This window comes from Lepisma saccharinum, chromosome 13, assembly GCF_977018435.1.
Source record: "Lepisma saccharinum chromosome 13, izLepSacc3.1, whole genome shotgun sequence".
Taxonomy (NCBI): domain Eukaryota; kingdom Metazoa; phylum Arthropoda; class Insecta; order Zygentoma; family Lepismatidae; genus Lepisma; species Lepisma saccharinum.
In genome coordinates, this window is record NC_139241.1 from 810,061 (window position 1) to 882,149 (window position 72,089).

The 72,089-nt window shown below is 37.6% G+C and overlaps 1 protein-coding gene across 1 annotated transcript; it reads left to right on the forward strand.

Annotated features, from left to right (window-relative positions):
- The first annotated feature begins 16,415 nt into the window (after positions 1–16,415).
- Tmlh (Trimethyllysine hydroxylase) lies at positions 16,416–45,578 on the forward strand. The gene is made up of 7 exons (XM_083133384.1): positions 16,416–16,608; positions 16,834–16,933; positions 26,064–26,179; positions 29,394–29,617; positions 30,347–30,522; positions 32,487–32,711; positions 45,261–45,578. The coding sequence occupies exons 1-7, from the start codon at positions 16,443–16,445 to the stop codon at positions 45,526–45,528; spliced, it is 1,275 nt and encodes a 424-aa protein (XP_082989510.1). The 5' UTR covers positions 16,416–16,442; the 3' UTR covers positions 45,529–45,578.
- Positions 45,579–72,089: the final 26,511 nt, after the last annotated feature.

Sequence of the window (72,089 nt, forward strand, 5' to 3'; positions counted from 1 at the left end):
ACGGCAGTGGGAACATTGAAATTATCCAAAACGGACGCAGCGTACTATCAGGCCGGGGGGTTCGAAGCCGGGACGAAAATATCGACGAGAAGTCACACGGCGCTCTTTCCCATGCGTCTGCTGCCGGGATTCTTCTCGGACTACAAGGAGATCATGTGGAAGGGGGGATTGAGAGTCACATTTCGAAGAGCGACCAACGACAACGACGCACTGATGCGATACGCTACTTTGGGCCCCGACGCCACCACGCCGCTGCCCAACACTTTACCCGAAGCAGCCAAGTGCGTCATCCGGAGCATGGAGTTGAGAATGCCGATCGTGGAATACGAAACGAACTACGCCCTCAAGTACAAAGCGAAGATATTGAAAAGTCCGCAGGTACCGATTCACTTTCACGGTTACCAGTGCGTGCAGAAGTTGGCGTCGGGAAGTCACATGGAATTCGACGTGACGACGCAGTTCAACAACATACAGTTCGACATGCCAGATTTCGTCATTGTACTCTTTCAGACCGGGAGGGACAAGAATCAGGAAAAAGATTCCAGCAAGTTCGACGACTGCAAGATCAAAAACGTTTATCTCAAGAATGGTAGGAACGAAGTGTTCCCACGCGAGAATTACAACCTCGACATGACCAAAGACGATTATCTCAAACTTTACGAAGCGTTCTCGGCTTACAAACGCGTGACCGAGGGAAGCGTGGACATGTACTACACGCCCAGCGAATTCAAAACACGCAGACCCATGACCGTCATCAACACGACAAAGCGGAAGCAGGTGGTGGTCAATGATCGCACCAACATCAAGGTCGTCTGCGAGTTCAACAGTCCGTTGCCCGAGGATACTCTATGTAGCGTCATCCTGATCGCCGAGAAGTCTTTCGCGTACGACGTGAAGAATGAGAGGGTGACGGAACAGTTTTAAATATATCGTCAACAAGCAATAATAGTTTTTTCTACAACCCCTACAATTACAAAATTTTTAATCTAAAAACACCCAAAGCACTCCAATAGGGTTGCAGAGTTTTTAGGATCAAATCGAATTTCTTGAAGAAAAAAAAATTGAGGAAGGGGGGGGGCGCTTGTTTGTAGTTGAGTAGTTATCATCAAAACCTATCCAACAAACCCACAATCATCATCCTAGCTCAATTAGGAGCCGAGAAAATCAATGTCTTGGAAAACGTCTTAAGATAATTGTCTTAAGAAAATTTTCTTCACAGACCGGAAGTAACATCTTGACAGACCGGAAGTCGACTTTCTTAAAGATTAAGATAATTGTCTTAAGACATTAAGTATCTCGACTCCTATGGGACCTACAACAATATAACTTTTTGGTCTATTGCCTTCACGAATCTCTTCAATAACGCTATCGCCTTTGGATTCAGAACAACTCGCATATGTGATGTGGTCAGCACCACGCAACCGGTCATTAGCCAAGAGAGACACAGCAGACAGGGTCTCCCCCATGCCGCAGTGGTAGCGTCATTTACCTTGTAATCGGCGAGTCCCGGGTTCGATACCCGGTGGAGGCACATAGTGGTTCGGATCCCACTTTAAACTGTAGGTCCAGTCCCGATTAGCCTCACTGTGCATAAAGTGGACTTAGAACAGCAACTCAAGACACAGCAGACAGCCCCTGCAAATCATAGTCATAGCCTTTGAGCTGAAAATTCACATTCATAAAAAAATCTATAGTCGCCACAGTCGACCATTTCGTAGTATCTCTAAAGCCATAAGCTCAGCAGGAATTGGGGCCTACAGTTTGTTTTTTTTCTGAGCACCTACAGTTTTTTATCTGAGCACCTACAGTTTTTTATCTGAGTAGAAATGGGCCTACAGTTTTTTTTATCTGAGCAGAAATGGGCCTACAGTTTTTCTCTGAACATAAAAAATAAGTCTACAGTTTCTTTTTCTTCTGAACATAAATGGGTCTACAGTTGTTTTTTATCTGAGCAGAAATAGACCTACAGTTTTTTTTTATCTGAGCAGAAATGGGCCTACAGTTTTTCTCTGAACATAAAAAATAAGTACAGTTTCTTTTTCTTCTGAACATAAATAGGCCTACAGTTTCTTTATCTGAGCAGAAATGGACCTACAGTTTTTTTTATCTGAGCAGAAATAGACCTACAGTTTTTTCTCTGAACATAAAAAATAGGTCTACAGTTTCTTTTTCCTCTGAACATAAATGGGCCTACAGTTTTTTTATCTGAGCAGAAATGAACCTACAGTTTTTTTTCTTCTAAACATAAATGGGCCTACAGTTTTTTTTCTTCTGAACATAAATGGACCTATAGTTGTTTTTATCTGAGCAGAAATGGACCTACAGTTTTTTTTTTATCTGAGCAGAAATGGGCCTACAGTTTTTCTCTGAACATAAAAAATAAGTCTACAGTTTCTTTTTCTTCTGAACATAAATGGGCCTACAGTTTCTTTATCTGAGCATAAAAAGTTAAAACAGTTAAGATCCGAACCACACTTTCCACTTGATATCAAATGCAATAAAGAAAGGGTCTAATAATGTGTCCCGCACACACATTTTTTCCTATCAACAAACGGTACACAAACAAAAAAATGCATGCTAAAATATATGTATAGTTCTGCAAGTGTATTTTCTTTCACAATACGTTAAGAACTGTTTGCCTTGTTTCATGGGAGTCCCATCCACAATCCCTTTTCACGTCTGTTTGGCTAGTTTCAAGAATCAACTCGCAGAACAAAACATCATAAGAAAACATATCATGCAAGGTACTTACTTTTCTCTGGAACACACACTCAACAGGAACAAAAAAACTTTCTATACTTTGTGTTCTGCAAGTATATTTTCTTCAACAATACGTTAAGGGCTGTTTGGCATGTTTCATGGGAGTCCTATCCACAATCCCTTTCACGTCTGTTTTGGCTAGTTTCAAGAATCAACTCGCAGAACAGTCGCTCTAGATGATATAGAAGTTTCCACGGCAGAGCTTCGGATTATAAGAGGATGCGAGGAGTGATATGTTGAGCAAAGTGGCGTAATCCGCATCAGAAAATAGTCCGTCAATTCCATTGTCTGAACTGATCATCACTCCACGTTTTCGATGAAAAGCCCAGGAAGTACTCTTCCGCTCTCCTATTGTTCAGTGAACATAAAGAGATTTTTCCCCCTTCACGCAGCACACTCGATTTCAAATATCGCTACAATACCATTTTTACATCATGAAGAGTAAATTTACAGAAAAATATTGTAACAGGGGGCCCAAAACATCGTAGGAGAGGTCCCCTGTTAGGTCGTAGCAGGGGCCAGGGATTTCCTTAACAAAAATAAATTTTGATTATCACACACACACACACATTGTAGAAGATCACACATGAGAGTTTTAAAAACAAAACACATCGTGGCAGATTACGCTGAGAGCACAAGGTCGTGGTAGATTACACTGAGGGAGCTTACAGTAAGAGGAGACAGCCTCCTTATAGGAAAATATCGTAAGTCATTTCAAAAGTAGGTCAAAAAACAAATTAGCATAAGAGCAAAATTTGCAGAAGGTAAAAAATAGCTTAAAAAATGATGCCAGAGCTTTTTCTGTCCATTTTTCTCTCATTGTAGGTTAGTTTAGTGCGTAAAACATCGTAAAATAAAAAGTAGGTCAAAGAATAAGTTAGCATAAGAGCAACATTTGAAATAGGATAAAAAATAGCTTAAAAAGTGATGCCAGAGCTTTTTTCTGTTCATTTTTTCTCTCATTGTAGGTTAGTTTAGTGCGTAAAACATCGTAAAATAAAAAGTAGGTCAAAGGATGAGTTAGCATAAGAGCAAAATTTGCAGGAGGTAAAAAATAGCTTAAAAAGTGAAGCCAGAGCTTTTTCTATCCATTTTTCTCTCATTGTAGGTTAGTTTAGTGCGTAAAACGTCGTAAAATAAAAAGTAGGTCAAAGGATGAGTTAGCATAAGAGCAACATTTTGAAATGGGATAAAAAATAGCTTAAAAAGTGATGCCAGAGCTTTTTCTGTCCATTTTTCTCTCATTGTAGGTTAGTTTAGTGCGTAAAACGTTGTAAAATAAAAAGTAGGTCAAAGGACGTCGCCAGAATCGCCCGTTCCACCTACTATTAGCAGGTCGTAGTAGATTACACTAAGCAGGTCGTAGTAGATTACACTAAGGGACCTTACAGTAAGAGGAGACAGCCTCCTTATAGGAAAATATCGTAAGTCAATTCAAAAGTAGGTCAAAAGGCGAGGTAGCATAAGAGCAAGATTTGCAGGAGGTAAAAAATAGCTTAAAAAGTGATGCCAGAGCTTTTTCTGTCCATTTTTCTCTCATTGTAGGTTAGTTTAGTGCGTAAAACGTCGTAAAATAAAAAGTAGGTCAAAGGGCAGCTCCAGAACCTACCGTTCCACCTACTCTCTAAGTAGGTCAAAGTAAGTAGGTCAAAGCACGTAGAGGCTCTCGTGTAGTTTAGCACGTAATAAATGAATAGGTTAAGTTATATCACGTAAGATCGTGGCATTCGTACCAAGTGTGAGGTGGGAAAAAAGGGAAATTTTACTAAAACATCGCTAAACGCTAAAACATCGACAAAAAATGGTCAAAATATGTCAAAAACTGATTTTCAATTGATAAAAAAAGAGGGTACAAATGCATACCTACCAAGGATGAGTGGGAAAAAAAATTTTGCATTGAAAATTGTACTAAAAACATCGCTAAACGCTAAAACATCGACAAAAAATTGTCAAAATATGTCAAAAAGTGATATTCAATTGATAAAAAAAGAGGATACCTACAAAGGATTGCGTTGAAACGAGCAACATACACTACTCTCAAAATATAAATAGTGACCCTCGTGTATATATATATATATATATATATATATATATACATACATATGTACGACATACATGCATATGTATCCCCTTGTCTCTTCTCTTACACTCCCGATTTTCCATCACTTCTTTTCCCTTTCCTTTTCATCTTTTCTCTTTTACTCCCTAATGCCTTCTTATATCTTCTTTCTAAGCTTGTTACCTCTTTCTCCCTTTCACTTTCTCTTGTTCCATTCTTCAAATGTTTCTCTTTAACTGCCATGCACACACACGTGTGTATGAGGGGTCCACTTTCTTTTCTAATCTATTCTCGCATCTTCTTCCACTTCTTTGTCTCCAATGGACACAATTATTTCAAGGAAGTGTTTGTGTGTGCGCAGCCATACATTCTAATCACATTCTTTCATTCATGTCAATGTAGTGAAATAAATGTGAATTGGTTGCGTCACATTTTGTGCTTCAAGTGCAAAAAATCAAGGCACATACCTAATCCACTTTATACGGTGTTTCAAAAAATACTTTTACAAACTTTGAGGGCTGGTTCATCAAACCAAACCAAGAAAAAAAGTTTATATAAACATATGTCCGAAAATCCTTAGTTTCTCAGTTATTAATGAAAGTTTACGTTCAACGCATTTCAAGGTTCAATCCACCATTTGCCCTTGCAAATAAGAAGAAGCATGAGGTTTATGCATGATAGGGCTCCAGCACATTTCAGTCGCATTGGTCGAGATGCACTGGCTGATATCTACCATGACAGATGGGTAGGTAGGGGAGGACAAGTTTCATTGCCTGCCCGTTCCCCCGACCTCAATCCTTTGGATTTCTATGCAGTTGACATTCCTATACCGCGTTTGTTACAACCTGTCCCGGTTCCCGCGCTAGCTGATGGCTGGCTTTTCTCGGTGCTGGAGAAACTCAAAGCCAGGCAGCCAATTAAAATACACAACGTGGCAACAGCGTCTACGTAAGCGCCTCTCTTCTGGCTTCCATTCGCTCCTCGCTGTCCAGCAGACGATTTTTTCCTCGTTTCTCATTGGCACCGAAACTGTCGAGCGCTCCCTAGCGCGGGAAACGGGACAGGTTCTAACAAACGCTGTATAATGCAGAGACACTTCATCAACGTGTGATGGAAGCCTGCGAAACAGTTCGACACTGTGTGGGAGTATGTGAAAGGGTGCGCCGGTCCATGATCCGACGCGTGCACGCGTGTGTGGAAGCAAGAGGAGGGCATTTTGAACATTTGTTATGAGTTTCTGAGATGATGACAGTTGCAACACTTGCTAAAAAGCTGACAATGTCTAACAGACCCCTGTCGCCGTCCCTAGTGTCCATCAATTTTATTATATCTCTCATCCTCGTCATCACGATTAGCCAAATGTGGCAGAAAAGCGAAACTAATTAACAAAAATAATATATACCTATTAGGGCTGAGACTATACCGATGTCGTTGTATCAGTATCGGCCGATAACAATAGTATCGATATCAGAAAGTATCCGCTGGATTCATTGGCGGCGATTGGGTTCCAAAACCGTGGGGGCAAGGTGCCAAAACTGGGTGTTGGGGGGGGGGGGGGAGACAGTATATTTTCCTTTGTAGATAAGGTTCAGCATAGTGCGGGGGCAAAAGTGGCGAAAAATGAGTTGGCAACTGCCCCCTCGCCCCCCTAATCGCCACCACTGGATGGATTTTACTTACAGATACTGGCCGATACTTTTCCTGCGTTTTGAGAGTTGGTGGGTCCATGAAAATACCGCGCGGCAATTTCGCAGAGTCTAAGTTTCTTGGGATTCCAGCAAAATTAAGTTTCCATTGATTTTGTACCAATATTGAGTGAGGAAAGTATATTTTGTAATTCCTTAACACATATATTTATATACTGGTACAATTTTTTAATAGTTGGATGTATTTGGTGGTTGTGGGGTTGTTCTTTTGTTGAAGGTTCAAACGGTGACGAAGAATATGCGCATACAGTTAAATGTGTATAATTCCCGCATAAATCGAATCGCTATTTTTAGAATAGGCCCTACAGGTGAGAAAATATTTTTTTATAAGCAGGATGACGTTCAACATCTAAAGAACCTTTAAGCTTCATTTCTGTTTATTAGTTAGTTCCTCATTCGAGTATCGACAATATTAGCGTTAGCAATGTTCTCTCATTCCTGTCATAATTATACAGTGCCTTTCACGGACGAGGTGGCAAACTGAATGCAACATCCGCGTAACTGGAACAGCTAGCTATGTAATTAAATAAGCTCGTACAATTTCATTGACAGTTACAATTAAAATGAATACATACCGTGTTACAAAAGGTGTTTCAAATGATGTCCTCCTGCATCCACATATTTATAGGAAATTTTCACTAACACGTATCAGTTCCTCTTTCGAAATTGTTTCAATTTATTTCTTCATATTTTCTTTCAATTCTTCTAATATATGGCTTCCTGTATAAAAGCTTGGTAGCTCGCCACGATGACGTTAAAAATATGTCTGTTTCTTGTGCAAGGCGCCGGAGAGATTTCTGAGGAGTTTGTTTCAGTAAGCACATGCCGTTTTACCTTAACAAGAGCAGACCCTATTTTCCTAAATTTGTTCACAAGTAACAGATCACTGTCTCTGTGTGAAACAGGAACATCTGGGAATTCTGCTGCAAAACGCCTTCTAACTTCCCTACAAGAATTCGTAATGACGTAAGAGTGGTACATAAAAATTCGTTGTTTAAAATTATACAGATAGCGTGGCATTATTAGACTGCAGAAAAAACTGGTAATACGTAAACTAAAACAAAACAATCTAAAACACTTGTTAACAATTTAATACTTCACAAACACGTGCAAACTGGACAACAGCTGTCTGGATACTAAAGCACTGACGTGTCCAATACCAAGGTCAGCGTACAGTTGTGGGTTTAAATGCCGACAGATGTGTTCTTACTTTCCGACGGGCTAGCCGCCGCCCAACGGCCACCTCGGCCGTGAAAGGCACTGTATCCATATATCCTTATCGCTAAAAATTTCGAGAGAGAAAAATACGACGTTATGAAATCAAGGAGTTAACATACTATGAATTACAAATATTAAAATTGAGCTCCACTCCCAGGTAGTCTGGTAATAAGACTGCTGCCTTGTAACCAACTATACCCGTGTTTGATCCCTGCTGGGGGTACATTTCATTAAGTGGCTTGAATTCCACTATAAAATACTGCAATGGACATTTCCACTCAATTTTTTTTACAACAATTTTAAAAACTACACCCTGGAAAAATGACCCCTGCAAGTTCTCGCGTTTCTCTGCGTCCAGTTTAAGGCAGAAACGAGACTTCCAAAGTTGCGAGGCTAGCGTTGCGCTGAAAACACGCCGCCGCCATGTTACTACGTCACTCCTTAGGGAGAACTCGTTTGTCGTCTGCTTCGAGCGTCCAGTTCCGGATGGGTAGCCCACGGTGAGTGAACACGTGCAGCAGTTTTACAAATCTGTACCGATTTAAATAATGGAAGAAGGAGCGATAGGAGAAAGGAAAGCTATGCTTTGTAATGATCATTCTTCTATGAAATATCCGTGCTGCTCACGTGCAAGATAAATGAAAGGGTTCAGCTGCGTGTGTCTTCTCAGGCCATGCGAAAAATATTGCTTATAAAATTGGTTGCTGACCAGACACTCAAAAATATTTTTTAAACTTATATTTATCGATATTTACCGTAACTTATGTAGTGCAAAATAGGAATTTTCACATTCTTCACTTTATTTATAAAGCCTATTTTACTTTATTTTCCATAAAGCAATTTCAGTTTGTGTTTCATTTCTGTTGCGCAAATTATGATCAAATATTTTTGTGCAGATAAGAGAAAATACACGGAGAAGATTACATTAGTTGCACTGTACATATCTATACTTAGTTTATGTATAATTATTACAAGGAAATAATGTGCATAACCATGAGCGTATTTAAGGGGGATTCAACGGGTCCAATCCCCCTCTTTTTTTGGTTCACTAAAATTACCAGTTTCTTTGTTCTATCCGCTTGTTCATAAAAAATTCCTTCGGACTTATTTCATTCTCTTAAATTAGAGACGTATAGGACGGGATACTGATGGGAAGGAAATTTCGTAATTCCACACACCAGCTGGGACTGCAGACCAATATCTGCAATTTCCTGATAGTGTCGGAATTTCTGCGATAAGAAACTGCATTGAGACTGTCAAATCAGTTATTTTTTCCCCCTCGAATCATATTAAAGAAATTTGGTTCTTAAAAACGTAGTGACACAAGATGAACAGAAAAGTATATCCCATACTGAAATGGTACGATATAATTATTTTGAATTTTGTACTGCGAAAAAAGCCGCCTCATCTCGTTACCCCGAACGCATTAATTGGTTGGTTCACAACTTCACCACTAAGGATGCTATCGAGACGAGACATGGCAGACTTGGTCTCGTTCTCTTTGAGAGTTGTAAATGTCTCATTGACAGCCTCGTCTCAATTTATAAATATCCGTCTCGGTTTGGGAGGACAATTCTCGTTCTCATCTCAAGTCTAGAAAAATATAGAATTAACAACGTATGCAAAGGCTTATCATCATAAATACAAAAAAAAAAAAACTTTCTTAATATTTTTTTATTATTTTTGACTCCTCGTTTCGACGGTACAGCCCTCGAAAACTAAATATTATCCTGCTTATATATGCAAACCAAACTGCAGATTCAGAATTACCAGGAATGAACTGGCGTTGTAATTATTATACACAAAATTCATGATTTATCTGAGGAAGTCGCATGTTCCAGGTTTGACTCTCGACCTGGGCATGATTGTTTTCTTGTGAGTGACATTTCATTGAACTGGAAATTGTTACATGGGAGGATGTTTGCTCGAGACTTTGGGGACAGCTAGGGGGATGCTTCTATTGTTAATGTTAGTGTTGCTCACGAGACGAGGCATGTTCCGTCTCGTCTCATAAAAGGAGATGGGACAAGTGAATGTTTTTGAAATGTGATTGGACAGAAGAAAAAGTTCGTCTCTTATCATGGCAGGTTGGGTGATACTTAGATTGTGCAGTTGGTGGTAGTGTGTGTGTGTACTCCTGCACCCCGACTTCGAATACTGCTTGTAGTTATTCATCTTCATTGTAGCGATTAGCCAAAAGTGGGAAGAAATTTGATGTTAGAGATGATACATAATAAATTAACCATGCGTTCTCATCGTTGCTGTTAAACAAAGTGAACGGATAAGCGACGTAAAAGTAGGCTAAATACAAACATTTGCAATATATATATATTAACTGAAGAAAACTGTCATTTACTGCAGGAAATTTAAAAACTCACCGTACCTTTTTATACCGTATCACCTCTTATATTGCAGAAATTGGCGTGTAAACCAGTGTGTTCTAAAAGTATTATCTTAAAATTTGTGAAATAAATATTATGACGAAAATAATAGTAATTCCAGAAAAGGCATTCCTATAACATTAAGTTCTTGCCAGTCAGAACTAACCCATGTATTCGCAATGAACAAGGCTGTTCACGTGTTCAGCCATTGACTGTTACAAGGTTTGCTTTGTCACCCTAATGGGAAAACCCTACCGAGTGGCTGAATTATAGTAAATACTACTATACTGCTAGGGCATAATTCATCTCCAAGAAATGGAGCACAGATTTTTGCACTGGAAGTTGTAAGATACTTGTTTTACACAGTAACAAGTGAATTTTCTGTCGCTTCCGCGGCTCATGCTAAGTTGATCGGACGAGCAGAAGCCCCGCCTCCACGCATTTCTAAGTGATGACGTCAGAGGACCTCCTGTCTGTGGAGAGGACGTTTTCAAATCCGTGACGTAGTAGGTGAATTTCAGCGGTGTTTGAAAGCGTGTTTCTCGAGAACCGAAACAAATATCGCCGAGATATTTTGCACATCTCATGTTTGTGTCATTATCTGTAAAATGAATGGATTTAAAACATTTTTCATGTCAAAGTGGAAATGTCCATTTGTGCAAAAGTCAGCACACTTGGGCAAATTTAATGCTCTTCGGAGTCTTAGGAGTATGCCTACAGTGCCCAAGGGTGGTGATTTTTGCACCGCATTGCAGTATTTAGTTGGTTGGATTTACATTAACCTCATTTCTGAGGTTATAAAATAATTTGTGCACTGTCATAGTAGCCCATTTCGATTCCAGCATGTGAAAGCAGAAGAGCTACATGTGAAGAGAATATTAAAATTATGATTTTTTAATTTCTAAATTAAAGTAAAGCTTTTACTAAGGACAGTGATGTGTTAATTGGATTTGGCCGTTTCAATTCAGAAAGTTCCGAATTTCGCCTTGCGAGCGAAGCGAGCATGAAAAGTTTACGAAATATATTTCGATTTGCATAAAATTTGGTGACAATTGCCCCTGTGTCCCCCTAGAGATGCCATGTGACGTCAATGTTTGTCCCCCCCTTAGCCGGGCCGTCCAAGGTTAAGGGGCAATGCCCCCCTGTGGTTGCGCCACCGAAACCTTTTCTCGCACAATTTAAATTCTGTCCGTAATGTTTCGTTTCAATTCCGATTTAACATTTGATCCGGAAAAAAGGGTTCCGGCAACAAATTGAAATACTATAAAGATAAAAAGAGTCTTTACGGTCCAGAACAATTTATGCTTGCAGCTTGCTGATTTTCTCTCCCCGGGCCCACTTTTAACAACCCTGCTTTGCTTTGGTGTACGATTTGGGGGAAAATGGGAAATTTTGTCGCTTGTCAAGGGAAATTGTCCTCAAGCTGTGGCAACACTGCAATCTGCATGGAGAACAGCTGAGCTAATCGAACAGGTTTGTTGTTTATTTTTGTTAGCCATGATTAAATCGGAGCAAGTTCGTAAGAGCCTGATAATCAGTAGACGGAATATCAAAAAGTCATATTGTATGCAATAATTTCGCAAGTATTATCAGTATTGCAATGACCAGATAGGCCTTGTACATTTTCTTCATACAAAATTGCACATATATAAGTTTTCCAGGCTTCCCCCCCCCCCAAATGGTAAAACTTTCAAAGACGGGAATCCGATTTCTTCAAATTTACAGGAGAAAGTACTTACGGAATTGAGTTTGTGTGTAATTTCGGAAGTTTGTAGAAGTGTTTTCTCGCATTTTTCAATGTATGTGGCCGCTAATTCATGTTTTTTGGTACTACTTTACTATACCGGAGACACCTATCAATGATTTATTTCGCAATTTTTTACATTGCTAACGTACTATTCTACATTGCGGAACATTTCTTTAGGTGAAATAATGAATTTCTAACGAAAATAATGTATCTTTCTTACATTAACGAGTACTTACTGTTGTTCCTTATGGAGCGATTTTACAATACAGGGAATTTCTCCATTTTGTTTGAAATTCGGCATACTCACTAATTTTGGCCCCCTAATCACGAATCTGCAGTCAAAATTTGGCGCTCACACGTGGAAATAGCAAAATAATCGAAATTAAGTTCTTATTTCCACACCCTCGATTTCCGAATTTCCCGCCGGTTCCGGGCTCCGCCCCTGGGGTAATCGACCTACCGCCCCCAACCGCTATCGCGGCCCCGCCTCCGCTCCGCTCCGGCTTCCCGCCTATATCTATAGACTCCCTGTTAAGGGCATGTTAGAAAGTGGCCGGATTCACCTGCCCCCAAATAAGTGCCAAATTTATACGTGAGCGCCAAATTTTAAGTGCAGATTCGTGATTAGGAGACCCAAATTAGTAAGTAACCGAAAATTCAAACAAATTGGAGAAATTCCCTGTATTGTTAAATTATACCTTCCTTATTTCCAACAAACCATCCACGGGTAGCCCCAAAAACCATTGACATTAGCCCAAAAATTCACGATAGCCCCACGAACCAGGTATGCCTACTAGGTTAGGTTAGGCCTGTTAGGTTAGGTTCCATTAGCACTCCTTTCGTTCAATTTAGCATATACGGACAATACGAGAGCATATTGTGATCTCGTGCAGAAAGCAAATGGCGGCAGCAGCAATAGCGTGTCGGAAATAGATTTTCGTAGAAAACCACATGCATTTGAATTAAAATGGATTAAAACTACATTCACGAACATCAACAACACTACAGAAAATGATTTGCGGAAGTACTTTCTCCTGTAAATTTGAAGAAATTCGTCTCCGGTATAGTAAAGCGTTACCATTTTTTTTTTCTATAATAATGTCTGTCCGATGCCCGAAAGCTGTTGCTTGCATTTCCATCCATGTACTTCAACAGGATGTTGCGAGCATCGGATGACGTAATCCCCAGTAAGTGTTTCCAAACACACAGTTTTGTTTCACTATATTGCCCAACCTAAAGCAACCTAACCTCACCGTGATGGTGCATGGAGCTATCGTGAATGGTTTTTGGGGCTACTCGTGGATGGTTATACGATCCAGAATGTTTTTTTGGACTATGCGGGAATGGTTTTGGGGGCTATTCATGGATGGTCATACTATCCCGAAATGATTTTTGGGGTTATGCGGGAATTTTTCTGTTAAGAAGGTTGAAACATTGCTTTACCTAAGTTAAACAAATGTGCAAATTTTGAATCGTTAATGTGAAGTCTATAAACATACATGTTTAAAATAGCAATTTCGGTAACAGTTCCGAATGTGTAATGATTTTCTCAAGTTTTATGGGAATATTACAAAGTCTTAGAATACTGTAATTAATTGTAAAAGTAAGTTTGGAACTTTGAGAAACTAATTAACACAGTTAACAAGAATTCACTAAGTATTCCTAACGTGTGAAATTATGATTTGAAAAGTAGCTTACATGAGCATCCAAGGTTCCCAGCAAACTGTCATTTTTAACTTATGGTTGTCTCGGACATAATTTTCATTCAGATGGGACTGAAAAGTGGTTTCTTGCTTGAGACCAGATATCACATTATCAGCTGTTGGAAGCATTCTGGCATGTTATCCTAATTCTAGAATCTTTGCAATTAGCCAAAAGTGGATGGAAAGCAAAGTGGAATAAAACAAATTAATCAACATAAAACCCCTAAACCTGACCCACGTAAGAACAAAAGCATTTAGAGATATTGGAACACTTGTGCATTCCCACACATGACATACATGACAACTGTAAATGAGTAGCTGCTTGTAAACAAGTATTCACATAGAACGGGAAAATTATTCTCCAGAAAAATCATTAAGTAATAAGTAAGCATTGTGTGTGTAGAGTCAAAAATTTAAATTGAACCATGTTAGAAATTTGTGTGTACCTTGATTAGTTAACAATTTCTTGTAGATTTTATGTGACAAGAAGCCAATTTCCAATATCATTTGTAAATTTAGTAATAGGGTATCTTGCAAGTAAGGTTGGATTTGAGGAGAAAATTGCAATACCTTTACAAGTGCAAATGAAAAACTTGAATCCTCGCAATGGAATCCATTATGTTCCGTGCCCTTAAGTCATCTTTCAGCCTAATTCTCTAAGTTTGTTGTAAGCCCACTTTATGCTAATCGGGACTGGACCTACAGTGGGTCAGGTTTATTTCCCTTAGCATTAAAATAAGATCCGTAAATGCTTTCTACTACTGATCGCAGCCAAAAGGTTTGAATTCTATCAATGGAGAATGCCTTGTCCATGGGGAGTATACATGTTTGTGTAAGATAAATTTTATAACTTGTTTTTTTTTTTCAACATAAATAACTTTTTTCGAAATGCAGACAGTGCTCATTACTTTAAGGAAGGTTCAAATTTCGTGTGACAATAATTGCCAAAATTCTATGATAACTAGTCTTTCTGCTAGGAGAATTTGACAAAATCATAATACAATCGGAACGATTGCCCATTATATAAACACGCTTCCAAAAGTTAAGCATGCGATGGTAAAATCAACAAAAATGGAAAAGTAAAGCTTTGATTAACACAATATTGCACGTGAATGTATCAAATGTGTTTATGCATTAAAGAAAACAAGAATTGTGTAAAAAGGTAAAAGGTAAAGTGCTTCCCTGTGCTTAGCACTATGCCATGAAGGCGTATAGGGGGTGTGGGGGTAATGCCCAACACTTTCTTGATCCGGTCATGAGTGGGAGTGATGTGATCAGCATCACGCCCCTGACCACCTTTACCCCATCAGGGTTTCCCCCAGGTACCCATGTCATTCGACGCTGGGTGGTGCCAGGGCCGCTTCCAACGTTAGAAAAGTTGTGTACAAAGATAAAAGATAATATTTACTTTTCATAAGTTATATGATGAGGTCACATTTGGGTCATTAACATAATGATGTTGAAAGGCAAACAAACCAACAAAACTTACAGTAATATGATATGTGACCAAAAACAAAACTTACATTAATATGGTATGTGACCACCCCAGACCTTCACACAAACATTACAACAATTTTCCATGCTTTCAATGAGGTGATCAAGCATCGCAGATGCGAGCAATGGCTATTCCTCCATTAGGGCAGTTTCCAACACTCTGAGACTGGCTGCCCTCACTTTCTCGGTACTCGTCAACGATGTTGGCTCGATGGGGACAGACATTATCATCCATAAGGAGGAAATCAGGACCAACTGCTGCAGCATAGTGTATCACAATGGAGTCTACCACTTCATCCTGATACTGCGCAGCCGTCACAGAACCACCCTTAAAGATGTGCAGCTCTGTGCGGTATCCCATTCAAATTCCAGCCCGCACCATGCCACTGCCACCTCTGAATGTGTGATATTTGATGATGTTCTTGCCCTGATTGCATGTGCCTTGTTCTCTCCAGACCCTTACACGCTTATCATCTGATTCCAGGGCAAATCTGGAATCGTCCGTGAACAGGACGTTGCACCAATCTGAGACAGTCCAATTGACATGTTGACGACACCACTTTAATCTTGCCCCTCTGGCTTGTACGGTTAGTACAACACAAACACGTGGTACTCGGGCATACAATCCCTTCACATGGAGCCTAAGGCGCACAGTACTGGTAGATATTGTCTTACCAAGTGCCGCTGCAACCATGGATGTAACAGTTGTGGAGGTCGGTCGCTCGTCGATTCCGCTGGCTACTATAGCAATATATCGATCATCAGAGGGGGCGGTAACCCTTGGATGACTGGGCACAGGTCTCCAGACAACTGTTGAGTTGTTTGAAATTGTTTCCATAATCGAGAAATTACTGAATGATCAACGCCAAAGAAAATAGCGACAGCTTTGATTGACTGTCCTGCTTCAATGCGTCCGACAGCCCGTCAGCGCTCACTATCTGTCATTCGTCTTCTTTCAGCCAAAGAAACACAAATATTATCAAAAATAATCCTACAAAGGTTATAAACACTTCGTATCAGCTTTTAAATGCACCTCAAATCCTTCTACAAAAGTGTGATGATTCTTGCATGAAATCCTTGCTTTTTTATGCTATTTGAAGAGCATTTCAGAAGCGATTTTCAGCCTCTCAAATTCACATACGCTTTCGAAAATTTACATTGTTTGCTTAACTTTTTGGAAGGCAGTGTAGATATAGTCAACTTGCTTGTGACTTATGACAAGGTTAATGTTATCATTTCACGAGTAAGAGTACTATTATTTCTGTCTATGTGAAGTATCTGAATATGTGCTTTGTGCAATACTATTTTTTATAATTGTAACGTACTATTTAATTTTTAATTACAGATGCAGATACAAATAAATAGCAAATAAAGATGGAGATTTTCAGATGTGGAAGTTTGGTTCTCTTAGGTGCTTATTCTTTTCAAAGATTAATCACAAGATATGAAAATGTGAAACAGTTATTACGGTACCAAAAGATACATGTGCAAAGTAGATCCTTTGGAGATTCACAGAAGACTTCCTCTGCAAGTGGTAATGGTAAGAGAGAGCCAAGAGTGTTATTCATAATTGAACTTGAGTCCTTGGCATTCAGTGCCAGTGCTATGCTAACTAGGCAGTCTTTATTGTATGTCTTGAGTTTTAAAGAATCTGATAAAATATTTTGCACCAATAAACATAAACAGTTCATTAAAACTAACGCTTCTTTTTTTTAAGTGCCCAAGAAACGTTGCATTGACAGCAAGTACATGTGTATCATTTCAGGTGCAAAATTGGAAGTTTCCACCTCGGAAGTGACAGTTCGTACTTCTTCGTCCATGCAGCCTCTCACATTTTGTTTCTTGTGGCTTCGTGATCATTGTAGGTAAGTGTTTTTCCACTGCTTTTATTTACTGCTTGACATTCAAATGACATTTCTGCGAGGATCGGAGAGACCTACTCATTTCTTTTTAAAAGAAAAAGTTGTGCAGAGAATTAGTCTATTTTGTTCATTGATTGATTGATTGATTTGCTTTATTTTACTTTGCTTTAGTGCCACTTTTGGCTAATTGCGAAGATGGACATGAATGATGATATGATGAATGGACACTCACAAACATCCATGACCAGGCCGGGATTCGAACCTGGGACCCCTGGCATCGTAGCCGATCTGCTAACCACTCCAGCATGGGGACCGACAGGCTATTTTAATTTCCTGACCTGTTACAGAATACATTTGGCCATTTTAGTCACCACCACGATTCTTTCATTTGACATACTGTACGAAGTTTTCCATACCTTTGTCATAGTAGTCTGCAACCAGTCCATTGAACCAGTTTTGACAGCTTCCTTGAGTTCCTTGTCCACCCAAAAATGACTTCAGAAGTAGGAAGATGTGGAAGTCACTTGGTGCCAAGACTGGGATATATAAATTAGGACTTTCTACCCAAACTTTCTTCAGGTAACATTCCAAGAATGTGAGTGCAGCAGCCGTGCGGCTATCTTTGTATTCTGCAGTCAGTATGCAAGGAACCCACCTCGCACAAATTTTCTTGTAGCAGAGATGATTGTTGATATTGTCATACAGGACCATGCAAGAAGCCTCCTTAAGGTCGGCAAGTTGAGACATAATTAATATTAAAATGTCATCCAGTTATTTCTAATGAAAGTCACTGAACTAAGTAAAATAAAAATGAACAAAATATGGTAGCAATGTCTATCCCAGTAACACAATTTTTTTCATTCTTAACGCTGAATATTAGGATCAGTATTCAACAACTGACCCACCAAATTGTTCAGTTTCAGGCCTTTAGCACTCACAAGTGTTCAAAAATGCGTCACAGCTTCCGCTGTCTTGTCATATATCGGCACGAAGCAAAGGAAGTCATCTCGAATACAGCTGGGTCACGAAAAAATTAATGAAAATGAAAACCCTTCCGTTCCCAACAAATCTAACGTTACGTCTCCCAGTATGATCAAATGCTTATTCATTTATCTCCAGTGATGTGCCCAAGGGAGGGTTGGTGAGGTCATAACCCCATTTGACCCAAAATTCCTTTTTTTTTTAAAATAAAAAGAAGAAGAAGAAGAATGCCAAAGACAGGAAAAAAATGGCAAAATCAGGACTGACGACCAAAAATGGTATGCGTAACCCGTGCTTGTTCATTATACAGGCACCACGATTTGATATACACAGGACATGTACTATGTAGACATTTTAAAGAAAAATCGGTTGAAGTCAAGGATGGCTAGGTGGCTCAGTTGGTAGAGCCCTGATTCGGATCCTGGTAGAGCCTGCAATTTCCACCTGAAATGTCTACATATGCAACATCTTCTTGCTTTCTCTTCTCGACTTTCATAAAATTTTCGGCTGTGTCTGTATGGTAGTTAAGTGTTTGAATGAATTTTAAACCCAGTAGGCTTAAACAAAAGTATTTCTTTATACCATGAAATTCTCGGACTGCATATACGAAATTTAGTTCTGGCAAAACTAAATCATCACTCAAAACTTTGATTTTCAGTTGATCTATGCAGGTCATTTCTGTTTCATTAAACCACTCCAATATCCGGTACTGGTGAAATATTCACGAGAGAGAGAGAGAGAGAGAGAGAGAGAGAGAGAGAGAGAGGCGCGCCTTGATCTCTTCGGCCCTCAACACGAACGAGCACTACATTGAGGCCCCGGAAGTTCTACTGTCGTCAATGTCTTCATTTTCGAATCACTATATCTTATAAAGCAACCAGAGGACGCTGACTGATCACTAATCGACTGTATGAATTGTCACACTTACCTCTGAAATCTCATTAACCGATTCTATGTAGAGATGAACCAAAAAATTGAATCCGCGTATTCATATCCTCATTATATTCCAGAACGTTCCGCAGATAAAATGATTCGTTAATATTGCCAGTAGTTGACTCCTTCTCTCATTCAAGAACGTACCCTATCCCGCCTTCCCTACGTTTGGCGCTACCTTTGTTGTGCAGCTTCCAAATGCTGACAAGTCTCTACATAGTGCTCAAGTGCGCTGCGACAACACCGGAAGCGCAAGAAAAGTTTACGTACAATATTATCAACAACAGGGTTATAGAACATTCTCCGTCTTACCTCGATAATTGTCTATCTCCTTAAATCATCGTCACATTATTCATAAAGCCAAAATCCTAATTTTATTTATTGTAAACAGAAACATTTCCTGAAGGGGGGGCTCGAGCCTCCTGATTCCCACCTTGGATACGTGCTATTGACAATAATAGGATTATAGAACACTCTCCGTCTCGTGTCGATAATTATTTCTCTCAGATTTATAAATTTATTATCTTTACATTATTCAAGATGCCAAAAGTCTAATTTTATGTAGTGTAAATTGAAAAATTTCCTGAGGAAGGGGGGGGGGGGCTCGAGCCACCTCACCCCCACCTTGAATACGTGCTATTAACAATAACAGAGGTATAATAAAACATTATCAGTCTTGCCTCGATAATTATTTCTCTCCTTAAATTATTTTCACATTATTCAAGAAGCCAAAAACCTAATTTTATCTAACGTAAACTGAAAAATATCCTGGGGAGAGTGTCGAGCCCCCTGTGCCCCATCTTGGATACGTGCTATTATCATTACAACAACAGGGTTACGGAACATTCTCCGTCTTGCCTTGATAATTATTTCTCTCCTTAAATTATTGTGACATTATTTTATTTCACACCACAAGAAACCAAAAACCTCATTTTATCTAATGTAAACCTAAAACTTTCGGGGCGGGCTCGAGCCCCCTAAGCCCCCCCTCTGGATACGTGCCTGGTCAGGATCAAGGATCCGTTGGATGTATAGAATGAAATGAGTACTTTCAACAGGTGTGTAGTTTGAACTGCAAACTCTGAGAAAGACAAATTAGCAACCACTAAAAGTGCAGAACTGTAATGTACTATCCTTGCATAAGTATCATGTATGAAGATTAAAGCAATCAAATTATACAATACATGCTATTTTGTAAATTGAATTATAATATCATATTTCATTTATGTTTAGCCAACCTCCATGACAGAGTGGTTAGCACAGGATCCTCACACGATACTTGTTACTGTACTTGTCGTAGACTTTTGTTCCCATAAGACACTGTGCAGAGCAGACAATCTGTAAAGATGGATGAGCAATTTGAAGAATGTTGTAGGAGAATTACTGCTTTGTGCTTTTATTAAAAATTAAAAAAGAAAAGAATGTACTAGAGATTGACTGAAAAAAAAATATTGTAATGAATGCGTACCAAACAAACTTTTTAATTAACTCGGGTATGCATATTCATACATGAGATTCACAGGATTCATTCACAAATTGTAAAAAATCAAACATTGAATGGGGCTGTTCATTGCCAAACTTTGATTGTTGTGTCCCTGAAGAATTTTGTCCGTCATCTTGTTGCCATAAACTTTACATTGGAGCGTGATAGGATGGCTATTCAAACGTTATTTTCAACGAAGGTAAGAATTTCTCGTGTAAATCGATAACAAACAATGTGTTTAGCAAACCTTTAAGATTATGTAGCAAGTCTTAAGATAAATTTCCTTGAACCTAAGAATTAATATATTTAGGTGCAATGGCAGGATAGCTCAGATGGGCTAAATATAGTATGTTTCTTCACAAAGAGCACTAAACTTGATGTAAATTTGGTCGTGCCTATCTGCCATGGGTCTATAATACAAAAATTGAGATTTTTTACACTACGGTTTTTGTTTTTCTTGTTGCGACTTGCGAGTATGTGTAATTCAACAGCGGGAGTAGGAATCGGAGAAACTCACCAAATTACAAAGAGAAAATGTATTAAGCTAGTAAGCGCATGATATTTATTATTATACAATATGTCCTATCCGATAACCTAATATTAACATATGTTTTCTTTGTATTAAGCAGACATATCCACCCCCGTATTTTTGTCCTTTTTGTTTTGGGTTACAACAATTTTAAAAATTATAATTCCTGTAAATAAGAAAGCCCTAGAGGTTGAGAGAGATGCAACAGAATATAAAATGTTTTTTGTAATAACTATTCTTCTCGATAAATGTGTATGTAAAAATAGAGAGCCATATGTAGTAGCCATGAAGAAAAGTAAGATATCACATAAAAAAAGGAGTTGGTTATTAATAAGTAACAACTATATAAAAAAGTACAGTCACATCGAATTATTATGTTTTATTCTTTACCAGATTTGCGAGAATAAAGCACTTGAATTGTGAAAATTGCAATTGACGTAAACAAGTGCTGTGCAAATTTTAAGGCTTTTTTGAATTCTGATATTTTTTCTGTTGTTGACGATCGTGTTGTTAAAATTCTTAGTTTCACAGCACTGATTATTTATCTATCATGTTGCGACATAATTTCTGAGGTTATGATGAAATTAAACTTGCAATTTAATGTAATACCACCACGTTTGGCATCAAATTCACCATGTATTTAAATGAGAGAACAATTGCCCATCAAAAACGTTGGGACACAACAGGGGTGCTGCCACCTTCAATAGTTTGCTTTGACCAGGCCCATTTAATACACTTGTAATAATAAAAATTGATGAATTGAACACAAATGCTCTGCTCGTCATCTCTTTCCTTTTTTTTTGTCAAGAAACTAATAAAAAAAAGACAACACTCGGAAACCACAGACAAAAACTACCCTTTGCAAACTCACAGATTATCTTCACATGGCGAAACTTTGCTCTGATTGGCTGTTCCACAGAATCCAGTCGAGGAAAGCTAGTAGCAATTAGAACATGTCCTATTCCTCCATACCAGTCAAGCAGCCATCACATTTGGGCAGGTAGCCAGTTCAGCACCAACTAACTGGATATTCAGTTCCGTGTGAATCAGCCTTTAGCTGGCTGAGTAGAACTTGATGTTGGTATCGCAGGGTTTTAGGTTGAGATACTTGGTTCCTTTCCTTTTTCTCCATCTGTGAAGTCCTGGTAGTCCAACTCATATTACAACTTTTAAATAAAAACACGAGATAAATTCTGACTATAATTTATTATTAAGCACGTATATAGCTTAAGACAAAATCAAATAAAACACAGTTTAGACCTGTTACACTGAAAGATTCGGAAGCCTATTTTTCTGTTACGCGAAGCACATCTTTCTCCCGATCGTCCTACTGAAAAACTGCAGCTGCTCAGTCAGGAAAACCATTACTTCTCTTCACTGACTCAGTGGTAGCACCTACTATAATTTTTAAATACCAGAAAGTTGATACAAATAATGTATATGTCCGAACAGTAACATAATGAATGGTACATTAACCTGGCACAGTGCATTTTGATAAATGATAACAACAATGCAAACGGCAACGCGTAATCTTCTCACTCCACAAAAATTTAAACAAATTAACAATGGCTTTCGAAATAACGAGAGGAAAGAATGGCGTCTGCCAAAAACAAATAACTAAGAATAAATGTAAGAAATTTAACTGAAAAATTAATAACTTGGGCTTCACTAAACTCATTGAAATGAAACTTACGCCATTCTTTACAACGTCTGAAGGCAAATCAAACTATTGGTGTTCTATATTGTAAAAATTGCTTAAACTTGCCGCTATTTATACTTCTAGAAATATCGGTGTATGAAGTTAACGATGGTAAAGATGGCCATATTGGGAAATTTGGCTGAAGACATTAATATAATATTTATCAACTGTAAAATAAGTGAAACTATAATAAACTACTACCGTGCGTCCATTTCGATCTGCAGCCGAGAGATCGGGAGAAGCGTGGCGGGCGGCACTGACGGAGATGCCGACATTTGCGGCCTGAAATGCCCGCTTATTTTTATGGACATATGCAGACATTTATATAAATATTGCAAAACGATCACTAACCTGTGTTATAAGAGTATGGTTTCAATTTTAGTAGCTTAGTGACTGTATGTGCCGATGATTTTGACACGCCCACCTCTTGTGAAACACGGCCTACAGGTTTGTTTGGAGAACGTTCTAACGCTGCACCAATATCATCGAGTTTTGCTTCGGTTAGAATCCGTCGTTTTTGCTTAGGTGTTTTAAAATTTAACGATACAGTTTCTCGTAATTTAAGGACAAGATGTCTAACCGTATCTCTGTGTGGAGTTGAAACGCATGGGAATTTCTGTACAAATTACCTATACACGTCTCGACACGAGTTTGTTTTCACGTAGGTACGTGTCATACATAAAAAAATCTTTGTTCTAATGTGAATCTTGCGGCTGGCATTCCAATCGTCTCACTGACACGTCACACATACACACTACAATAACACAAACAAGTAACTGCAAGTAACCAAGAATAACACTCTTGCGCACAGTACGAAATTAACACGCTCTTGGTTTACATTGCTCGCCACTATATTTACAACTCTGTCTTCATCTAGTCGCGAAGGAACAAAAAACTCGAGCTCGGATATTTCGGATTGCAAGGAAGCTCATGAAAACCATTCACTTTTATCGGTTTCGTCTGCAGTGTAATCCTGATACAGTGTTGCACATTCGAAACCTCCAAACGATTCCCATTGCCACAAAATTCTTTCAAGGATATAAACTTAAACAGGACGTTACTGGTCAAAACTATGATTAAAATGCTTTATTATCTGTGGCTCTTAACATCGTTTCTATAGCATATTTATTTGTGTATATAAGAGCAGAACTTGGATGAATTACAGAAGAACTTTTGCGTGTTATAACACAGGTTAGTGATCGTTTTGCAATATTTATATAAATGTCTGCATATGTCTATAAAAATAAGCGGGCATTACAGGCTGCAAATGTTGGCATCTCCGTCAGCGCCGCCCGCCACGCTTCTCCCTATCTCTCGGCTGCAGATCGAAATGAACGCACGGTATAAGCATGAAATAATATACTAGCCATTATGTACTATTATTCATTAAACAATAATATAACAGAACTCAGTAATGGCCAACTCCGGGTCATTACAGCATTGTTGTTCTTTGTGAGTGTCCCTTCATCAATTTCATCATATCGTCATGATTAACCCAAAGTGGCAGAAAGGGGACACTTAATAACAAAAATCAATCAATTTATTTAGATGTAATTATGAAGATTTCATTTAAGAGTTTGTGTAGTGAAATATCACTATGTAAAAGTATGGTGTGGTGTGATTATCAGTGCTCGAAAAATTTTCTTCAGAGCTAGGCGCCAGCTCTGAAAATCAGGCCAGGAAACCACCTACTAGCAATTGTGGATACTGTAAGAAGCTGAGCCAGCCCCTGTGGCGGAGTGTTTAGCACATCACGCTACAACGGTAGGGCTCCCGGTTTCGAATCCTGGACTGGGCTTGGATGTTTCTGAGTGTTTGTTCATCAATTTCATCATATCATCATTCATTACCATCTTTGCAAATTAGCCAAAAGTGGCACAAAAAGCGAAGTAAAATAAAGAAAATCAATCAATCTATAAGAAGCTGAGAATCACCATATTCAAAACATCCCTAAATCATGTGAGAAAGCAGGAAGTGGGGGGTTGGGGACGAAGAGCAGGAAATTGTTACTGATTCTATGGAATGTTCACAACGTTGATAAAACAAATCACTTGCTAGCTTACGCTGTATTGCAATTTGAACTTAGAATCTTCAAAGTTTCGTACATTGAAGCTTAAAAAATGGAAATATTACAGCAAGTGATCACAGTCGCCAAGCTGAAATTTTAGTCGCCATGGCGACCTGGCGACCGAAATTTTTCGAGCCCTGGTGATTATAATAAAGTAGGGAAGGGACAGATTAATTGGTACTTTCTCTATCAGTATCTGCCGATAGAAGCATATTGGTTTATCAGTGAAATTACTTGTTATTTTACTTATCAGATATATCTATAAATATCGTATAATTTAGTGCAAAATTCTGCCATTTTGTTATAATCTCCACACCCTACTTTTAAAAAAGTAAATGTCTAAATATGCAACTTCTTTTGCACTGCCATCACCTGGAGACACATTTATTAAAGATGTCAATGATCCATTCAGGTTTTTCAAGGACCATTTGAGATTTTATATCTCATTGGTAAAATATTGGTATCAGTAAATTTTATATCGATACTGTAAGGATGCGATTATTACTGAATCCTTTTTATGTTAAATGTTTATTAATTAATTTAATTGGACCGGCCGGATTTTAGTTTCATGTGTGTCAGTGGTTAGTGGCATTTATATTAATGTGTGTGCAACTTTTGCATATGTATTCCTGTACGTTCGTCATGACTCCTTTTAAATTCTTGGCCGATGGGGTAGACAGGTGTGTCGCTGGACAGCCGAAGCGGGAACTACAAATAGGGTGGGTCAGAGGGTGTCAGATGTTTGGGAGTGACTAATATGCATACTTGATATCATTACACTATTTCAATTGTTTATTTTATGTGGGAAACCGAGTACAGAACTGACATACCTTCGGCAACCTTTTTTTTTTGGTAGTGAAGGTTTTTTTTATTATTTTTTTATTAGCTACATGAGTACACTCACTCTCTTCGGGACAGGGTACACTGAAATGGAGATTTTTCAGAATAACGGCTAACTCTTAACTTCTTCTGTAAATAATTTATAACAAATAAACTTCAATATATCAAAAGGGAAATGGGCGTTATGATGATTTGAAGAAATACCTGTCTATTGCCAATAGTTACTGCTATATTTCCACAAAACTTCAGATGCTGCATGTCTTTTGAACCTAGGGACAAAGGTAAAAAATGTATGGGAGTGTATGTGAAGGTGCGAGGTGTGAATCGCATAAATACACAATCTACACTTCATCACCTGGAACCTTTATCGGTATCAGCCAAAATGTCATATCGGTTCATTCCTATGATAAAGCATGTGCTATCCATACATAAAATTGACTTTAATAAGAAACTTGTAAACAAAAAATCTAGAACTGACTACTTACCTACTTCATGCTGGAATTTTAATTCAGTAGTTGATTTTTTTTATTGTTGCCAAGAAACTAATAGAGTTTAATTGTTTTTTATTGTTGTAATCAATGCTTTTTTATTGTTGTTTAGGTGTTCAAAATGTTACAACCATAACACAAATCAAAGGGCTGTTGATCTGTTATCAATTCCAGGAGACATGAAACCAAAATCGTGCCTCATCCGGAATGGACATCTGAGCATAGTGTGTAAGTGTTTATCTAGTATGCTTAGAACTAGAAATGAAATTGAAATTTTAATTCATTTTTCTTGTAACTGGTAGAGAGGGTACAATGTATGTTTCTTTCTATTACGCTGAAAACACACAAATGCAGGTTCAATTCTGAAGTCGGACAAAACAACTGCATCATCCGAACCCTACCATTCACAACATCGGCTAATGGGATTCTAGAAGAAGGATTTATAAAATGCCTGGACTTAATCAACATAAGCACACCAAATATACAGTAAAAGCATGCACGAAATATCAATCAGCATCACTGTTAGCCATCAAATCAGAACAGCCCTTGTACCTTGAAATATAAGTGTATAATATACTAATATATTAGATTATTATCAGATCTAGATACCTAGCCTAGTTCTAGATATATATATATAAGTAAACCCTACTCCATTGTCAATTGCTCAGTTTGCATGACAATTGTACGAAAGAGAAAATGAAACAATGAAAACACAAAAGAGGACATGAAAAAGGCCACAAAAACAAAAGAAGAAGGCAGGGCAACAAACATTGCTGAAACTTCCAAAAATGCAAAACCTCCAAGATATGGATCGGATCAGAAGTCTGCTGAAGCAGTTAAGGTTTGCTATGAGTTGTGATCTCATAGGATTTTTCGAATTGATTCAGCTCTATCCACAAGCCGGTTTAACATACGTAGTGTGGGGGGGCCATTGAACCACTGTGTCCCCTCGAGAATTTTCATGATTTTTTTTTTTTTTAAGCGAAAGATTTTGATGTTTTATGTAATATAAAATTGGTTCCATGGAAAACGCAACTAACAAAGATATTTGATCCCAAACTATGGCCTGTGTATGTATGTCATTTTGTAGTACTTTCACTGCTTTTTACTAGTAAAAACCATTTGTATGCATACTTAAATTGCGAAATAACAAACACGCCAAAAATAACTATCAGTCGGAAACCTAGCAATTCTAACCTAAGGACAAAATATTTTAGCTGCTGTTGTGGAATGTCACGTTGGGTGCTATATTCACTTGCACGAAGCCTTCGTGGTTCTTCTGCTTCATGGTAAGATAACACACTATGGTAACAGACGTACTTTACTTCACAGTAACACATTTCTATGAGCAAGAAATGACTGAAAATGTTCATAAACAGCATAATCTTCATAAGCCAGTGAAAACATTTCACTTTCTCGAGAAGGTGCAGAGCAATGAACGCTAAATACATGTCACACATCAACAATTTGTTTCGAGATTGCTAGCTATTTTTTCTGAAACACTTTTTATGTACAGGTTGTAGCATTTTCGGCTACCTACTTTCAAAATAACATGCACTATCTCACGGTGGATTTAACTTTTATTTTACTGTTGCAATACATAATTTGTACATTGGGATTCACATTATCTGCACTATCTACACTATGTGTGGAAAGTAATGTCTTGCAAATGTACACCCATGTTAGCAATGCATTGCACCAGATGGCATCAAAAGCTTTACGAGCATTTCAGGAGTTACGTTCGCAATTTCTTCTCTGATTCTTTCCTTCAGTTCTTCTACACTTCCTATTCTGTTTGCAAATTTGAATTTTTCTTCATAGATTCTTTCTTTTTGGCTAGTGAACGTGGAAAAATTTATAATTGCATGTTTCTTATTCTGCTTTAATGAAACATGTGATACAGAAAAAGGCAATGGAAATTTCCATAAGGGAATTCAAAATATTTTTTTTAACAAATTAGTTTAGAACTGAATTTAAAAATTCAGGTGTCTGATGAAAATGTTGTATTTTGCTACCCCTGGTTATATTGGAAACCACCTGTATTCATAATACAAAAATGAAATTTTATGTAGTTGAATGTTAAAATTGTATTAATTTTTATTATAGCATAACAAAATAAACTTGTTTCCATGGAGTTGACTGATACTAGTGCCGATAGCACCAGTTTTCCATGAGTGGTTTTTTTTTTTCACACTAATTCTTTGGATATTTTAATGCAAAACTCTAGTATATTGATGAGGTATAATTGTAGTGGATTGCTTATATATTAATATTGATCAATGTTCTGAACAACTTTTAATGGACTAGTTAAGCATGACGTCACTAGCAGCCGATGTCCCAGAAGTATGTTTCCAAACAAAACTTTCACCCTGCTTGCTCCTATCCTTTTGCATTGGAAATGTATTGGAAAGGGATAACTTTTGTTGCAGTGACAGCAGTTAGTGAAGCGAAATAGTGAGGTGCAATCCACATCAGTGTAAAGATTAGATTCTGGCGAACATATAGACATTTTACTAAATTCTTACAGATGTGGAGTAAATTTAAAAATTACGTAAGAAAACTGGGTATTTTTTGAGGAAACATGTGAAAAATTGAAGGCCTCAGAACATTGACAGTTTTAGCCTATATTTTTTTAAAAAAATATGAAGATATCTTACATGGTGGAAACTGATCATAGAAGTTTATCGTTTGTTACTGTGACAGCAGTTAGAACACAAAATACTGATATCTATCGTATATAAGTGTAAAGAATATATATCGATGTTCCCATAGTACAGTGGTTCCCAAAGTTTTTCGTTTCAGGGTGCCCTTAGTATTTGAAGATTTTCCACAGCACCCAAGTCAGAATGAAGGCCTATCTAACACTTGCAACGCTCAGTTAGTGTGGTTAGGTTGGATGCCTTAAGTTAAGAAATAAACACATATTTCAAATTCAGAAACATTTTACGCCTAAAAAGTACCAACTAAGCACATATTTGGAACAATCATATCATTTTAGGGAAAATATTGGAACATTTCGTGGCTCCCCTGTAAACCAGCCATGGTGCCCCAGGGCACTGTGGTGCACACTTTGGGAACCACTGCTATAGTAAATTGTTGATGTGTTTCTTCAAAAATTACCTGATTTTTCTTATGTTATTTCTTCACGAACCCCTTATATATTCTCCAGAATCCAGTATTTACATTGATGTACATTACACGTCGTCTTTCTGTTTCCTGACTGTTGTCACTGCAATAAAAGTCACACCTTTGTGATCAGTTTGCAATGCCGAAGCATAGGGACTCTGCCACGTGAAAGTTCATTTGGATACATGCATCTGGGACATTGTCTCTGGTGATGTTGTGCTTAGCCAATCCATTGCTACTATGTTCAAGCATTGACATTGGAATTGATGAAAGTAACAACTCAGCGCTATATTTTAATTCATGTTTGTTTTGCAAGGGAATGACAACCACGAGTCCAGTTTCCCTCTCGAATGGTTGAGAGACAACAGCTACCACGGTGCCTTGTCAGCCAGAAGAAAGATGAAGATCACCACATGGCATGGGGCCGAAGCACCCCATCTGGATATAGCACACGTACACAGAGAGAAATATTTGACGCAGAGTGGACTTTGTGAACTTGTGTCGTCCTTAGTGACGTATGGAGTGGGATTCGTTGAGAGTGTAAGTACATAGATAAGTCGGTTAGTAGGCCACGAACATTTATTTAAAAAAATACTTGAACACTATTTTTATTTTTCAACATAATCTCCAACAACATTCATACACTTATTCCATTGCTTTATCATTCCCCCAAAACCTGCAGCATAAAAGTCTTTCGGCTGCTGTCCCAGCCACAGTTGCACCCCACATTCAACATCTTCATTATCTGCGAAACGTTTGCTGCCACTGTGCGCACACTTTTTGGAAATGGAAACGATCATGCATTATGCTGTAGGCTAAACCACGAGAACACCCTATTGCAGTTGCTATGCTGTCTATTATCACTCACCGATCATCTAGAATCATCTCCTCCATCCATACCATCTCCACGTACAGTCCTCGAGTACATAACCATCTATTCCAGCCCTATTTTTCATGGCATATATACAACAGTGTTGCCACTATCAAATCTCCAACCCATGTAACATTCAATATTTTTGTTAAACAATACTCTAATGTTCAAACCATGGAAGTCAGCTTGCTTCTGTTTATAATGTTTATAGAAGACAGTGCAAGAGCAGGGTAGAATTGATTCTCGGTGAGATGTGAATTGGCCCCTCCCAACTGTAACTTCTGAATCCGTCGCTGATATAAATGCATATAATTATGAAATTTGATGTAATGTGAGCTTTAATATGGAATTTCCGAAACTGTAGTTAGCACAATGTTGTTTATTATTCTACAAACCAGGTACCTGCTTCTGTTGAAGCTACCCAGCAGGTAGTGGAGCAGTTGGCGCACGTGCACCGAACCTTCTTTGGAGACATGTGGGAATTCAGTGACAAGATGGACCACAGCGACACTGCCTACACTAAGCAGTACCTCGGAGTCCACACAGACAACACTTACCTCTCAGAGGCAGCGGGGTGAGGTTCGTCTTGCTTTTCGTACCTGTCCATGTCTATGCATGCAGCATGCTGTCTGTCTGGTTGCCAGTTTGCATTTGTGTTGGAAACTTTCTTAACCTAGCTAATTTACTGGAGTGGTGTAGTCAGTAGGGTGACTGACTGCCACGTGGGAGGCCAGGGTTTGATTCCCAGGTGGGTGATGTAATGTTAGAATTTTTCCGGCATCCTGCCCTCGTAAAGTGGCTCTGGGATTCACCCAAACTAAAATAAATTGGTACGTGGAGGGAGTTAAGCCAGCCGGAGCATGGTGCTGATCACATCACCTCCAAAATGGCCAAGATCGAGAATGTGTACCCCCACATCCTCTAAATGTGTCTTCATGTCATGGTGCTATATGCACAGGGAACTTTACCTTACCTTACTGTAACTGGTAAAGAAGCTAGACTCCTAAAATAACTTCTAGCTACTATCAAAGATACACAATTTTTTTCTTTGTTTTTGATTGGAATCATAGTTTCAGCATTATGTGACAAAAGAGGAAACTAAGGTTTAAAAAAAATGTGAGTTAGCATTTCTGCTTCTGTATTACAACTTTTAATGGAAAAACAATTTTTATATTTTCTCTTAATAATCTCCAAACTGTGCACGTTCTTTTAACAAAATAACATTATTTCAGGAAACTCAATCTAAAAATCTCCAAACAAAACTGAGATGTAAGGGGTGACCTTCCACATAGTACACCCAATTGTCAACGTCACTTCCACGTAGTACACCCTGGACTGCATTTTGCAGACGAAAGAGGTTCTGGCGACTGGCCTTATGGCCAGTATAAATTTGTATTTCGTCATATTTTTTGTCCTTAGGTGTGCTGAGTGCCCCTTTACAGCCTCAGCTTTTAACGAAAGTCAGAATATTTTAGTAACACGACACTGCAATGATGCTATTTTAGTTATGGTAAGGTGCTGGACTCCGTATAATGTGACGGGTGCAAAATAGCTTAAGTGCTGATTCACCCAAAATTTTAAATTCAAAATTCAAATCCAAACAGGGGCCTCCTCGATGGCGCAGTGGTAACATTGTTGCCTTGTAATCGAGGGGTCTCGAGTTCGATACCCGGTGGAGGTACATGGCACAGTGGTTTGGATCCCACTTTAAGTGGACTTAAAACAACAATTCAATCAATGAAATCCAAACAAAACCTCCACTTATAACAAGCCCTTCATTGTTACAGGGATTGGGGAATGGAACAAACTGCCTGCACAATTGACTAACATTATTTGCCATCATTAAATACTAAGGAACTCACTATTGTCCCAACAACTACATTAATCATTGCACATGCACTTACACTTCATATAACGCATTCCTTTCTCCCCCCGCAATGCACTACTAATGACTTTATGTATCTTTACACTTCACGGTATACATACTAATCAATTCAATGTATTATTCTATTATATTGTATAATCTTTGTATTAGCTTTATTGTATTATTAGGATGATTATATGTTTTTTGTTCTTTCTTTGCTTTTATTAGTTCATGGTATCTGCGAAAGGAGAAGCTGTGTAAGAAAACCCCATGAGGCAGAAACACACCTGCAAACGACCATCGTCATCTTAAAGTATGTTCTTGTATTTGCCAGTAAATGAGTCTTTTAGGTGCAGTGTCCATTTTTTCACATTTTTGGCATTTGTCTCCGCCTTGGAGGACCAACGAGGGGGGAGGGTCATTGGTGGGGGATACCAGCAGGAACCCTCAAAGGTAGTCAGGTACCTTTCTGCCAGGCTGTAAAAGTCAACGAAAAAGCTTCATTTGCATCCTCCAGGGTGCCATTTTGAAAAAAAATGCAAAAATTCAAGATGGCGACTACATTTTTTTAGGTAAGTTTTGATTCAGAAAATGTGTGAGCTAATAATTTAAATGCCCCTCCCAGAGCTGGGCGTAGATGTGTTAAAATAAAGACCCATTCTATTCTATTGCAGCCTGCAGGTGTTCCACTGCCTGCACCATGACGGAGATGGAGGGGAGACGTTGCTCGTTGATGGTTTCAGAGCAGCCGAACGCTTTAAGGTTGCCAATCCTGCAGGCTACGACATCCTCAGCAGCACGCCTATCGAGTCTGAGTACATCGAAAATGGAAAGCACTACATCTGCATGGAGCCGGTCCTCAAACACTGCCCACTTACAGGAGAAATAAACCAAATCAGGTAAAGATCTAAACTGCGTTTGGTACAACCTGCATGCTTACTGATCGTTTCATTGGCATTGTTGCAGAAACCACACCGCGTTGCCGCTGTAGACCGAGTGAACTCCACGTTGGGAGAAGCCGTTCCCATGCTGCTGTTAAGATAACACCACACTAACCAGCATCACGCTTACAATAACTAATTTCTTCAACAAGACACAAAGACACGTGGGAGTTAGACTACAATGTGGCAACCAGAGTGCTGCAATGAGCATTTTTCGCTTGAGCAGAAAACAGTTTGCACGGACGATGCTAGATAGTGTACAAAATTGAGAGCTTCTTCGGTCGAGCGAATAACACTCGAACAGGGAAAACTAGAAGTATACACTCAAAGCCCAGTAGTATAACCGTCATTTGTCTGTGGTAGTGGGCCCTCAAATATGGATCATGAAGTGAAAGATGCAGTGAAATTGAAACATAAGTGAACGTAGTCATCATCTCCATGTTAAAATGTAGTTCAGTCTATCATACCAATACATAGCGAAGTATGAAAATGAAATAGATGATTATGGGCTGAAATTTCCATGGCAGATATTACACGTATATTTCTACGTTTATTCTCACATTGAAATGATATTTGATTTTATACACTCATGCTCGATAGTGGGAAAACAAACAAGTATGAGCAAGCGAAAGTGGTCCCATGTAGTACTCTAGTGGCAACAGTGTCTGCGTAAGCGTCTTATCTTCTGGTTTCCATTCACTCGTAGCTGCCCAGCAGACAACTTTTTTTTTCTCGTTTCTCATTGTCACCGAAACGGTTGAGTGATCGCTAGCCCAGGAAACATGACAGGTTGTACCAAACGAGGTTTACATATATATCTGTTCCAATCCAAATTCATCAAGATGTGGGAGTAGGGCTGAGCTGATACCGATGCCAATGTATCAGAATTGGAAAGGGTTGGATTTTATTTACCAATACTTCTCCAGCATTTTGGTCTTTCAAGGCTCTGCATAAGTGCCACACAACACTTTCGAGGAGTCCAACTATCCTGGCAGTTATGCAAATTTCAAACTTTTCATTTAATTTGCACCAATATTGTGTGAAAATCCTTATTTTGTGATTACATAACAGGCATGCGTATATTCGCATGTAAACTCTTCAATATTTTGAAACAAAACTCTGGTAAATTGATGCTTATGACGGAGGTGGATTACTCACCCAGTAATATTAATCAGTATTTTGAACAACTTATAATTATTATAATTTTCAAGCATCGGTGTGAGTGTGCAATCGGTAAGAGACTCTAAACTGGTATGGGTATCGGCTCAGCCCTACATGGGAGCCTGTAAGCATGGATGAAATTTTATTTTTCTTTAATTATTTAGATGTGTTCATGTAATGTAAAATACCATATTTACTCATGTATAATGTGCACTTTTTTCCAAATTTTTTGGCCCCCAAAAACTGTTGTGCGTATTGTGCATGGAATAATTTGGACAGCCGACACGAGACCATAAATGTTGTCACTATGTCACTGTGTATAACACGTATATAACAAAAAATTCAAATACAAATTACCAGGTTGGGTTTCTTCGGTAATAATAATTAAAAAAAAAAGAAAACTTGTATAAAACTGAAACAATTGTTTCCCATCATTTTTCTTCATTTTTCTCTCTTTGTATGGGATTGTTTTGAGACGTGGAGAAAAGTGGCACGTTCTGGTGGGATTCGATCTCAACAAACGTGATGCTTAACGTCTGTATTTGCTGCATGAGAAATAATAGCAAATATCTTCCTGAGCACCGAAAATCCATAAGGTAAATATGTAGCTGCTGCTCCACTTCGGAAAAGCCCACTTATTGGATGGAGCTGGCTCACCTTGTCGAATTTTCGAACCACAGCCCTGTTGTTTTCCTGCATGTACCGCAGAACTTGCAATTTGAAAACAACAGCATAACTCACCTCTTTCACATTTGATCTCGCTTTCTTCTACTACAGAATAAACAAGGTGGTTGCAGAAGTGAAAGCTTTGGCTTGCAAACTGGAGGAAGAGGCAAGGGATGTCACGGGTTGGTTGGTGACTCATCGAATATGTATGATGTCATTCACTCTTCATCGGCATAGCAACAGCTGTACGATCTACAACTACGAAAGCCATTTCTTAAACCTAAATGGTACTGTACATTATATACGAGATATAATTGTATGTTGCTTTTTCCCATCAAAAACCAAGGTGCACATTATACATGCATAAAAACATTACTCGATCCAAATGAACTCAATGGAACAAGGAACATCTGAGACTGAACACTTGTCTGTGTTGAGTGATACATAGAACAGTAACCATTTGGCTATGTGGAAGCTCACATACAATATCGTAGAAATAAAAAGATTTCTCTATATCATTTCAAATATATTTCTTTCATCCCATGATAAGTGTGAAAATATGTTTTCACCACAAATGTCCATATAAACCAGGGCTGTTGGGGTGCAAGGGGTGATCTTCCACGTAGTATACCCAACTGTCAATCTCACTTCCACCTAGTACACCCTGGACTGCATTTTGCAGACAAACGAGGCTCTGGCGACTGGCCCTATGGCCAGTATAATTCTATGTGTCTTGTCCTGTTTTTGGTCCTTATGTGTGCTGAGTAACCTTTTACAGCCTCAGCTTTTAACGGAAGTCAGAATATTTTAAGATTTTAGTTATGCAAGGTTAGAGTTATTTGTAACGGTAAGGGGCTGGACAGCTGCAAAATAGCCTAAGTGCTGATGCACCCAAAATTTTAAATTCAAATTCAAATTAAAAGAAACAAGAGCTGTTGAAGGTCCAGGAACCCATACATTCTAAGGAGTTCTATTGGATTCTGTAAAAGGACCGGAACCACTTTTATTGCACAATTTAAATTTGGTCCAACTTGCATATTTTTTCATTTCAATACTGAACTTGGATCGGATTTAAATTGATCTGGAAAAAAGGATCCTGGACCGTATTTTAATTGATCCAGAAAAATGGTTCCTGTATCATATTTAAATTCATCTGGAAAATAGGTTTCTGAACCATATTTAAATTCATCTGGAAAAATGATCCCTGGACCGTATTTTAATTAATCTGGATAATAGGTTCCTGGATCATAGTTAAATTCATCTAGAAACACGATTCCTCAACTGTAATAAATTCATCCAGAAAAAAGGTTCCTCAACCATATTTAAAATCATCCGGAAAAATTGTCCCTGGACCATATTTTAATTGATCTGGAAAAATGGTTCCTGGATCGTATTTAATTTCATCTAGAATTTGATCGATTAATTGATTTTGTGTTAAAGTCCAATTTATGCACAATAAGGCTAATCGGGACTGGACCTACAGTTTAACCTTTACAGTCCTGTGGCACTTTTGACCTCTGTCCCAGGCCATTTAAACGAGTTTTGTAAGGTTTAGCATAAATCGTTATAGCTTCCCTTCTATGGCAGATAATTTAGTGAAACAAGAACATTTTACTAAGAATAAAATGTACTTTGACATAGGAAAGACGAAGTGTTGCTATCTGTATGTATTTGTTATTATTCGTGGCATCAAATGTGAAAATTGAATAAAAAGAAAACAAATGACAAAATTTTGCCCCTCCCCCCCCCCCCCCCACCTGCCCCTTTCTGTTGAGACATGGGACAGGAACAGATTCTATGTCCTATTTGCAACAACATGTCTACATTATAATTCAGTATTTATTTTGTTTCTAATGCCTTTTGCCATCCAAAGAAAAAATGAAAGAAAACTAAGTGCATGAGTTATTTTTGACAAGGGTTGGCAACACGCACAATGAAGTGCATGAGTTATTTTCGACAAGGGTTGGCAACATGAACAACTTTAAAAAAAAAAAAAAAAAAAAAAAAAAAGACAGGAATTTCAAATATACATACATGAAGTTGGAAGTAAAAGTAAAAACTTACCGAAGGCTGATACCGAACGTGCACCATCTCTCCCCTCTCCTCTGTCTCTGTATGGTGTCCTTATAAGTTGTGCTGCACCCGGTAACAGTGTCCTAGAGGCATATGTTTGTTGCACCGAGGACACCAGTAGTAGGTTTTCTTCTGCATTTTAGTGTTCTTGTAGGTAGCACACCACACAGCTCCTCCGCACTGTGTTCTTATCACTCATGTGAGGCCTTGAAGAACCAGGTAAGCTGAGTTGAGGGTGGGGACCTTGAGGGCCCATGTGAAGTTGCCTGTCCTGCGGCTGCAAGATCCACAATCAGAGAGGCGAAATGTGTAATGGTACATCTGACGTGATTTTAGCAGCAAGAATGCATTCACAATGCTTTGGTCTAATAGATAGAAGAGGAGTTTATTTGTCCATAATTTGTTCATCAAAATACAGTCTAAAAACATCCAGCAGAGTGGAGTTGGCTGAGATGTTACGAACTTCCAGTCCCAGATTGTCTTGAAACTGTGGGACTGTAGGCCCCACACTGCCCGCCCCTGGCCGCTGCCATGTCTCTGGAAGAAATTCGCTTGATTCATTTCCACTCGAGTCACTAACACGTTCACCCCTATCACGTACAATTACCCACAACTCCTCATCACTTTCCAATTCCCCATCTGTGTCAAAACCGTCTAGTATATTGTTTACCTCCCGCTCCAAATCCTCTAGCCATATAGTCAAACTCATGTTCACACAACACACACACAAAAAGAGTAAAAAATACCTCTCACTACACTCCTATGATGATCAAGACACGAAAAAATATCTTGCTCAACTCGCAAACATGCAATAACTATGCGCACGACATTACTGCAACGCCTCTGCGAACTGAAATGAAGCGTCCTTTTAAAAATAAAAGGGACAGCTGGAAAAATTACACGATTTATTTTTAGACCAGATCCTATCCATTACCACCCCCCCCCCCCCCCGACCCCCTTTCATTTTCCTTCCGAAAGAGGAGTGGTTGTCTTCTGAAGCAAGCATTGTGCAAAGTCCATTTCACCGCTGAAAAGTTATCGCCGCAAACACTTTTGACAACATTGCCCCCTCCGACCATGACCTGCTTCGGCATGTTGAGAAGAAAAACATTAGACAAACATTTCCTCATACGTGGCTTTCCTGCAAGGCATGAGATTGTAAATAACCATTGTAAACAAGCATTTACAACGGCGCCAACTCACTTCTGTGAGCTTTGTCATTCGATGCCTCTTTTACTGCGCCGACAAAGAGGAGGTGTAAATTTAGCAACTGCTGCTGATGTCATTAGGGAGCTGAAGAACACCAGCATCGTTGTCGATGCATATTGAAAAATGGTTTCAAGTTCCAGCCACTTAGAGGCACGAGCATCAAAAGTGAACAGGGTTGCAAGGCGACGAAAAAAATGTTCTGTTCCATTGGTCAGCATATGACCGATCGCGACTGTGGCCAAAAATGCCATCGGTCAGCATATGACTGGTCTGCAGTGGTGTCTCGTCCCTTGGGGCTTCCGGGGCTTACCTCTAAAGAAAAATGGACGTATTCACGGAATTATCAATCACCATAACGCATAACTATCACACAGTCTTTTAAAAGGCGATTTTTACCCATGTAAATCCATCATCTTTTGCAATGGATACGACAGCGCTCCTAGCGGTATTGATGTCAATTATCGTCTTCCGGGGTGCGTCGCAAAGGAAGACGTGGCGTACACCCACCTACGCCACAGTGAAGGTCACATGCTAGCAGAGAGAGGAGGGGAGAGTGCAATGGATTTGAGTGCTGATTCGGGGCTACTTCCATTGCGTCGCGTTCGATCTCGCGTGTTGTTCTGTAGTGTTTTGGTGGCTTTCATTCGCTATTTTTGAGTGAGTTTGGCAGGGTTGATGTTCGAACACAAATTGATGAAGGACATAGGCTGTCAATTACAAGACACAATGAATTTGTCCGGAAAAATAGGCATATATTAAATAGAATTATCGATTGCTTAAAATTCGGTGGTCGACATGAACTTGCTCTTCGAGGACATAATGAAAGAGAACAATCTTTAAACAGAGGCATCTTCCCAGATTTATTATCCCTTCATAGAAGAGGGAAAACTAAAGAGGGAACTTAGTGTTCTTTATTGTAGTGAAGAGTTGAAAAACATAAAACTCTTATCAGTAGATTGCATTCATTTTTTATTTAAAATTATTTGGAGGATACCTTTTCAGAAACAGTAAAAATGACAAACATAGTTTTAATAACTCCAGTGGTAACAGCTGAATCTGAACGATGTTTCAGCAGATTGAAGCGTATTAAAACCTGCTTAAGAAATGCAATGGGACAAGACAGACCAAATGCCTTGGCACTTGCTTACAATAGAGATAGAATACATTTCAAACATAGAGGGCTTAACGAAAAAGTAATAACAAAATTTGCTGAGCAGAAGAACAGGAGTCAACGTTCGTAGAAAGGTATGTTTCACAGCAATACCTGTTTCTTTTGTAATCATGTGAATTGTCATTATATTTTAAATTCTTTAAAAAATTAAGTCCAGTTTTGTAGTTTAGAAGATAAATACCCATTTTTTTGTAATTCATGTAATTTGTCATTACATTTTAAATTCTTTCAAAAAAGTAAGTCCAGTTTTGTAGTCTAGAAGAAAAAAATACCTATTTTTTGTAATTCATGTGAATTGTCATTATATTTTAAATTCTTTAAAAAATAAGCCCCGGCCAAATTTGAGGCCACGAGACGCCACTGCTGGTCGGGACTGTAAAGGTTAAAGTGGGATCCGAACCACTATGTGCCTCCCCCGGGCATTGAACCCAGGACCCCTTGATTACAAGGCAACGACGAATTTCATCTAGAAAAAAAGATTCCTCGGCCGTATATAAATTCATCTGGAAAAAAGGTTCCTCGACCGTATTTAAATTCATCCTGGAAAAAGGTTCCTCGACAGTATTTAAATTCATCCAGAAAAATGGTCCCTGCACCGTATTTCAATTGATCTGGAGAAAGGTTCCTCGACTGTATTTAAATTCATTCGGAATAAAGGTTCCTGGACCAAATTGAAATTCTTCACATATAAAAATGTTCTGTACGGTCCAGAATCCCTTTACGCTTGCTGATTTTCTCTCCTGGACCGTAATTGATTTATTTAAAATTCCTAAACCTTTATCAACCCTGATAGTAATTTTTTAACACAGTGAAGATATCAAGGTCGAATGCCAATCTGGGCATTATTTTTTTCCCCTTCATCACTTTCATTGAATCATCATTCTGATAATTGCAGTTAGATAAAAGGGACAAGAAATATGGCCCACTCAATGTTTCCATGTGCAACTTAGAGAACATAGGCATAACTTTGGTGGGGCCAGGTTAGGGTTCCCATATATTTCATAAAAAATATGGGACACTTATTTGTCAAGGCTACAATGAATAATACGTCCTTCTTCTAACGGAACATGTTATACCATTTGTTTTAAAGCTTGACTATTGATTAGATCTTCTATAAAAAAAATATGCTAAGGAATCTTGTATTTTTGAAGCTTTTCACAATAAATTATGTTAATTTTTTTAGTATTATCTCTAGAGTTGTAAAAAAGCTGGCTTTTTTGAATGGACGTTTTTTTTATAAAAAGTAGGTTTTTTTAAAAAACTAAACTTTTGGCTTTTTTTGTTTTTTGCGAATTACAGCTGACATATTTTACAACTAGCTAAAAAAATTACATGATGTAGCAGCCAAGAGACAGGTATTGGCCAATCCCAGTCAACACACATTGCATAGTGGTTCAGATTCAGATACAATTTTAACTCTAGCTTACCGAGGGGGGTTGCAGGCCCACCACCTCAATTTTTTAGATTTTCCACTGTTTGAAAATAAATAACATTATTTTCCTGTAGTTTACGGTTATTACAAGCATGTAAAAAATGTCGCAACGAAAAACTGTTTTCTTATGCTTGTAATAAACGTAAACTGCAGGAAAATAATTCTACAATGCAAGTAATGCATACATACAAGAAAAATTAAATAACATTTTTCCCTAGGATGTTCCCAATATTTCTGTATTACTTTTGTTCATAAAAACATAAATGTAATGTAATGAGGAGGCAAAATGCACTTGGTGGGCTTATCAGGTGCCATCTTTGAATGTATCTTATTAGAGATACTCATGTCAGTGACATTGTATAATTAGTTGGTAATTATTGTAATTAATAAACAACCGCTTCTACAAACAAAAAAGCATTAAAAAAATATTATGGATTTTTTTTAGTTTTAATGAATGATAAAATATATAACACACACTCATGCAATAATGGATTATTATTTTTATTAATGAAAGTAATTTTTGTACTTATTATAATTAATAAATAACTGCACATATATAATCAACAAAGAAAACAGTGATTCAATAATAAAATGGTTTCTTGAATTTTAGTGATATAAAAAAGTGTGGGCTATTGAGCTGCCCCCTGGTATGTAAATTTCTTGTACAGCACGCGTAAGCTAGGGTTAAAACTAAACGTGTAGTCCTGATAAGCACATCTGGCCATGAAATGGACTTAAAACAAGCTTTTACATGTTTGTGTCTCAATTTAAATGTTAATATAAAATATTAAACAAATGTTAATATCAAATATTCGATGCTTCGGGACAATTAAAAATCTTTACTGTTCACAACACATATGCATGTGTATACGTATTACGTGAATGTGTTTAATGGAGCTTTGAGAAGGAAGTGACACGTGGCTCTTGTAAACCAACCCTTAGAAGTAAATATAACCTTTCGAACCGAAGCAACATAAGCGGCAAGTGTCGCTTGTCACTTGGCCTGTACAGTTTTCTCAGTGAACTTTCAGACCGAAGCGACAAGTGACATGTGTCACTTGGAAGCAGACCCTCAGTAATCCATTCAACCTTTTGAACCGAAGTGTGACAACGAGCTAAACATGTCACTTGCATGTTGCTCGGACTTTACTGTTTTCTCAATGGCGTGCATCGTGCTGCTTCGTTCCGTTATTCTTGCATGCACGGTGAATGTTTTGCTTTATACTGAAGGAGACTGTGTCGCTTGTCATCTGTGACTTCAGTCTGAAAGCTCCTTCAATGGTGTGCATCATGTCGACTCGGTCTTGTTTGTGCATGCGTGGTGGATGCTTGCTTACAGACTGAAGGGGACCATGTCACTTCAATGTGACACCCCCCCTGCCATGTGTTGCTTCAGTCTGAATGTTCTCTATACTTAACAAGATTGTTTGCTACTTCATCAGAGATTAAGATTTAATTTATCCTGTAAATCACAGAGGACAGATTGCAAGTACTGCTGTTGGAAAAAGATCGGCTGTTTGATAAAAGAATGGGCCTCTGGAGTGGAATAAAGTAATGCTTGTTGCCTTGTAATAAGAAGTGGTCTGAGGTCCACAGTGGAGGCAGAGTGCATCACACCAGTCCAGATTTCTTAAAGAGATTTTTTTTTGCCATTTGCAGCCAATCTTATTTGCTTCTTCTTCAGTTTTAGTTCCAGTGTCTCAACCGCCGAGCTTCAAAAGGTCCATTGCACCCAGGAGTTGAATACTAATTTAAATCTTATTTTGTATTTGACAGCAAGTCTATACATAATTCAACTATGCTTATGCCATAGTTGATATATTAATATTAATTGAGGGTGCAAATTAATTTCCATTTAAACTTTAAAGATCAGAAATGTATTTCCGAGTGAAATTGCTGGTATCAGGGCATCGACTTGTAAGAAATAAATTTACTGGGCTGTGGTCACACAAAGGTTGTGAACCACTTCAACAATCAGCCAAAATACATCACCACGTGCTCAGTGACCAGGTTTAGTGGCCATTTAACCAAATTATATATTATGTACTGGAAAGGCAGGATACAAATATATTTTACTGATTTTCAAAAGGTAGAGCAGTATTTTCATTTTTGCTTCATGTACGTATTCGTATAACATATTGTAACTTTGAAAATCACATCATACTATTAGGTTGTATTAAAAACACATACAAAACTACTCTTAGTTATGTGAATATGTTTATACTAGTACGTAGATCTCGTATTTAATAAGCCTACAGAAATATGAAGATAACACTCTGAAAGAACCGTCTATACAAAAAAAACAGCTTTATTGAAAACACTGTTTATGTCTAGCTATCAATTTCATATTGTAAATTGTATTTTATATTTAGAAATGTGTGTATTTTACAGTAAGGAAATAAACGAAAACCATGGAACAGGAAAAATACTGCCAACTCGTGTATTTTAATTGATTTGTGACACTTTTGTGAAAAAAGCTGCTGAAAAAACTTTTTTTTAAAAAAAAAAAAAAGCTGTTTTTTTTTTCGACCACTTCCAACTCTAATTATCACTCATTCTGATGTCTAATTGCCTGAGGAGTTTTATTGTGTGCGCAGAACACCAAGTCACCTATGTTAGTCAGCCTCATATTAAATTCTCTGGAACGCTTCTAAGAGTTTCTTATTATGGCATATGTACATCGTAGCTTACCACAGTATGGGAGAAAATAGAAAATAGTTAGGCCACATACAAATTAGGGACAAAAACCTGTCCCAAAAACTTTTGTCGGTGCAATGGAATGCCTTAATGAAAAATGGGACGTTCCCGTATTTTACGGGATGTTTTAATCTTCTCGAACTGATGGAGCAAAAAATTGAGTAATTGTTATGATTTGGCATATATAACAGTTATTTAGCAAAATAGTCTTGGACTTCAATTATAGAAAACTTATCCTCCCCCCCACCCCCCCCCCCTCCACCAAAGTTAAGTCCCAAGTTCAGTTCTGACCCAACTTGACAACAATGCTTTCAATAGGTCTTTAGTAAAGTGACATGTGGGCCTCCCTGATGACGCAGTGGTAGCGTTTTTGCCTTGTAATTAAGGGTTCCTGGGTTTGATACCTGGAGTAGTTCGGATCCCACTTTAAACTGTAGGTCCAGTCCTAATTAGCCTTACTGTGCATAAAGTGGACTCAAAACACCAACTCAATCAAGTGACACGTGTTCATCTGAATTCTTGTGACAGTGAAGCCATCTATAATTCCTAAATTACAACAAAAGTACATAGTGTTCCTCAGTTCTTACAATGCAAAAAGTGATGAAAATGTATTGAGAAGAGGTATTGCCCCCTCCCGCTCTCCCATCCAGCCATGTCCTGAAAAATTTAGAAGTGACTTTTCCAACCTACACAGTGATGGCACCAGAAAAAAATGAGTAGGGAAACAGAGGGAGGGTGAGAATATTTTCAGGAGGCAGTCACATTAAGTATGCCCCTAAACACCATACGAAAAATTCTTATTAGCACTAAAAAGGAATTTATTGTTTTATCTAGTTTTTCTTGTTTTTGCTGGGAGAGAGAGTGGGCTGACTGGTCAATCTGAGGTCCCCCTGTCAGTTTTAACTGACAGAAGGATACTTATACGTATAATCAGCCCCATCCTTAATATACTGTGCAATCTTGATTTAACATTATCAGACTTTAGGGAGAATTCATACCGAGGTGACAAGCTAATTTCACCTGTCGCTTTGGTGCGAATTCTCCCTTACACAATCTAACGTGATACACTTTACCTTTAGAGCTCTGATGGTCTAGTCAGTAGGGCATCTGACTGCCATGCGGGAGACCCAGGTTCGATTCCCAGGGTGGATGATGTAAGGTCAGAATTTTTCCAGCCTTGTCCCCACATAAAGCAGCTCTGGGGCTCACCCAGCCTCAAATCAGTGTGTACCTGTAGGATAAAGTCAACCCGAGCATGGTGCTGATCACATCACCTCCAGAGCGGCCAAGATGAAGAATGTGTGTGGCCCTACCCCCAAATGCTATATGCACAGGGAACTTTACCTTTACCTTCCTGTTTAATGTACAGTAATTTATTTTAAAATTTTTACATTAAGGTACACCCAGTGGCAAAAGTAATAGCAGGCAAATTATCCATCACCATTTCCATTTCCTCTGTGATAAACATGGATTGAAATGCAAAAGCCAATCAGCAGAATTCCATTCCTTAAATCAACGCAAAATGTAGAATATTAAAGAATTAAAATAGTGATGGACAATTTGCATACTATTACCTTTGCCATACAAAAAACCCTCATAGGTTCAACCATTCTCCCCCATCCCTCCAATTTCCAAGTTTATTAAAATGTACATATTTTTCATGTTGAGGGGAATAAACAACGCGGTTGGTAATATAAGATGTAAGCGAGTTACTAAAGATATATCTGCGAAACTAACTTGTAAATGTTCTAATAATTTTGGTGGCCACTGCCACACAACTCGAGTTCCCAGGTGGATGGTGGCAGTGGCCACCAAAATTATTAGAACATTTACAAGTAAGTTTCGCGGATATATCTTTAGTACATATTTTGTTCACCTTCTGGAACCTGAAGTTCATATTCTGCCCCCGCCCCCCCCCCCCCCCCCCCCAAGTTATGCTGCTGGGACCCCTCTGACAAGCATACCCAGGTATCCTTACATGTGCTTCTCCTAACCACATGTGAATCTGACATCATATAATTTGAAAGCAAAGAACTTGAACTCATACCCTTTGATTTCATCAACATTTTGGTTTTTCACTATAGTTTTTGTCTTTCAGGTTTAACCTATATGACCGTGCACCGTTTCGCATGGTTCCACCGCACCACACCCCAAAGTACTACGAAGCGTTGAGAAACTTTGCAGCGGAAATCAGGTCTCCCGAGGCAGAATGGAAAGTGAAGCTTCGACCTGGCTCTGTTGTTTTCATTGATAACTGGAGAGTCCTTCATGGGCGAGAGGCTTACACTGGCTGCAGGAGGATGGCTGGGTGTTACGTTGGACGAGCGGATTTTCTCAGCAGAGCTAGAGTCTTGGGACTTATCTAATATTTGCATGTGTTTGCTACATGCAAGAGGCTGTCCACCATGGTGCGAAATCTGGGAGAGGGGGGGGGGTGTTTCCTCTCACCAACAATCTTGGCCTCAAAAATTTCCCCCACCAAAAATCTCTAGAAACAGCTTTTTGTCCCGTATTTCAATGATAGGAATCGTTGAGTCAACCTGGCCTCACTATTTTCTATTTTCACCCGTACTGGGGAAGTTTAACCCACTGTGGTAAGTTATGGTTGTAAATAAGTACATAAGTAACTCTTAGAAACGTTGCAGAGAATCTAATTATGAGGGCAACTTAACTCTGCTGACTTGGTGTTCTGCACACACAACAAAAACCAAAAACTCCTCAAGCAATGACAATGAGTGATACTAGAAAATTGCATTTAAAAAATTAAAAGTTAGCGTCATTTAGTGTGAAAAGCTCCATAAATACAAGTTTCATTTCCATAATATTTTCATAGAAGATATAAAACATTCCGTTAGAAGATTGACGTATTGTGCATTGTAGCCTTGACAAATAAGTGTCCCATATTTTTTTCTGAAATATCTGGGAACGCTAAGCTAAACGCACACACAAAGTAGTGTGGTTGCGAGTATTCAATGACTCCTCTATATCTCTCTTTCAAGAGATCATTAACTATAAACAGATCTACATCAATACCATTATGTTCACAATTAAAGTATGCAAGACACACATAAGTATAAAAATCTAATTGATTTATATTAATAGATAGCAAAAAATAAACAAAACTTTCATTTCCACTATTACATAATAAAATTATTTAAACTATTTTGCAGTTTATTGACGTCTGTTACCAGTTAGTAAAATAATAAATTTGCTACTTTTCTCTCCCCCAACAGTCTTAAATAATTTCGCACCCTGCTCCTCTACTCTCCATATCCTCTACTATCTTCCTAGTTGTGTCCATATGTCAGAAAGTTGATTCATCACCAGTAATGTATTCTCCCATGTTTCTTGGTTTACCGTTGGCAAACCAACTTTTTTCATACACTACATAGAAATTGCTGGAAAATTTGTAGTGGGCAGACTTCTGTTTCTTGTTTTACGTGCATGCCTGTATTGGCATTTTATTTCTATTAGCTAAATCTAATTATATCAATAAATTATAATAATAATAATAATAACATAATAACCCACAACAGCCCGTGAGGGCCAGGGTCTATCTAGGGACTGCTGCCCTCACGCCCACCTGTCAGAGTGGGAGTTCATCCGACCAGTTGCAGTGTGATGTGTGGTCAGCATGACGAACCCCCTGTAATTGTAGGTTCCCATGACTAGATTGCGCTACTCATTCATAGCTCCCCAATTTTATCACGATGGCCCCCAGACCGATGCACAGGCCTAAATATCAGGAGAAAAGTTGTTACGTTTTCCCCCAGGAGATTCGAACCAATGCACGTTCCATAGTTGTGACCCCCTTAGACCGCACGGCCATGGTGCAGGGCCATTTATAAATTATATCAAGTTTAATCAACAATGAATGGGAATTGTTGCTCTAAATGAGGTCAAATTTTCAGAATACACCACTGTTCATTACGTTGCTAGTGTGTGTGTTTGGGTCTACAATGTCCAAAACCTGAAAATTGTGGAAAATTTCTGGAAATATCAGGGAAATTTACACGTACCGTGTAAAAATTATGTTTTTCTAGTAGTGCAGTAAAAGTAGGTTTTTAAACTAACAAAAAATATGACATGCAAGAATTTTAAATTTCTTGTAGACCTTGATTTGAATTTTCTTATTTAGCATCGCTTTTCTGCCACTTTTGGATAATCGCGCTGATGAGTATGAGTGATGAATGAGGGATGAATAAAATTGATGAAGGGACACTCACAAAACACACCAATGCCAAGGCTTGGATTCAAACCTGGGACCCCGGGCATCATAGCATCAATAATATATTACTAAATTTTAGGATAATTATTTATTTGCTCTATAATTATTATTGGATTGTTTTTTTTTTTGTTGTTGTTGTTGTTTCTGTTGCTGTTACAGTTTGTTTCAGTTTAAAATGGTTATTCAGTACTGTATCTGAAACTAAATGAATAAAATAAATAAATATTTTCAATAAAGAAAGAATTATTTGATAATCATTAGTCAATACATTTCAAGAATTATTACCTTTGGGTCATTTCACGTCAAATCAACAACGTCCTTAACCTACATTTTTTCATTTCAAATTTTGCATACTGGAAGGGCCACCTGAGGTAGGAAAATATGCAAAGTTACAGACCCATATCTTTTGTATTTCCGAAATTACAGTGGTGCAAACTCTGTGATTTTCACCATTTTTTTTTCAACATCTTGTTAACTTTAAATTGCAATATTTCGGTAACCAGGGCACCTATAGAAGTGATTCGGATGGTGTTGGAAAGGTCTTGAAGGGCACTTTTACACAAGATATTCCATGCCTATGTTAGGGTAAAAAATGTGATGGTGCTGTCAAGAAAACTTTGGTAGCTATTTTCTCAAAAATGGGTCTTTCAATTTTAAAAAGAAAATTCATATATGCAGTATTACTCAATGAGTTTACAAGATTTAAAAATGGGATCCGGAGTTATGTTGGATTTAGGTTAGGTTAGGTTAGGTAATGTATAACATATTTTATAGACAAATTCCTATAATTAAAAGGTAAAAGTCTAATAGAAATGTAATGCAATATTTTTAGAATTAAAGCACATGAAGTTAATGTTTACATTCCCAGTTATTAGAAATACAGGGTGATTTAACTGCCCTGTCCCATGGGCAACTCCATTATTAGTGCACGTAGCGAAAAATGGAAATAGGGGAAAGTTGTTGGAAATAGCCGAGTTTAAATCTAAAGTGCTTGAGTTTTCAACATAGCCTGCACCGTTCAGGCTGCACATTCAGCCTCATTGGGAACTTAAAATGTCACATGCTGTCCCAAAATACTGTATGCCATCGCAATACCACACAGAATTGATGATGATAATTACAGGGAAGCAAGTAAGAACGTAAACATGTGATGTGCATACCCCTCCCTTCCCCAGACCACTAGAATAGGTTAACAGGCACAAATGAAAATCAAGCTAAAATACGTACTTCACACTGTGCCACTGCACGTGTCACGCAGTCACGTGTTTTATGAGAGGTTGAAAAGTGCCTCTTCGTTGGTTTTCACGTGGAATAGCCCCTCTATATGTGAAGTTAATATTCTTACACTTGGTTAAGTGGAATTGTAATTGTTAGTATTTAGTTAAGTTATAGTGACCTCCAGACGTTCATGTACACTAATTGAGTAGTTGTATTTGTGGTATAACCAGGACGAGAAAGGAAGAGCTCCCCTCAAGCAGGTTTGGCTATACTTAAAACAAGCTCAACATGCCCATATGAGCTTTTTGCTCTAGTGTGGAACCCTGCCTAATCCAAGATTTCTGTAAAAAAGCCATCATGGATTCCATGAGAAAGGAAGAGCCTCTCACATTGATTTGCTCATACTTACAAAAGTTGCATTAGCCAAATTTTTGTTCATAAACTTGTCAAAAATTGATATTTTTTGGCCATACCAGAAATTAAGCTAAACCCATACCTACCCATACATATTTACTTCAGGTTTAAGTTCAATTGGATACCAGGTTCAATCTAATATTAAAACAATGTAATTCTTCTAGAATTGCTCTGTGAAAAAACCCTTGGGAAATTCTTGTAAAAAACAAATTTCCGTGAAAAATATGCCCCCTCGGAATTTTCTGTGAAAAAACCCTCGGGAAATTCTTGTAAAAAACAAATTTCACGGGAATTTCCCGGCTGATGCAATTTTGTTTGCACGCAAAGCTTCAATACTCAGAAATTGCATCAGCCGGGAAATTCCCGTGAAATTAGGGTATATAAAGAGATTTTGCATTACATCAGCCAATATTGTGAGAGTGGCTGAGGAGAACAGATGTGTTTTTACAGTGCTCCTCATACTTACAGGCCTGTTTGATTTAATATTCATATTAAATACAATATTTTGCCTGATATTTGTTACATCTAGCTTATTTGTTGTAATCTACTCTTATTTAGGGTCAGGCCTATATCTGTTACAGCTTGTTATACAAAAATCAATACATAACACTCAGTGCTGGGTCATTGCCATTCAAGATATGCATGTTCGTGCAGGCATTTGTGCTAGGTCAGTGTGAATCAATATTTATTCTCTTTTTCCACTTGTGGGCTATTAGCCTTACAACCTGTCATAAGATAAGCATAAAGATTAGATTTAAAAACCCAGGAAATTTTATATAAATACCAAAGCGAGAAATATTAACACACACACACACACACACACACAGTACAGTGCTGAACCCAATTGATATTTTTTATTCAGTATAAAGTTTTGAATTGAAACCCAGGAAATATATATAATAAACCAACAACAAAAATGCCAAGTCAAAAATATTGTAATCAATGCAATAAGAATATATTTAGCTCTAATTGGGCCAGACACCAAAAGATTTGTAATCCGGACAAATACAGAACTCCCACAAAAATTTGCCCCAAATGCAATAGAAAATATAGCATGGAATATTTCACATATAAACATAGAGATACTTGCTCTGCACAGTCCCTACAAGCATCTACATCTGGTCTGAAAAGGAAGCATGAAGCACCTCTTAATGCTAGACCTGCAAAGCAGCCACGCTATGAACCCATCCATAGCAGTTTTAATGCCCAACTTAGAGATTACCGGTTTGTATCAGAGCCAAGATGTGGTATTAACAATTTTTTGAACAGTATAAATCCTGATCTGCAGGCAATTCTAAATGCACAAAATAGCCCTTATAAGCTGTCTCTCAAATTGTATACGCAATATAAGAAGCCAAATGGCACAAAATTTACACAGCCCCACATAACAGAAACTGTACCGGTATATTCAAATGCAAATTTGGACACAATAATAAACAGATTGATAGATCAATTGAATATTAAACACTCTGAATTTGCGGCAAAAGAGTCTGGATGGAGCCTATGCGGCTCTTCACACAGGCTCTATGTTAATATTTCTGAATTCAGCCCATTACAAGGTTCTACTTATTTACCATTACCTGATAATATTAAAAACAAAACAGCCGTGGTTAATATAAAAAATAATGATGAGAAATGCTTTTTGTGGTGTATTTTAGCTGCTTTGTATCCAGTTTCAAGGCATCCTGAGAGAATAACTTATTATAAACAACATGAACATGATTTTGATGAGGCAATGGAGGGTTTAGAATATCCAATGTCTGTTCAGAATATTGATAAATTTGAAAAAAGGGCCAGGAATATCAATAATAAACAATTATCTATTAATGTATTTACTTGTTCCACTGGCAATTGCCCGATAGCACCTCTCAGAATCAGTACATTTGATGATGATTCTGATATTCCAATTGATTTGCTCTTAATTGAAGAGGATGGTACAAATCATTATACTCTGATACATAATCTTCAAGCTTTGGTGAGAACACAACTAGACAAATCCAATACAATATTCAAGTTGTGCAGAAGATGTTTAACTGTATTTGATGGCAGGAAAATGGTAAATGGGGTTCCTGAAGAGAATACAGAAATTGCAAAAAATAAGTTAATTGAGCATCTGAAATACTGTAAAAATCATAAACCTGTTCATATGGTGATGCCTAATCCAAGTGAGAATTGCAAATTCAAAAAGTTTGAAGCCTTGTTGGAACACCCAGTATATATTGTCTGTGATTTTGAATCAAATCTCAAATCTCTTGCATTCTGCAATCCAGATCCTGAAGAATCTTCTATTACACCATACCAGCTACATGAACCTTCCAGCTTTTGTTATGTGGTTGTACAGGATGGTGTTGTTACCAAAGAATATTCATACATGGGACCAGATGCCATCAAAATATTTGCACATAGAATAGAAAATAAGTGCCGTGACATAGCATCTAACATCTTATTAAAATCAAAACCCATGTTGCCTTTAACAGAGAAACAGATTGAAGATTTCAACAATGCAGAAAAATGCCCGGTATGTGATTCTGAATTTTCAGATACAAATATCAAGGTGAAACACCATTCTCATACAGATGGTAAATTCTTAATGGCCCTGTGTAATAGCTGTAATATTAAGATCAAGAGACCAAAATTTATCCCCATATTTTGTCATGGAGCATCCAATTATGATTTCCATCATCTGATCAGATATGAGGGGTTTGAGAAGCAGAATTTAAATATTTTAGCTGAAAATGATGAGAAATATATATCTATTAGCAAAACAATTAAAGTTAATGGTGTTCCTATTCACATGAGATTTCTTTATTCTTACAGAATTTTATCTGCTAGCCTGGCCACACTGGCCACTCAATTATCTGATGATCAATTCAAAATCACACGTGCATTGTTTCCAAATCAGGACCTGAAATTAATTAGGCGAAAGGGTGTATATCCATATGACTATGTTATAGATTTTTCTAAATTTGATGAGTGTTCCCTGCCACCACAACATGAGTTTTACAGCAAAATCAGAGGATCTGGAATCAGTGATGATGATTATCACCATGCCCAATTGGTGTGGAACAATTTAAAATGCCGGACATTTGGTGATTATCACATGGCATATTTGAAACTTGATGTGACCATCTTAGCAGATATAATGCAGACATTCAGAAAATCTTCTATGCAAAATTATGGACTGGACCCAGTGTATTTTTACAGTGCCCCGGGCCTAGCATGGGCTGCAATGTTTTTAAACACTAAAAAGCAATTGGATCTTATCCAAGATCAAGATATGTACCTGTTTATGGAGCAAGGTATAAGAGGGGGGATGGTGCAATGTTCTCAGAGATATGCCAGAGCAAATAACAAGCATATTCCCAATTATAATCCAGAATTGCCATCAAATTATATAGTATATATAGATGCAAACAGCCTCTATGGTCATGCCATGATGCAAAAACTGCCATATGCAGGGCTTGAGTGGGTTAAAAATTTTAATATTGAGGATCTTCAGGGTTTAGATGACCGTGAACATGGCCTCTACTTAGAGGTTGATATGACAATTCCAAAAAAATTCCACAAAAAATTTTCTGATCTGCCCCCAATTCCCGAGGTTCAGTGCTCACCTGGCTCTAAACAGAAGAAGCTCATGATGACACTGGAGTCAAAACAGGGCTATGTCATACATTACAAGTACCTCCAGTTCCTGATGAAACATGGTGTCCAAGTGACCAAAGTTGGAAAAGTTTTGAGGTTCAGGCACTCAGAATGGTTGAAACCATACATTGATACAAACACGGAGCTTCGAACATCTGCAAAGAGCCAATTTGATAAGAGCTTGTTTAAATTGATGGTTAATTCTGTATATGGCAAAACAATTGAAAATGTCAGAAAACATACCGATGTTAAAATAATTACTGACCCCAGTCTGAGCAAAAAATTGGTTGCAAAGCCTAATTTCAATTACAGAAGAATTTATGATGAAGATATGGCACTTTTCAACATGAAAAAAACAAAAATTAAGTTTGATAAACCTATTTATGTAGGGGCTGCAATATTGGATTTGGCCAAATTACATATGTTAACATTGTATTATGATGTGTTCAAACCTTTTTATGGTGATAGAGTAAAACTGATATACATGGACACGGATAGTTTTATTCTTGATATTCAAACAGAAGATGTTTATCAAGATATGGCACAGCCTGAATTGTTTCAATATTTTGATACCAGTGAATTGCCAGGCCATTTGAATATTCAACCCCACAACAAAAAGGTGCCTGGCAAGTTAAAAGATGAGACACTTGGTGATGTTATTGTGGAATTTGCTGGGTTAAGTGCCAAGGTGTATAGTTTTAAAACATGTAATGCTGTTGTCAAAAAAGCCAAGGGTATTGGCAAAGTAGCTGTGGAAAAAGAGCTCCAATTTGAAGATTATAAAAATTGCCTCAAATCCCAGAGTTTAATCAGAACATCAGAATCCAGAATTCAGAGTGAAGATCACTTATTGACTTCAAATGTTGTAAAAAAAGTGGCTCTGGACCCACATGATGATAAGAGATGCATTTTATCATGCGGCATACATACTTTACCATGGGGTCATTGTGATTTGAAAAATGGCAATCAATGCCCAAGTACAGTGCATGATTTGAAATAAATAAACATGCCTATGAACTTATTTGGGTTCAAAAAACAGGGTATTATGGACCTGCCAACACCACAACCCTCTTCTGATATGCTGTCTAAACTAAATGGCTTCTTAATTATTCACCTGAACAGCATACTTACAGATGTTGATGATGAAACAGGCAAAATATTGTACATATTTAACAATAATTTAAATCATTACCAATTACCTGTAGGTGGGCAATTGCAATTTATTACAACCCCTGAGGGTGATGTCAAGATTTCAGTAGGGAGAAATATTTATAGAATTAAGCACTCAAACATGATTTCTGGCACTGTTTATACTGTTTCTGCTGGTGACTGCTTATATATTGAGGTCCCTGGATCTTATGACAAGCTTATACCCTTTTTTATAGAATTAAGAATCAGATACTCTATAGTAAATAACTACTAAACAAAATGCCTAATGATATTTTTGGCCATACAAGACATGAAGATCACAGTGATGAGATTCTGATGCTTGATGTCAGAGTCAAGAAATTAAGAAGCGATTTACAAGCTTTACAAACCACACTCAATGCCAGTCTTCAATTAGAAATTACAAATTTGCAATCACAATGCATGGACCCTCTTCTTAAAATTGATTCTGAACTCAAATTGCTGCTTCAGAAATATACTGACCTGGCTACATTGGATAATTTTCAAAGTTTAGAAGAGGCTGTAGCAGCTCTTCAAGCCAAATTTAAGACCCAGGCTAACAACTCTGAGCAATTGAAACAACAATTAGAAGAGCAGATAAATAATGTCCAGGCACAGCTCCAAACAATTGTCAAAAGCATAAAATCACAAGAAGATTTTGATCTCGTGATTTCCACTCTAAAGGAACAGATTCAGTCACTCCAAATACTTAATCTGGATCCTCTGAACAATGCCATAGCCGAGGTTAAAGAAAAAATTGAGACACTTGAAAATTTTATGAGCAATTTGCCATCTTCTGATGCTTTGAATGCAATAACTCGGAGTGTTGCAAATATTAAGCTGCAACTTGAAACATATGAAGATTTTGGAAAAATTCAAAGTTCCATAACCCATCTTGAAGGTACAATAGCAGCAGTACAAAGTGATTTGGCAAATGTACTAGAATCCAGATTGCCTGGGATTGTAGATACCCTTGTCAGTGTCCAGCAACAAATCACAAAGCTTGAAAACCTCAACACTGAATCTGAACTGTCTCATTTTCATCACTTGATAGATGATATCCAAACAAAACTTGAAATTTTACAACAATCCACACCCTCTCAGGCAGATGTAACCCTGCTCCAAAATGCTATGCAAAATGTGGCCGATGCTTCTGAATTACACAATGTAAAATTGGCACTTGAATTTTTGCAAAATACAGTATCAAATCTTCCTACATCACAGGAACTTAAAAATATTAAGAGGGCAGTGAATAGGATATTGAAATCAGAAGATATCAAGAATATCCAGGCAGAGATCAAACATCTCACTCAGACAGTGACCACTCTTCCAACCAATCAACATATTAATGAACTGCATGCCCTGTTTGAGGATATCAGAAGACAGGTCCATGATCTTACAGCTCAAAATTCAAAATTGGCAGTTGTTGAAAATTTGCAACAAATTGTAGCTAATATCAAGCAACAGCTAGGGACCATGGAATCCAATCAAGCAAATGCTCTGTCTGTTTTTGCCACCCAGCTTCAAGATATTGTGCAACAATACAAAAAACTTGCTGTTGACATAAGAATCAAGCCGGGGCACGATGAGATTGTTAGGACCATCAATGAGCACCTTGAATCTGTAACAAGCAGATTGCTCACAGCAGAAAAAGAAATAACAGGCATAATCGAGAATCCAAAACATTCAGTAATTCTTGAATTGTACAGCATCCCCAACAAAGAATATGATTCTCCATTTACACCAGGAGGCAAAATATATATGCTGTCCCCTGCACAATTTTATTACCAGTTTTTTATTGGGGGCACATTGAGACCAATCAAGATCAAATATTGGCTTCAGCCACAGGCACACCACTACCCCACCTTATCAATAACAAATGCTAACAACAAAGTGAAAATCACCAGTGTAGAATTGGAGGATTTTACAGATCCCAATACATTGGAAACAGCCTATACTGCAGATGATGGCACTCTGGAATTTAAAATACAGATAGGGGACAAATTATATTTAGAAAATCCTGCAGTATCAGCTGCTGAACACCCCATAGTTGCAATATTCTTGTTTACATATTATGTCTAGAAAAATTATTGTTGATGAATTACACAGACAGGCCCGACATAATTTTAAGAGACTCCCAGTAGTTACAAAAAGCATAGATGATTTATGGCAAAGCGACTTGATTGAAATGGCAAGTGGGCAGTTGAAAAACTTAGACAAAATCAACAAGGGCTACAAGTATCTACTCACTGTAATAGATACATTTTCAAAATTTGCCTGGGCTGTGCCACTCAAATCCAAGACTGGAAAATGTGTTACAGAAGCCCTCAGGACAATCATCAATCAGAGTGGAAGATCCCCGCGCCATTTGCAAACAGATAATGGCAAAGAATTTTATAATTCAGTGTTTCAACAATTTATTAAAAGCCAGGCAATAAAACATTATTCGAGTTACAGTGATCTCAAAGCCTCAATTGTAGAGAGATTCAACAGAACCTTAAAAAATCTTATGTATAAACAATTCACACTTCAAGGTAATTATAAATGGATTAATATTCTTCCAGAACTTCTACATAAATATAACAACTCGGTCCATTCCACAATCAACATGAAACCCTCTGAAGTAACTTCATCTGATGAGCAAAAATTGATCAGCACTGTATATTATCCTAGATACCAGCCAACAACAAGAAAGGCCAGATACAAGATTGGGGATCAAGTAAGAATAAGCAAATATAAGCACTTATTCAAGAGAGGCTTTACAAGAAACTGGAGTACTGAATTATTTACAGTGGTTCAAGTTAAACCCGGGACCCTTAACACATATATAATAAAGGATCACCGAGGAGAAATTCTCAAAGGCAGGTTCTATGAACAAGAGCTCAGCAAAACTAAACAGCCTGACACATATCTCATAGAAAAAATTATCCGCAGAAAAGGCAACAAATTATTTGTCAAATGGCTAGGACTCCCAGAACACAGCTGGATCGATGCAAACAAAATAATAATATGAGCACCTGGGATGTTATAAAAAGGCTCCCAGAACCTGAACAACAGAATAAGAGAAATGGCAACTTGTTACCTGATAATATTAGGTGTCTTATTGTTGGGCCATCTGCTTGTGGTAAAACTACACTAATGGTTGATAATTTTTTATTGGCACCCAACTGGTTAGACTGGAAAAACAGGCACTTGTATATCTTCTCTAAGAGCTTGGAACAATTAAAATATCAGCAGCTGATGAAGCTATATGATGGATTGGATATTGCCACTTTTGAACCAGATGTTAAGCCACTTGATGAGTGTCTCGATAATTCTGTTGTTGTGTTTGATGACATTATATTGGATAATCAAAACAAGGTTAGAAACTTTTTTACACAGGGCCGGCACAAAAATATTGATTGCTTCTACCTGGCACAGACTTTTTCAAAAATACCCAAGCAACTGATCCGAGACAATAGCAATTTTATATGTATATTTCATCAAGACCATACCAACCTCAAACACATACATGATGAATATGTAGGTGGGGACTTGAGCTACAATGATTTTTCCAAGTTTTGCAGCAAGTGCTGGAACCAGGACAGTTATGGGTTTGTCACAATTGATATGACAAGAACACCCAATAGTGGCAAATACAGAAATAAAATCAACAATTTTCTAGACGTAGAGACGTATATAAATAAACATGAAAAGGCCAATTATTGATGATCTTAAATTAAGAGATTATCTTGTAAAAAGATTTAAGGGATGGAAATCAGAGAACCGTGGAATTTATGAAAAACACAAACAAACAGAACAGCCTGTAATTGATGCTATTAATAATTTAGGTAAGAATATCAAAACTGTTACAGAGCAAAATCAAAATTTGCTCACAGAGCTTGTACCTGTAGCTGCTAGGAACATATTAGATTATCCATTCACCCCACTTTCAAGTATTCACACACCTAGTCCTATTGCTCCTAGAAGAATTGAGGCTAGTCAGGATCCTATTGAATTGGGTCTTCTTGCTCAAAAATATTTAACCACACCTAAAGACAATAAAGATGAGGTGTTTGGCTTATATGCTGACACAGAGCTTGATGGCAGCATCATACATAGAATTGGCAATTTCAGAGTAACATTTATGGGAGATGATATAATTGTATATTCAGAATCTCGTCTCGGAGAAAAAGGTGCTTTTGTTAAGTACACCGGAACACCTGGATTGTGGGAACTGATGACTAGGAAAAGGCCTGGCAGCTATACAGATCAAGATTATGAATATTACAAAGAAATATTAATAAAATCAGATGCTCTATACCAGAACAATGATCCCACACAAAAAAGAGTCAAGTCTAGCAGTGGGGCAAAATACAATAATTTAATCAAGCCCATATGGTCACAGATCAAGACTGGCAGTGGAATCAAACAATACAACACCCTGCCTAAACAATTTGTCTGGGTTGATGATGTCAGGAAACTTGTAGATAGGTTATTGGTGATAGCTGGGGAGGAAAATGCTGGCAACCACAATTTTTACAATGAAAAGGTTGGAATTATGGACATGATAAGCACAAAATTGTCTAATTTTATAGTAAATGACACTAAGGGGATTGGATATCTCATAAAAATTATTAATACTCTACCACCTAAATTTTGGAATATTTCTGAGGGTCGGGGCCTTGTTAATGACATTATAAACAAGCTGCCATTTGAACTACACATTCCAGGCTATCAGTATTGTGGTCCAGGCACAAAATTGGACCATAGATTAAACAGAGGTGATCCTGGTGTTAATCCCCTAGATGCTGCTTGTAGAGACCATGACATAGCATACAACACACATTCTGATCTTGACAAGAGACATGTTGCAGACAAGAAATTAGAAGAGGCTGCATTTGGCAGATTTGTAAGCAAAGATGCTTCTTTAAGTGAAAAAATAGCCGCATTGGGAACCACCATAGCTATGAACACCAAACAAAAATTGGGGTGGGGGTTGTGAATATGTATATAATAAACCTACAATGAAGGCCAAGGGTGTTATGTATCAAATACCTTATGCAGGTCTTAAATCTCTTAAAACTATTGACAGTCTTTTGACCAAAAAGCAGCGCAAGAAAAAAAATTCTTGTATTGCAAAGGGGCATGGTATGAAATTGTTACTTAGTACCCCCCAATTAAAAAAATTACAGCAATCAAGAAAAAAATCACATGTGGGGGGATTTATATTTACCATCCCTGCCATCTTAGCTGCTCTCGGGGCTGTGGGGAGCTTGGCTGGGGGATCAGCCGCCATAGCAAAAACAGTAATAGATGCCAAGAAGAATAGGGCAGAATTAGATTAATTGAAGCGCCATAACCTGGCCATTGAGAAACAAGGCAAAGGTGTTAAGAGAGCCATGAATAAGTTTTAAAAAAACAAGAGCCGCTTACAAACCAAGATATTGAAGCTTTAATCAAGCCACTGGGCATCAAAAATTTTAGAGGTGTGTACATGTCTGATTCTTTACCAGAACAACCACTCAACAAAGAGTGTGGCATTGTTAATTTGGATAAGTACAAAAATCAGGGCACTCACTGGATCTGCTATCTTAAATATTTAAAAAATGAGGCATTTGTGTTTGATTCATTTGGAGGTGTTCCACCTGAAAATTTAATAAAATATCTAAAATCAGCTAATCTTTATTACAATAATGCCCGTGTTCAAAACTTCAAAGATGTTAATTGCGGACATTTGTGTTTATCTGTTCTTAGATATATGTCTCAAATAAATAAACCATCAATTGAAGATTTTCAAAAAGCCTTGTGGTATTTAAAACATCATGGGGGTATTCCATCTCACCAGCCAAAATTCAATATTGAAACTCAAATTACATGATGACATAGTGTATCCCAAAACAATAGCTCTCAGAGCATTTTATGGCATGTACTTAATCCCTAATATTACACACCACAACAATACAATTGCAGTTGGTGATGAAAAAATTGTCATCACTCCAGGGCAATATAATCTGTCCACTCTAAATGCTCAATTACCCAGAGGTGTAGTATTAACTCAAAATTCTGTCACTCACAGAGTAGAAATTGTATCTGCTACAGAAACAGTGGATCTGGGTACTATAGGAGAGCTGTTAGGATTTGAGAACAACACAAAACTTGAACCAGGCATCAAACACACTGCTATGAATATACCTAAATTCTTAGCCATAGAGACTCTGAATATTCACTGTAATGTGGCTGAGGGTATGATCACCAAATCAAATGGCATAGGCACTCACAAACAAACTGGCATTATTGCAACATTCAAACCTAATTCTGAATTCATGGAGCCTATTATCTACAATCCATCCCCAAAATTATATTTTCCTGTGTACCATAATAGAATAGATTATATTGAATTGATGGTCACTAATGAAAAAGAAGAATTAGTTGATTTTGCTGGAGCCACAACAACTGCAATCATAGAGATTAACATTTAAATAAAAATACATACAAGAAGAAAATGGAAAATATTGAGAGTTATGAGCTACAATCATTCCCCCCAAACAGGAGGACATTTGCAAATTTAAATCAACCCAACACAGAGATTGAGGTTGATCTTGATGTAGGGGATGGCTTTATACACCCCCACAGAGCAGATCTATACATCAAATTTGATGTGGTAAAGCTCGATGGAACAGATTATCCGGCAAATTCAAATATAAGACTTGTAGACAATTTTGTGCCGCATCTGTTCTCTGAAATTGAGATCAGAAAGCACGGTGTTGTTATAAACAGAGTGGATTATCCCGGCATTACCTCCACAGCTTTGGCCACACTGAAATTATCCAAAACCGAGGCTTCATACTACAAAATAGGCGGATTTGAAGCTGGTGATAAGATATTATCTAAGAACCACACTGTGCTGTTCCCCATGCGCCTGTTGCCAGGATTCTTCTCAGATTACAAAGAAATTATGTGGAAGGGTGGGTTAAGAATCACATTTAGAAGAGCTGCAAATGATAACAATGCTTTGATGAGGTACAGTACAATAAACCCCACAGGAGAAGCTCTGCCTAATACCCTACCAGATGCAGGCAAATGCATTATTCAGACCATGGAGCTAAGAATCCCTGTTGTTGAGTATGAAGCCAGTTATGGTCTTAAATACAAAGCTGATATAATAAAAAATCCACAAATTCCTCTACAATTTTATACATATCAATGTGTACAGAAGCCCGCATCTGGTACATATTATGAATTTGATGCTACAAATTCATTCTCCAGTATTCAATATGACATGCCTGATTTTGTGGTAGTACTGTTTCAGACTGGGAGACACAATAATCAGGAAAAAAATTCAAGTAAATTTGATAACTGCAACATCAAGAACATATATCTTAAAAATGGCAGAAATGAGGTCTTTCCTAGAGAAAATTACAATTTAGACATGTCCAAGGATGACTTCCTCAAATTATATGAAGCTTTTTCGGCTTTCAAGAGGGTCACTACTGGCAATACTGACATGTACTACACACCAGATGAATTCAAAGCACAGAGACCCATGTTTGTAATCAATGCTTCAAAAAGGAAACAGGTTGTGGTGAATGACAGAACAAATATTAAAATTATCTGTGAATTCCATGAAGCATTACCTAATGACACCATATGTAGTGTTATTCTCATAGGAGAAAAATCATATGTTTATGATGTAAGAAATGAGAGAGTCACGGAGCAATTCTAGAAGATATTTGCTCTATTATCCTGTTGTACAACACACAAACCTCAACTGTATATCAGCTAGCAGTGAATATCTTATGTGTAGGCAGTTGTATGTATTTCAATCTTATACAGGACTCGAACCCAAAGCCCCTGATTACAAGGCCACAATATTAACACGTCTCCAAATAGAATATGCCCACATTTTACTGGGTTCTGAAGACCTTGATACAGACAAAATTGGATTTTGTTTCTGTCATAATATTCTCCAAGTCTTGCCTAGGCACATATTATCAGAACAGAATTGCTTTCAACATGAAGAGGGGCAGTTCATTGCCACTGGGTCAGAAAATATGTATCTTTGTCTCAATCTTTGTTACATTTTCCTTGTTACATTTTCCCCTGTTGCACGGAAAGATTAATGGCCCCTTCAGTGAATCGCACAGAAAAATCCATTAATGTTCCGTTCTAGCGTGTAGATTTTATCTTTTGCGTGCCGGCAAGAGCAAAACATTAGTCTTTTGATAGATTAATATCAATTCATGCATTTCCGAGCTATAATTGCTTACCCCAAGCAATGGAATTGATCAGAACTATGGACAATATGCCAAAACAATTATAACAGCAGTTAGTGGCTGAGCTGGTGATCCCCAAATATAAAATAATTTTGCTCTGTTGTATAACACTTTTTACCAGGTTTTCAGATCTGGGAGTTGTATATCAACTAGCAGTAATTATTCTCAAAATCTCACATATGGAGATATTATTTTGCCACACATATTTCAATCTATCAGGACTCGAACCCAGAACCCCTTGTTTACAAGACATTTTGCCATCAGGGGAGGCTTCACATTTTACCAGGATTCAAACCCGAGTTTTTTGATTACAAGGCAATGCACCACACTCTACTGGCTCTCAGAACCCAATAAATATCAATTCAAGATTCCTGGGATTTTGACAGATAAGCAATAAAATAATAAAAGAACTTGGCTTAGTTTTAAGTATGAGCAAATCAATCTGAGAGGCTCTTCCTTTCTCATGGAATCCATGATGGCTTTTTTACAAAAATCTTGGATTAGGCAGGGTTCCACACTAGAGCAAAAAGCTCATATGGGCATGTTGAGCTTGTTTTAAGTATAGCCAAACCTGCTTGAGGGGAGCTCTTCCTTTCTCGTCCTGGTTATACCACAAATACAACTACTTAATTGCTCTAATGACGTGGAAAAGTCAGAGGAAATTGTTTTTACAAAATTGTAGCCACCCTGGTGTTGCCCTCACACAATCTAGATTGGCCAAAAATGAGGGCCTGACTTTTTTTTGTTAAAAATTAAAAGATGCAAGAAAACCACACAATAAGTGCACGTTAATTTTTAAAATTTTGCACTTTAAGCATTGAAATAAAGTATTGTGACAAGTTTAATTATACTCAGCTAGCAAGTTAAAACTTGCCCCAACCTTCAACTCACTGATGCTAGTGTGCTGGCTCCAGCACCATTGTTCATTTTGTGTATGCTTGTCAGTCAAATTCTGTTTTGTTGATTTTCACACAATCTTATACATGGAAAGTATCTCTCAATCTTTGTGAGACCACAGGCCAGTAAATTTATTTTTTTAGAAGATGAAGGCCCTGTCCCAACAAATAGAGCCATGAGGCTATTTCAGAGTGCCTTGACAGAATTCTCAATTGCCAGGCTCTGGGTTCGGTTATACCGGACCACCAAAGGTGAAATTTATTATTGTAGTTTTCTAAGTATTTTTTTCATAAATAAACATTTGATATCGAAAATATTCCTGATTTTGTCACGGCCTGGTGTAACTGATTCCAGGGCCTAGTACTGAGCCACGGCCTGGTGGTTGAGAAACACTGCTATAACTGACTTATAATTAATGCTGGTAAACGTAGATTGCAAGGTTCGTTGTTTTTTTTTTTAAGGGAAAACCATGTCAACTAGTAGGTGAATTTCAAGAGCATGGACTCTACTGTTGTTTTTTTTTGGGGGGGGGGCTATATCATCCACAGTGAAACTGTCATCAGAACAGGTGAGTCCAGATGACTGAGCCTCTTTAGTCTGCTAAATACAGACCAGGCAAGGACGTATTAAGGGGGGGGTCCACACCCCTCCCCCGAAAGATTTATCAAGTACTAAAATTAAATAATGAAATATATGTTATTCTAGTCTTTGTTGTATAATTTCCTCTGAACTTATTGGAAGACAAGAATTATATTGGGATCATACGGCTTTGAAGGACAGGAAGGACATATTTAAGGGGTGGACCCCCCCCCCAAAGACTTACGAAGTACTAAAATTAAGTAATGAAAATATTAGCATTTGTTGCACAATCGATGGTTATTAGTTTCCTCTGAACTATTTAGAAGGCAAGGATTATATTGGGATCATATGGCTTTTGCATAAAATATTAATCAGAAACTTACTTTTCTCCAACTACATGTAACATCATTTTTGTTATTCAATAAATATTCAATTATTCATCTATTTGACATTAATTTCATTGCCAGGGCACTTGCTTTTATATAAATTATTCCTATCTTAACTACAGCTAGGTAATGAATATGTGCTGTTATATCTCTATTCTTATAGTATTTTTACCTATTCATGTAATAATAATATAATATTAATTTATGTATTGTATTTAGTATTAACTTTATTTAATATAATTATTTTAATTTAAACATTATTGTTATTGTTATTATTATTCCTGAGACACTTGGTTTCGGACCCCCCCCCCTTGAAACATATTTCTATATACGTGCCCGAGCCCAGGGTATGCTACATGAAAGAGAGGTTGACCCTTTTGCCATATGTTTTAACATATTTTTAGTATAATGTCACAAAATAAAGTGTTAATTTTTAACATTTTTACATTCAGATGCAGTTTACTTACAGTGTGTTGCAAAAAAAGGTAGCTGAATAATTTGTGTGTATTTGATTTATTTTCACATTAAATCATGTTTCCGCATTACATATGCGATATCAGCTATGTGTGTGAGCATTACAATATAAAAATAATACATTTTTTATAATCTGTAATCAGAGCCCAACTTAGGTGAGTGCAAGGCCTAGTACACACAACATGCACAGGGCCTATAATGAAAATTGTTCAGATTAATTTTAAAAATCCCCCCCCCCTAAATGTTTTCACAGAATAATTTATTATTCTTTGTAGCTGATCGGTGGTGATTTATTCATTCTTAGTTTTGGACTTTTAACCACTGTGTTATTTTTAAAATTTCCAACATTTCGGAGGCTGATTCTGCCTCCGTCTTCAGGGTAGCGTGTGATCTACTAAATCATCAGCATCCAAAACATTGGTAATTTTAAAAATAACACAGTGGTTAAAAGTCCAAAACTAAGAATGAATCATTTCTTATTATTTTGGTGCAAATTTTATCATAGTTACCCCCTAAAATCATACATACAGCCGTAAAAATGGAAATTTCTGGATAAATTCTTGCTCATTGGAAAGTCGATTTCCTAAATAAATAATTACATGTTTTGTGTAATGTGAAACTACTATCATTTATGACTTCCATTTTCACTCAACTGCCTTTATTGCCATTATTAGTTTATCAACCAAAATTCAACTTTTCTTGCCATGTTTGATGCAAAGTTTTCAATGAGCTTCCTATAATCTAAGAGACGAGGATGTGTCTTCTCAATGCGATGTAGTTGATCTAAAGTAATTTTTGATAATTTAAGTTTCGAAAACTTCTCTCGGCACTAGCTACAGTAACGGGTATTATCAGCAAAATTCTCAACACAATGTACATGTTTGGAAAGGAGTTTGAAAGATGCCGAATGTATTGTAGGGCTTGTTCTGCTGTTTTAATTTCCTGAGGTAAGAGGTCACAGAACACTTTCGAATACAAATCACAATATTGTGACATTCACCATATGGCCCAATATTATATCCAAATCCTTGCAATGCTTGACTAACTCTTCTTGAGTCATACCCGTAGTCATGCACCTTTCATCATTATCCTTCGCCGTTTCATGCCTCTCGCTGGGTCGGCATAGAAGTCAAGCCTCTCCATTTTATTCTGGTCTTCCACCAGTCCTCTCTTTCCACAGTGTTCCAATCTTGTCCTATTCTCCTAACACTCTCCGCTATGTGCTCTTTCCACCATCTTGGTTACCCCCTTGGCCTTATTCCCAGTCCTTGTGCACTGTAAGCTCTTACTGGTAGCCTTTCTGCATCCATCCTCTTCATGTGTCCGAACCGTCTCATCTGTGCCTGATCTATTCTGTCCTGAAGCTTCACACCCCCACTGTTTCTCAGATCTCCTCATTCCTTATTCTCTCTGTTCTAGTCTTCCCCAATATACTCCTTCAAAATTTCATCTCCACTGCCTGCGTCTTTCTTTTATCTCTCTCTGTTATTCTCCAAGTCTCTGCTCCGTACGTAATTATTGGCACATAGTATGTGTTATATATTACCTTCTTGCATTTCATAGCTACATCCCTGTTCCATATTAACCTTCAGATGCTTTGATGCACCTTTACACATTGTAAATGTAAAACAAAATTATCATCTTACAAGTATTTTTAATATTGTATTTGCCAGTGAGGATAAATCCTTTTATTTTTATCGTGTATGGCAATGGCCTGCTACAGGGCCCTCTCATCAGTGGGGCCTCAGGCAAGTGCCCGACTTGCCACCCCCCCCCCTCCCTAAGGTCGGTTTTATCTGTAATATGTACTTAAAAGGATTAAATGAAATATTGTTCAGATAATATAAAGCAAGACATCCTAAAATTATACCAATTATTGTACCAATATGTTACAACAGATATATGAGAAGGTAACCATCCTATTATGGATCTATGTGTATTATTTGTTACACTTATTTAGCCTTATTTAGTTTCCATTGGGTTCTGAATAGAACTTGAGGCAAACGTTGGGCTAACGTCAGTTTTTACGTGGGGAAAGGTTGGCTTTTGCGTTGGTCATATGTTGGGCCAATGTTTGCCCAACCATGGAAAAGAGAGTCAAAATCAATTTTAAAAACAACTTTTTCATGCCAAGACAACTTGCTGAAAATTCTAGAGTGACATGTAACAGTGTTTCTTTTCGAATATTTCAGTCACATCACATACTGGAAATATAATAGATGTTTCATGAAAGTATAAGCTATTCGTCTTGAGACACACTTTTACTAAGCGTGTGAACCTCGAAAGGTTCGGGGATCGAACCTGGAGCCCTTTAGATGAAAGTAATTATTCTTCAATCGGGGGTTAGCGGTAGCCCGTAAGCTCTCGCTTGGCTGCATCTGCTAACTGCAGGAGGTACCTGAATAAACTTAAATTTACAGAACCCTTTATAAAATGGCAACTCTCTAGATTTGGGTTACTATGACCTTAAGTCTGCATTGGCAAAGGATGGCATTAGAAAAGTATATTACCTGTGTCTCTTTAGAAGCGTGGACCGAAGGGTTTCTAAAGTAACTCTCACTCGCTTGCTGAAGTTCGCCTCTTAAATTGTCATTCAGCTTCGCTGCACTCCACTTCCAAACAAGTTTCTCAAAGTCTGCATCCAGCCTGAATCTCCTTCAAAATCCAACTCACTCTCCTCTCTCCAAAACTCAAAACACCCTTTTCTTACTCCCGAACCACTCTCCTGTTCTCTTCAAACCCCAAGACCAACTTCCCTGTCTCCATCGAGCCAGATGCAACTTGCATTCACCCTGATCAAAACTCCTCCCCTTTTTCTCTATCATCACATTTTCTACAAATATTGGCAAATGCTTTTCGCTGAGCTGGCGCTGAAGTTAACACTTTCCTATACTTCCTGCCTGGCTGCCTAGCTAAACGTAACTCGAAAATGAAAATGAGGGATACGTAACGTATTTTTAACTTGCAGTCAGTCACCAGTCCTTTGTCAGCTGCCATGGATGAAAGATGTGTTGGGAATTGTAATTGTTTATCTCTTTAGCTGTACTTGAACAAGAACATTATTACAGGTATTATTGTGAAGGTTTTAAACAATGTTATGTACAGACTAAATTCCATGAAAGGTGGAAAACTAAATAAACTCTTGAAAGTTTTTGTGCTACCACTTGAAGGTATGGTGCCTTGAAAACAATGATACCATGTGACTGAGAAGTGCTGTGTATTTTTATTATTATTATTATTTTCATAAAAATTTGTATTGTTCACATTTGGCCTCACAATAAATTGTGTATATATCAGAACACAAACCTATCCATTCTTTAGTTTTCAGTACATAAGGCCAACGTAAAAAACATATGTTGGGCCAACATTGGAAGCACGGTCAAAATTACTGTTGCCCAATGGTATGTTTTTACATTGGGCCAACCATTTTCAGTACATTTGACCCAATGTTGGGCCAACCACTTTTGGTTACTTGGGATTGTACACATTAAGAACAAAGAAACATTTTGTATTATTATGGCACTTTATTACTTAAACATTGTATACATACTCTTTCTGCTGTAATGTTTCTGATTCCATGGCGTAATTTCTATTTCCAAACTGATATATCTTCTCTCCAGTGAGTGATAAAATTATGGAAATAGGTTGGTATCACTTTCTGGTGTTTCAGGGCTTGTAAAAGTGGAAAGAATTTGTGAGGAAGTGTGTGTTTGCTGCTGGTGTTTGTGCTCTGAATTAATCGAAACAAACATGAATTTGGGAATGGTTGATACGGCGAAGTGTGAGTCTTTTACTATTTGATTAAGTTGGGTTATTCAGTTTACTCTTTGCACAGATAGGTTAATCAGGACTGGACCTACAGTTTAATGTGGGATCCCAACTACCGTAGAATGTGTCTCAACTGGGTATTGAACCTGGGACCCCTTGACTTTACCACTATGCCATCAGGGTTGCTACGCATCCTGGAAAACCTGGAAACCCTGGAATTTTAAAATATTCCTTCCAGGCCTGGAAATGGTATGAAATTTCACATTTTTCCAAGCTGCACCTGGAATTTTGGAGGTTGTCCTGGAAATTCCTTTGCCCCGTTTTATTTGTATGAAGTAAAATAAGTTTTCATTTAAAACAGGTCAGTGTCATGACAGTGGTGACTACCCTGGCCTTATTGATATTGGTAGCTGCAGTGTACACACACTTCACAGAGCTTTCAAAGTTGGAGCAAAGGAAACTGGGTGGAATATTGATTGCATCTTGCGTTCTTCGTGGTATCTATTTAAAGATGCCTACAGGAAGGGAAGATTTCCAACAAAACTGTGAATGAAAATTGTTTCCTCTTAAGTTCTGTGCTAAAGATGGGTGGAAGATGCAGCCGTTGCTAATCGTGCTATTGCAATCTGGCCACAGGTTAAAACGTTTGTGAACTCCTACAAGGACAAACTAAAGCTGTCGATGTGCACAAAGACTTTTCAGACGTAAAAGAAGCTTGCTGTGATCCTTTCATTATGGCAAAACTGAGTTTCTTTTCTTTTCTTGCCACAAAGCTAGAAGCATACTTAAAGTGTTACCAGACAGATTCACCAATGATCCCCTTTCAAACATTCGACATAATGGAACTTCTTTATGGACTTACGTCTCTGTTCATCAAGATGGAAGTTTTGGACAAAACTGAAAACCATGTGGAAATGGTTAAGTTGATGACAACAGCAAGACAAGTCTTATGTACACAAAAGAAGTTAACATTGGATTTGCAACCTCGGACATCTTGAAGTCATGTTTGAAGGAAAAGAAAGTGAGTGAAAAAAGATGTTTTTAGCTTCAAACAGGAGTAGTTTATGAAAACTTTAGTTAAGAAGATCCAAGTGAAAAATCCCTTGAAATATCCAGTAGTTAGAATGTCTAGATGCTTTGATCCTAGATCTATGCTATCTGATGAGGATGAAACAACTAAATCCTTTACTCATTTGCTTTAAGACAAAAATCTTTTGAGTTCAAGTGAGTGTGATTCAGCTTTACTCAAAATGAAACTGTTTCTTAAGGAAATGAAACCAAACTCTGCAGCATTTAAAGAGTTTGACCGGAAAAGCCAACGTTTGGACTCATTTTTTTCAACTCATCACCCCAATAACAAGCAGTTGGGTGACTTGTGGAAAGTTGTGAAACTTGTTCTGAACCTTTCTCATGGACAGGCCTCTGTGGAACGTGGTTGTTCAGTTAATAAGGAAATGACTGTAGAAAACTTGAAGGCCCATAGTCTCGTAGCAAGAAGATTGGTGTATGATGAACTAAGAGACAAGAACGTTCACGAGTTTGTTATAACAAAGGAGCTTATAGCAAGTGTGCATTCAGCAAGAATGAGATACCATCAGTACCTTGATGATCAAAAGAAGAAACAAGCCAGCGAAGAGAAGTATTTAAAGAGACAACAGGTAAAGGAATCTGTAAATGAGCTGAAGAAGAAAAGACCAGACTTGAGAAATCAATGAACATTATTTTGCAGGAAGCTGATGATATGGCTATTCAAGCTGAAAAGAAGTCTGATTTTACTCTTTTAGCCAAGTCAAATGCTTACGGGAAAAAAACTACTGAGTCAGTAGATGAAATTTCCAAGATGTCGGAGGAAATTCATAAGGTGTCTGAATCCCTTTAAATATTTTTTTTCGAACTCCTGAAAGTAGGTTGTAATATTGTCATGTTTATTAATCTTATTTTTCTTTTGTTATTTTCATGACACAAACTATCATGCACAATACAAACAGTAAGGGTATATTATACTGAATGTTGATTCTGAACCATCAAGATATCTGGTAAGATTTCTACTAACTTGTTCTTCTGTAGTTCAATTCAGTTGCATTTTATATTTTTATAGTTTGCTCTCTTGTATTTTGTAAGATGTAAAAACTAGAAAATATGATGATAATAATAATGGTTAAAAAAAGGGTATGCTATCATAAACATTCCAAGTTTTCTAAAGATATTATTCTTGTTTACTTGTAATACAAGATGGTAATTTTTTATAAACTTATATATACTTGTGTTTATTTTTTCTACCTTTGTATTTTTTCTGTATTATTGTAAAAATTAAATAACCATTATACTAAGAAATAAAAGATGTGGAAAGGAGCAGGTGTAGGGGAGTTGGGAGCCTGCATTAAGAAAATTTAAAACTTTTTTTTTAATAAAAGGAAATATGTAATGATGTGTATTTTGCCATGATTACTTTCTACACTTGTCCTGGAGTAATTGTAGAAAATCCTTGAAAAGTCCTGAAAATGTCCTGGAAAAAATTGCATGATTTTATGTAGGAACCCTGCTTAGGGGTGTATGTATTATTTAGCAATTTAAATCTGCTTCATTTAGCTCGAGAGAGAGAGAGAGAGAGAGAAAAGTGTGAAAATGAAAATTGTGAAAGCGAGGCGACCAACATCCGATTTACCTGACTTTATACAAGTTATCTCATGAGCAGTGGTGACTCATGGCTTTTTTTAGGTGTAGGAAGTTATGGTAAACAGACCCAGGAAAGACTTTGAAAAAGCGTTCAATTAAATGGGCACTATCACTTGCACTACTATCCACTGTATTTAGAATGTTAGTTGCAACCCTGTACCCAAGGGGGACATGCCCCTTTAACAATGAAATATGTATATACAATCCTAAGAATACATACGAAAATAACATTGAACATTTTTCAGATTATGAAAGAATTTCGATTTTTCTCTTGCATAACCCATACAGCACAACATGGTTTCAGATACGTTAGCAACACATAAGTCGTGAAACATTGTAACATTGCGGCAATGTTGCAGAAGATTACAAAAATGTTTCGGGTAAGTTTCAGTAATGTGGAAATGTCCGCGAACATAACACAACATTGATAATGTTACAGAAACATGTAAATGTAACATTACCGACATTACAGAGACATTTCCATTAGGTTGCATAATATGTCAGTTACATTACTGCAATGGTATTTTACATTGTGGTTATATTGCATGTATTCATGGATGGCATATTTGAGGGGGGGTTATTGGGGTTAAGCCCCTTCAAAAATTATTACAATATTAGCTTGTAAATCATTTCCTGAAAATAGAATTCACAGGATTTTACTTAGAAAACTAGGTTTAGGCAAGATACCTAAATGTATTTATTTTACCTCTCATGAAATGACCACTTATCTTAATTGTCGCAATTAATATAAGGGGAGAAAAACTGCATAAAAGTACTGGATATTAATTCATTAATATCAATGAACAGATAAAGCTAAAAAAAAAGAAACTCAAATGAAAATGAAATATTGACAACTAAATCACTAAATTCTAAAATAGCATCAAATTTGTATAAAATAGTGTTTTACATGCTATAATAAAGCTCTCCCTGGTTTATAACACCATGTCATGAAGAAGATTGGATTTGAGTGATGTTATCAGCATCATGCTCCAGTTGCTATCCATCCCCTTTACCAATTGATGCGAGGCTGGGAGGATGTAAAACATTTTGCAGAATCATGGTCATCTGATAATTCGATTCTGTCTGCATTTCTCAGGGATAACAGGGATAATTTTCAACTTTCATGGTTTTTCAACCTACACAGTGGTCAAACTATCAGTATTACACAGGAATATTCCAAATTAGATTTCAAATGTTACAAATTGAGTATGTGGTTTTAAAGT

What these genes read in the sequence shown, in the direction of transcription:
- Tmlh (XM_083133384.1), top strand. Translation starts at nt 16,443, where the DNA reads ATGGAGATTTTCAGATGTGGAAGTTTGGTTCTCTTAGGTGCTTATTCT. An exon ending in GAGTGGGATTCGTTGAGAGT is followed by an intron (nt 29,618 to 30,346) that starts GTAAGTACATAG and finishes TCTACAAACCAG; the next exon opens with GTACCTGCTTCTGTTGAAGC. An exon ending in GGAGAAATAAACCAAATCAG is followed by an intron (nt 32,712 to 45,260) that starts GTAAAGATCTAA and finishes TTTGTCTTTCAG; the next exon opens with GTTTAACCTATATGACCGTG.